Below are 72,089 nucleotides of genomic sequence, written 5' to 3' on the forward strand. Positions count from 1 at the left end.
GGGAGATAGTATTACAATAGAAGTAGACAAAATGACTCAAACCAAAAGATTGTGATTTATGTGTTTCCCTATCTAGTCTGTGCGGTCTTTCCCTTTAGGGCTGCCATGAAGCTGCACCTCTCAGATCCCCCTTCCAGGGAGACCCTGCTACAAAGTATATAGTTGGCTGATGCCCCCAGTAGCCATACCCCCAGGATCTTCCTTTTTCTTTTTTTTTTAATTTAATTTATTTTGTATTATCAAACCAAAACAACCTACAAACATGAACATACTTAACATACAAACATTCCGTGTATGGTGTTCAGTCAGTGGCTCACAGTATCATCACATAGTAGTATATTCATCACCATGATCATTTTTTTTAGAACATTGCATCACTCCAGAAAAAATAAAGAAAAAAACTCACACATGCCATACCCCTTATCCCTCCCTCTCATTGACCACCAGTATTTCCATTTACTCAATAGACTTTAACCTTTGTTCTCCCTATTTTTTTCTATACCCCTTACCATTCCCTTTCATTGTTCACTAGCATTTCTAAATCTGGTTCAACTTATTTTAACATTTGTTCCCCTTATTATTTATTTATTTTTATCCACATTTTTTACTCATCTGTCAATATCATCAATAAAAGGAGCATCAGACACAGGGTTTTCACTATCACACAGTCACATTGCAAAAGCAATATCATTATACATTCATCGTCAAGAAACATGGCTACTGAACACAGCTTTACGGTTTCAGGCACTTCCCTCTAGCCTCTCTAATACACCTTAAACCAAAAAGAGGATGTGATAGATTCATTTGTCAACTTGGCCAGGTGAAGGCACCTAGTTCTGTTGCTGTGGACATGAGCCAATGGTATGTAACCTCATCTGTTGCTGATTACACTTGCAGTTGGCTAGGACGGTGCCTGTTGCAATGAATGATGTTTGATTTAATTGGCTGGTGCTTAAATGAGAGAGTGCAACGTAGCACAGCCAAAAGCATCTCAGCATACCTCATCTCAGCACTCAGAGCTCAGCCCAGGCCTTTGGTGATGCATAAAGGAATCACCTGGGGAAAGTTGTTGGAACCCAGAGGCTGGGAGAGAAGGCCAGCAGAGATCACCTGAGCCTTCCCATGTAAGAAAGAACCTCAGATGAAAGTTAGCTGCCTTTCCTCTGAAGAACTAATGAAATAAATCCCCTTTTATTAAGAGCCAAACCGTCTCTGGTGTGCTGCATTCCGGCAGCTAGCAAACTAGAACAGAGACTATCTATAAAATGCATAAGAATAACCTCCAGGATAACCTCTAGACTCTGTTTGAAATCTCCCAGCCACTGATACTTTATTTTGTCTCATTTTTCTTTTTACCCTTTTGGTCAAGGAGGTTTTCTCAATCCCTTGGTGCTGACTCCCAGCTCATTCTAGGATTTCTGTCCCACATAACCCCAGGATCTTCTGCAGCATTCACTGAGGTGACAGTCTCCCCAGGCTGCTCTCTCCAATGACTGAGGCTGGTAAGAGTAGTAGAGCCTGGCCATTCCTGCAGGGCTCCTATAATAGGCAATCTTTGTTCTGGGAGCTCCCCCATTGGCCTCAGCAGGACTTTCTTGGACGTGAACTGCTCTCGGAGGCTCTTCCTACCCAATCTTCCTTCCACCTCTTTCTCCTTCTACAGGTCAGACCTCTTTACTGTTTGAAAGCTCTTCATGCCTACTTCTGTCTCCTCTCTACATTATCTTTAATAGGACTTTCCCCTAAAAAAACTGTTATACTTCTGTAATTAATAAAGTATCCATGGCAGAGAGACTTCAAATAGAGTTGAGAGGCTACTCTGGAGGTTGCTCTTATGCAAGCTTCAGGTAGACCTTGTTACCTATCATAACCTGCCAACTCCCAACCAGGACCATTCCAGCCAATCCTAAAGAACACCTAGGGGCAAAGTTCTCTCCTGCCATGCTGGAGACCCGAGTTCAATTCCCAGTGCCTGCCCATGCAAAAAAAAAAAAAATATATATATATATATATGAATCTCTATGGCAATATATAAGATTCCACAAGGGTTTCAGGCACTAGAGTAACTTTCCAGAAATCTACAACCTCCAGATGGGTCCCTGGTCCAGATAAGTCCTGAAACCTAGCCCAGCCTCTCCAGAACATCAGATAGTTCCATCTCCCGACCCCATATTAGTGACAGACCCTTCCAATATCAAAAATTTAGAATTGCAATAGCCCAAACAAACCCAAAGAGAGGTATAGAAATATCAAAGGTGATGGTGGAATTATACCTAGAAAATAGGATTTAGCAAATGAATATGAATGTTGAATCATTAAATTGATATCTCTTTTAGTCTCCAATATTTTAGAGCAGCCAGAAGTAAAAACCTAAAATTGTGAACTTGTAACCCATGTCAAAGTCTGAAATATGTTTTACAACTAATTGTGGTGCTGTGCTTTGAAATTTATAGCTTTTTTAATATATGTTATGTTCACAAAAAAAGGAAAAAAAAAGTCGATTGTGATGATAAAAAAAAGTAAGACTTCTAGCCTCCTATATTCTGGAGCAACTAGAAGGAAAAATCTGAGAGGATCGTATGGTAGCCCATGACAAACTCTGGGATCTGTCCTGTAACCACTTTTTGAAGAGGACTTTGAAAACTACTGCTTTTTTATTTCTTTGTTTTGTATATATTTTATACTATACAAGGAAAAAAGTTAAAAAAAAATAAATCTTTTACACATCTGATTGTCTTGGCACCTCCTTAGCATCTTGGAGGACAAGAATTGACTAATCCATGCATAATGATGCTCTCAAGAAGGAAGAACAATACAAATTAAAAATCCCCAAACACAGATATTTTATGTGATGTTACTTGCAAGCATTAAGATTCGTGACTTGTAAATAGCCTCGTGGGGACAGTGCAAACCAACTTTTTATTTCCATTTGATTCTGTCGTCTCATATCAACACAGTCAGAGATATAAGATACTAGTATTTTTATCCAAAAAAAAAACCTATGAATACAATAATCGGGTCTCCAAAATGTTATTTACTTTGCATACTAACTACATTTCCTCTCCCTCCATTACGCCTCTACATTCGATCCAGATGCTTTTTGAAACAAATGTATGAATGGCCCAATGCATCTTGATTTACTAGACTCTCTCAAGGTAAACAAAGCCTGTGTGTCAATTTGGAAATGTTACTAAGCTATAGAAGTCATTTGATGTAGAGAATTTATTGGATGGCGTTAAAAATAAAGTGTGTTTAAAAAAAATCTTTATGTATCTATATTTTGCATTGATGTTCCAAATATTTACAAAGTCAGTAGCCAAATGAGAGTGATTTTACCATAAGTTGTGAATTGCAAATTTTGAGAAAAAAAGGAAATGCACTTAAATTTTATTTAAATTAAAAATTGTTATGCCATGGTCTTTACAAGAGTTATCTTTTATAACTTTTAAAGGAAACCATGGGCGATTTGCCTTCCAAGTGGTTGATTTTAAATCACCAGTACATTTTCATAAATTAATACTGACATTTTCGATTCACCTCTAGCATAGCTACTCTAGGATATATCCAATCCAAATCCAAATTCACACTTAATTTCATTACTTGGAGACCAGATACCCCATTAAAAGGTCAATCTATGAAGTATATAACTTTGGCCTTATATAGGAAAACATGGCTCATTTTATGCAACATTTTACATCATATTTGGAAGACTGATGGGTAAGAAAGAGTACTGTTAAGATTTCACAGGCAGTACTTCTACAGGATTGCATCACTGATTCTGCTACCAACTTTCTCTTCCTTTAAATCTCATCTGGTTCTCTTCTTATTTCCTTGATCAACTAGCTCTCCTTTCTCCCATCCACCTGCTTATTTTCTTCCCTGTTTTGTTATCTATGTCTTTTTCTGATCCGTAAGCTTGGCAAATCTCCCAATATTTATGTTTCCTTTTTCTCTCTTTCTGTCTCTACAGCTACAAATCAACCAAATTTCTTCATGTATCCTTTCAAATGCCACCCCTGGAGTTCTCAGCCCCCCCAACTTTCCAGATCTCTTGCTGCACAGCTCCCTGAAGTTCTACCTGCTCTTCGTCCAAACCTTGCCCATCCTCCTTAGCAATGTGACAGCATGTCAAGAATGTCGCATTCTAAATGAATCTGATCAGAGTCGACATAATAAACAATATTGAAAAGACTTAAGGCAGAAATAGAAACAGAAGCCCTCAACTTCGTATTTTTCTAAGACCTTAAACACACCAGTTTATCTGTTGCTTATACTTAAATAGTCTGTAAACTAGCTAGCTATTTACTGGACCAACTTCATTTGGTAGGAGGAGGGCAAAGTCACATTTATAACGAACTCTTCGGTATTCACAAACAAGAGAAGCCTCCCTTTGGGACATAATTGAACCTGGAAAGCCTCCCACTGGTCCTGGAATGTGTTCCCACTGCTATAGGGGAAAAATAGAAAAATTGGGAGGGGGGCTACTTGATTAAGATTAGTCAAGACCTCTACTCTGTTCCTTTAGTTTCCAAAATCTCCAGAAGTCAGTTTTGTCTTCTACCTTAAAATAGTTCATGAATATTTCAGAGTTCTTTGTTTATTCATTCATTCACATGCCTGTTGGATACTTACTGTGTAGCAAAAGCTATGGTGACCCTTGGTTTTGGTCCCAAGGAGTAGCTTGTAGTGTGTATTTACTGCACTCTTCTTAAATAGATCAGGCATCATAATTCTTAGCATAATGTCTGTCTTCAGCTAGACATTAGGATCAAACTGGTTGCCAGGAAAGTTAGCTAATTATCCCTGATGGGTCTCAAATAGATAAAATAGAGTATATGGAAGATTTATCTTTAGATACTACAGGTGGTCCTTAATTCGCACACTTAAACTTCCATGCTGTGTAGTAGACTAGTCTGGGTGGGAAGAGGATAGTTTTTAAGGTTCCAAACCTCCTGCGCTCCTCATGTAATTCCCTTATTCCCTGTCAATTTCTCTATTTGGATCCCAGGTCTAGTTTGGACTAGTGTGACCCTCTGCTTTCTATGAGGGTGACAACACCAGCTAAAGAGAGAAAGAAGCTATGGAGACTGAGAACCCATTCCCCTCACCTGGACCTGGATGTCTGCTAGATCAGGGCAGATAAAATTTCAGGCCTTGTGCCAAATAGGCTGCTGGAAAAAAATGGAGAAAATATTTATGATTATGCTAAAATTTCAGGCCAAGACAATATAAAATCAATCAACACATGCTGTATTGCTACTATTTCTTGCAATATGTAGGCATTGAAAGGAAAAGAAGAGTCTCCCTCATAGCCTGTAAGATGCATGCTCGCATTGGTCGGAAATCCAGACTAGATTTAGTTGTCATACTTACTGCTCTAAGCACAAACCTAGAATCTAAGCACACATTCATCTAAGCCTCCATTCTGCCACCCAGAAGGGTGCCATCTTAATCACCCTTCTTAGTTAATTCTTACACTTCTTTTTTTTTTTTCTGGAAAGTTGGACATGGTGGTGAGGCTTAGGGGGGGATGACTGGTGGACAGAAGGGAACGTTGTACTTAGGAACGTGTGTCTGGACCAGGACACACACTATGGGTGAGGGGGTGGGGAGGCATGAAATACCTCCTAGGTCTGTCCTTTTGCTTCATAAATTTTACATTATATCCTAAATGCAAATGCTTGGGAAACACTGATTTAGATGACCCAATGGAAAATTCATGGTGAAAAGTGACATTTGTCAGACGATATTGGGTGAGGCCTCTGAAACCATTAAATTCCAGCCACGTTCACAGAGGCAAACAGACCCTCTACCAGGTAATAGCCCTGTTTGTGTAGCAGATTCTCTACAACGTGAAACATCAGCTCACTGTTACTTTACAGCACTTCATGATTAAAACAAAATGTCCAGGGCAAGTAGCAGAGTTTTGTAGCGAAAATTTCTTCCTCCAAAAAGCTGTTTGAACTCTATGGTTTGTTCATCCATAAAATAAGGAAGTGGACCAAGTAATCTGAAAGATCCATGAGTACAATGTGATTCAATTCGACTGAATAAATAAATTCAACATTTATTAGGCATCTACCTTGTGTGCAGCCCTGTACCGTGGGAATCAGGGAGCAGGTGGAGTTGATAGATGCCTGATTCCTTGATTCTGTAATGTATTTCTCCACATTACAGATGAAGCATGCAGATCCTCTGTAGCCAAAACTGTGGTGCTGTAGATTCTTACACTTCTAACGGGATTTCTCTTTAACCATTTTAGAACAGATTGCTTCTCTTTCAGTTAAAAAAAAATGTCTTGGGGTTCCTTCAGCCAGTTTATTAATTTGTTGTCTGGGGAATATATCAATTTAAGTGGATGGTGTTAACAAAGTACTTTATCAAGTCTCAAGCAACAGTGAGATATGTTATTCTTTTTAACACAGATGGCAGACACTGGAGTAACATGAGAAAGCCAGGACCATCTTCTATGTTTCTCAGCTTTTCACCTGGCCTGCTCTGCCAGGTGGGTCCAGTAATCCCCCAGTCTGACATTGACATTCATCAAAAGTCATGGATTCTCTGCCCAACGCACATAACACCTATCCATGACACAGGGTTTCAAAGACAGAGTTTATTGATACATGCAAAGCAGGAGATTAGATGGTTTAAAAATCTGTCTCCTTGAATCTAAAAAGTTCAGAGAGTTTATGGATTCAAGCAAGAGGAGATGGAGTTGTTACCATTTTAATATCAAGTACAACTGATAGTTGGCTGAGATTAGGCTAGAATAACCATTACAGGAGGAAGTATAAACAGAGCTGAGAATAGGCCAGAATAACCATTACAAAACACAAGGCTGAAGCCAGGCTAAAATAACCATTGCAATATTAAGTATAAACAGAGTTGAGACTAGGCTTGAATAACCATTACAAAAATACACACAGGCTGAGATTAGGCAAGAATAACCATTACAATAGTAGGTATAAACAAGGGTGACAGTAGCTGAGTTTCAATAATTGTAGATATTAACTTTTGGCTATTATAAAACATAGGAAGAAAAAAATCCACGTAATAATTCAGCAATCATAATCATTTTTAAAAACATTTTTTAAATTCACAAGTTGTGCACAAAATATTCTTATTATAAAAATACAGATAAAGCTTCCATCAGTCACCCTCCATCTTCATTAACTGTCCCAGAAAAACAACCACTGGCAACTGGCATGTGTCTTCCAAACTGCTTCTATGCATTTGCATTATTTTTAGGTATATAAAAGATAATAGTTTTGATTTGTGTGATTTTTTAAACAAAAAATGAGATCATACTGTTTGTTTTGCTCAGCAACGTTTTTAAAGTTAACACGTCCTGAAAATATTTCACAATTTCCAAGTACAGATCTTGCTTAATCTTTTAACTAATGAACTAATTAGTTCATAGCTAATCCGTACTAATGTACCATAATTTATTTACAGTTTCCCTAGGTGCGTAGAAATTTTTCCCTCTTACCAACAATGCTAAAATGAATTTAAATTAAAAACTGCCACACTTCTCTGCAAAACTACTGGACCAATTTATATTTTCTTCATTTCTCCACATCCTCTTATAACACTTAATCTCCTTTTTTGTTTGTTTGCTTTGCCATTTTAAGGCATCAAAGAAAAATATCTCATGTTTATTATAATTTGCATTCCTTGATTACTGATAAATACGTACTTCCTTTCAATTGTTTGTTTCTCATTTGCTTTTCTCTTTTAGTGAATAATCTCTCCTTATCCTATGCCTATTTGACCATTGAGTTATTTTTTTCTTATTGCTTTGTAAGAGTTCTTTATGTATTCTAAATATTACTCCTCTATCAGCTTTATATACTACAAGCATTTCCTCCTTGTTGTTCCTTGACCCTTAACTTTGTTATGATACAGGAACTTTGGAATTTGCATGTAGTTAAATTCTGAATATTTTTCTTTATGGTATTTACACCTGGCACCTTGCTTTAAAGACCTTCTTTGCCCCATATTCATAAATTTTCTTCTAATTACTCCAGATTCATAAATTTTAACAGTTTTTAAATGTTATTAAATTCTTTGATTAATCTGGAGTTCATTTTGTGTATGCTTTTTAAAATAATTTATTTTACTTTTTCCAAATAAATAACCAGTTAAGACAACATTACTACTGAATAGCTCATACTTTCCACCCTGATTTGAAATGCCACCCTTATCATATACTAAATTTCAATGTATGTATTTTCTTTTTTCTGAACATTCTGTTGGGTTCAACTAATTCATTGTTCCATTTTTCCAAAAAATTAAAATGTCAGGTTATTTTAATTACCATAACAACAGTATTTTTAAATGTACGAAAGATCAAATTTCCTTTATTACTTTTTAAAATTGTAATTTATTAAAGTAACAGACAAAAACAAAAAAAGAAAAAAACAATTTATTGGTTTTTCTTGTATATTTCACTTTCCAGATTAATTTTATATTCAGCTTGTCAATTTGTATAACATTTCCTATTGGAATTTTTATTTGGATTACTTTGAATTGATAAATAACATTAGATTTTTGCAATATATGAGTCTTTAATTAGATGTTAAAAGCAGCATCAATATAATTCCCATTAAGAAAGAAGAAAAATTCCTTGCAATCTTGATAACCAGAAAGTAATTTTTAGATTTAATGTATGAGGTAATAGGGAATCCTAAAGAATGGGAGGATAAGAAAAAAGCCTTGCTTTTAGAAAACTATTTGCTTCAGAAACTTCCTAAAAGCAAGGGTTAGGTGAGGATTAGAGTCAAGGTGGAAACAGTCTTGCAAAAGGGTGAACAGTTAGATTGTGGTAGTATTTTGACCAAAAGGTGATGAAAACCTGCCTAGACTAGGGCCAAGGAGTATGGAGGTGAAAGAACAAGTAAGAAATAATTCCAAGGAAGAGATGAGTTATAATCACACCCTTGTTTGATAAAGGCTCTGAGACATCACACTGAAGTATCTTGGCTTCTTTGTCCTTGGGTCTCCACTTAGGTCAGAAAGATTTCAAGACCAAAGGATTATTTTTTTTTTCTGTGTGTGTGCATCTTTGCTATGCTTGCATTGTCATCAGGAACAATACAGAATTAGACTCTAATATTTTCTGAGCTTGACCTTGAGCTGTTTGTTGTCGGGGTTTTCACAGTGTTTTGGCCAACTTTATTAAATTTAGACAATAGCCTGATTCATTAAAAAAATAAAACCAGTCAATATAGTTCCTGTCATTGTTTTAAACTCACAAGGATATTTAAAAAAAAAAAAAAAAAAGCTATATATTTCGTCTCGCTGAAGTTTTGGAATCTGGCTAGGATTGTGGGTTTAGGGATTCTAAGTTAGATTATAAATGATAACAATCATTATCATCATTATTATGACACTTAGCATTTATTGACTTGTCAGCAATACCTTAAGTGCCATGAACATGTTATCTTAATTAACCCACTTTTACCAGGAGATACATAGTGTTAGTGTACCCATTTTACAGTTGAAGAAACTGAGGTGAACAAAAATTAAATAGCCAGCCCAAAGGCATGCTGGTCCGTGGTACAGTCACTATATTTTACACTACAATCCTACTTCTTTTTTATTATTATTTTTTACTGTAGGAAAACATATACAACTCAAAATTTCCCAATGTATTCACTTTCAAGTTTATAATTCAGTGCTTTTAACAATTATATTAAATGGCTAAACCAACAGCATCTTTTCATAGTTGCTAACTAACACTCACTTCTTTTTGTTACTTTATTCGAGAACCTATTTTCTTAGTGACAAATTTAGATGTATTGAAGCCACACATTTGTGTTCAGAGCTTTTATTTAATGGAAAGAGAAAGTGAATCATAGGATTTTAGATGTTTCTGTGACTGAAGTGTTCTAAATTCTCCCTGGAAATGTGCAAACATCCCAAATGCCTGCGTGACTACAGCTTCTGAAGTTAAACAGAAACATCCCCGCTTTTCAGCATTTCCCATTATTTACCCTAATGTCCATCACTTAACTCTTCTGCAAACTCCATCCACTGCCACACTCCGTTAGCACCGAGCATCTGGTCACCCAAGATAAAATTTGTCATTCTTCCGCTGTTTTCAAGTTGGCTTATTTTTTTGTTGAAGCAAAGTCCTTAAGTTCAACTTGAAGACAGTTGCAACATATAAGTCTAACCCCAAAAGGTCTAATGTGGGGGTGTCATGACCGCTCAGTTTACTCGATATTAACTGAAAAGCTGTTCAGAGGTTCAGCTGTGTTTCTCTAACTGCATTTACAGCAAAAGAACAAACTGATTCCTAGCCTGCCTTGATACTGTATGATTCCTAGCCTGCCTTGATACTGTAACTATAACTATGGGCAGTTAAAAAAAAAAAAAAAAAAGTGTCTGAGTCTACATACGATTTAATTTAAATAAGGTAAAAGGAAGAGATGATTGCTGTTGAAATCCTCACTTTTTGAGAAACTGTCTGAAGTTACTGGCTTCAGGAAAAAAAGACCCTACCAATCATCTGTGCTAAAAACTGAATAAATGCTAACACTCAGGGAGGGATTCCATGCAGTCACTGTCATAGCAGAACCGCCAGAGAAAAACCCCAAGGTTTTGTGTTTACCGGAGGGTGGGAAAGTTGTGAAATGTTCTGCTAATTGGGTGTGCAGGCCTGGTATGATGAGCTCCCACAGGCTTTTCCCATGGGGGATCATTTGTTGCAGGAGTGCAGACACTCTGGAGATGATCTTACTGCACCAGGCAGTGGTTTCAGCCTGAGGCACTTATCCCTCAAAGGAGGACCAACTCACTGCACTCATTTGGAATGGGTCCTTGCTCTGGTCCTGCCAAAATGTCTTTTCTAGAGAGGCAAAGGAAAGGCTGAAAGTTCAGAGGATAGAATGAAAAAATATGCAGAGACATCCATTTCTCCATTTTTTTTTGCAACATCTAAGATATTTAGCGTCATTTAATACACACACACATATTATGTATAGAATTTAAAGCAATATTGGCAACATGGTTGAGTATATTGGAGGTAAATATAATGCTAACATTGGAAGCAAAGTTGAGGCCTGGCGAAGAATATAAGTGCAATCAGTTGTGGGAAAATTTGCCTTTCTCATGATAAACATGGGGGAGTGAGTACACATACTCAAACTCTTAATGAAACAAAATGTATGAAAAATAATTCCTCAGAAGTCATGATCAAGAGTATATTAATGGTCTTTGATTAATAAGACTGAATAACACGGTGTCCCATGTTTGAAATCATCTTGAGTACAAGTGTGAAAATGTTTATATAGGATGAAAAAACTAAATGAATAATTCTGACTTATAATTCATTTTCCAGCTGACAGAATTCCAACATTTGAAAGTTGGTTCATAATAATGTGCAATTCAGGAAGCATGTGATTTTCCTAGTCAGTTCCACCAGAACCAAACCCCTTTAAAATAACAAAGTAGGACATGTAAACTAGGGACTAAAGCCCTGTTTTCAGCACTAAACGGTATAACATAATGAATGCACAGTTGCACAGTTTTTCAGTTTTTCAGTTTTTCTCACATTTCTCCTGCGACTATGAGATAAGATGACTGAGGTTTTTTTTTTTTTTTTTTTTTGGTTCTTCTTTCAGGCGGCCAGATAAAACTTATCAGAATCAACTTTTTGTTGTTGTTAGGGACTATTGTCCGTGTTTGAAATGATGAAGTTATAGAGGTCCAGGGATAATTTGGTTTTTTTCTTAGAAAAGTTGTGGGTTTACAGAAAAATCATGGATAAGATTCAGGGTTCCTGTATTCCACCTAATATTAATACCTTGCATTGGTGTGGTACATTCATTACAATTAATGAAAGCACATTTTAATAATTGTACTATTAACTATAGTCCATGGTTTAACTTAGAGTTCACTGTGTGGTATAGTTACTTAGATTTTTTTTTAAATTTATTGTAGTAACATATTTGCAACCTAACCTTTCCCCCCCTTTTAACCACATTCAAATATACAGTTCAGTGCTCTTAATTACATCCACAATGTTGTGCTACAATCACCAATATCCATACCAAAACATTTCCATCTTCCCAAAGGGAAACTCTGCTCACTTTAAGACTTTACTCCCTATTCCCTACCCACACCCCATCCCCTGGTAGCCTATATTCTAGTTTCTGGCTTATTCTAATTATTTCTCATTAGTGAGATGATACAATATTTGTCCCTTTGCGTCTGAGATATTTTGTTCAACATAATGGCTTCAAGGTTCATCCATGTTGTCATATGTGTCAGCACTTCATTCCTTTTACAGTTGAATAATATTCCATTGAATGTCGATACCACATTTTGCTTATCCATTCACTGATTGATGGACACTTGGGTTGCTTCCATCTTTTCGCTATTGTGAATAATGAATGCCACTATCAACACTGATGTGCAAATATCTGTTTAAGTCCCTGCGTTCAATTATTTGGGGCATGTACTAGAAGGGGTGTTGCCAGATAATATGGTAATTCTACACTTAACTTTCTGAGGAGCTGCAAAACTGTATTCTACAGTGGCTGCACCAATTTAGATCTTACCAGCAATGAATGAGTGCTCCTATTTCTCCATATTCTCTCCAACACTAGTAATGTTCTGTTTTGGATTTCTTCAATAGTAGGCATTCTAGTGGGTGTCAAATGATAATGTCACTGTGGCTTTTATTTGCATACTCCTAATGGCTAATGATGCTTAGCATCTCTTCACATGCTAAGATTGACCATCTGTATATTTTCTTTGGGGGAAATGTCGATTCAAGTCTTTTGCCCATTTTTAAATTGAGTTGTCTTTTTCTTTATGTAGTCTAGATATTAAATCCAAATTGCATGTGTGGTTTCCAAACATTCTTGCCCATCATGTAGGCTGTTGTTTTACTTTCATGATAAAATCCTTTGAGGCACAAAAGTTTTTAATTTTGATCAGGTCCCATTTATCTAATTTTTCTTTTGTTGCTTGTGATTTGGGTGTGAAGTATATTAAATATTTGCCTAACACAAGATCTGAAAATGGTTCTCTATGTTTTTTCTAGCAGTTTATATTTAGGTCTTCAATACATTGAATTGATTTTTTTATATGGTGTGATGTAAGGGTCCTCTTTCATTCTTTTGCAAGTGGAGATCCAGTTTTTCCAGCATCACTTACTGAAGAGACTGTTCTTCCCAGTTCAGTGATCTTTGCTTCCTTTTCAAAGGCTGTTAGTTTCATAAATGTGAGGGTTGATTTCTCAATTCTTCTGTTCATCCCTTATTTCATATTTGATTCCATTGGTCTATAAGTCCTTGAATGTTATATTTTCATTTTCATTCACCCCAAAATATTTCCTAATTTCCCTTGTGATTTCTTTTTTAACCCATTGGTTTCTTAAGAATACATTCTTTACTTTCCATGTTTGTGAATTTTTCATTTCTCCTTCTGTTAACTGATTTCTAGCTTCATTCCATTGTGATCAGAAAAAAATACATTGCATGGTTTCAGTATTATTGAATTTATTGAGACTTACTTTATGCCAAAGATATGGTCTATACTGGAGAAAAATCCTTGGGCACCAAGAAGAATGTATTCTACTGTTGGCTGAAATGTTCTATATATGTCTGTGAGGTCTAGTTGGTTAAGAGTATCAGTCAAGTCTTGTATTTCTTTTTTGATCTTCTGGTCAGATGTTTTATCCATTATTGAAAGTGGTGCATTGAAGTCTCCTACCATCAATGTAGAACCATCACTTCTCCCTTCAAGTCTGTCAGTTTTTGGTTCATGTATTTTGGTGCTCTGCTGTTAGGTACGTATATATTTATAATTGTTATTACTTGTTGACTTGACCCCTTTATCAGTACATAATGACCATCTTTGTCCCTCATAACAGATTTTAACTTGAAGACTATTTCATCTAATATTAGTATAGCTACCTCAGTCCTCTTTTAGTTACTGCTTGCATTTTATACTTTTTCTTATCTTTTCACTTTCAACCTACCCATACTCTTGAATTCAAGGTGAGTCTCTTATAAACAAGAGTTCTGCTCTTGAAAAGCATAGTTGAGTCAGGCTTTTTTATAGATTTTGCCAATCTGTGCATTTGACTGGAGAGTTTAAACCTATTACATTTAAAGTCACTACCAGTAATGCAGAAATTTACTCTGCCAATTTGCTATTTTGTCTTTGTGAGTCTAATAAATTCTTCTGTTAATGCCTTGTTTCATATTTCTTTGATTTTTTATATTGTACTATAATATTGAGTCCTGTAATAGTTAGGTTCAGATGTCACCTTAGCCAGTGATGGTGCTAGACGTTTGGCGATGCAGAAGGGAAACACTCCAGGGAAAGCCATTGGAACCCAGAAGCCAAGAGAGAAGGCCAGCAGATCTCTCCATGTGCATTCCCATGTGACAGAGAAACCCAGATGAAAGACAACTGCCTTTCTTCCAAGGAACTGTGAATTCGTAACTAAATAAATCTCCTTTATAAAAACCAATCCATTTCTGGTGCATTACATTCCAGTAGCGTTAGCAAACTACGATAAGTCTCTTCTCATTTCTAACTGAATATATGTTTCATTCATTTTCCTTCTGGTTACCACAGTTAAAATTTAACATCCTAAATATGTAACAATCATATTTCATTTGATACCAACTTGACTTCAACAGCATATTCATGCACCATTCTTATACCCCTCAGTCCCCCATCTTTTCTGTACTTCTTGCAAATTATCTTTGTACATTTATGTCCCAAGCCATAGATTTATCAGTACTTTTTATGCATTTTACTTTTAGCATCTGTAAGAAGTAAGAAGTGGAGTTACATACCGAAAAATACAATACAAAGGTACTGGCATTTATATTTACCCAAATAATTACCTTTACCAGAGGCTTTTATTTCTTTATGTCACTTTGAACCACGGTATATGTCTTTTTCTTTCAGTCGAAAGAACTCCCTTTAGCATTACTTGTAGGGCAAGTGTAGTGATGAACTCCCTAAGCTTTCGTTTTTATCTTCCTTATTTTTGAAAGAAAATCTTGCTGGATATAAATTCTTAATTGGCGATTGTTCTCTTTCATCACTTTAAGTATTTTAACTCAATACGTTTTTGCCTCCATGGTTTCTGATGAGAAATCAGAACTTAATCCAGTTTGGACCCCTTTGTCCATAAAATGTAGGTTTCTCTTGCAGCTTTCAGATCAACTGTCCTTGTCTTTTGCCTTCAGGAGTTTGATCAGTATATTGTAAGACATGTTTTTCTTCAAGTTTATTCTGCTTACTGTTCTCTGGGCTAATTGGGTGTCATGTTCATATCTGTTGCTAAATTTGTGAAGTTTTCTGCCATTATTTCTTTGAATATTCCTTCTGCCCCTTTCTCTTTTTCTTTTCTTTCTGAGACTTCCATAATGCATATATTGGGATGGTTGATGGTATCCTAGAAGTCGCTTAGGCTATTTTCACTTTGTATTCTTCTTCTTTCTTTCTGCTCTTCAGCCTGACTCATTTCAGTTGTCTTGTCTTTGCGGTCACTGTTTCTTCTGCCAGCCCCAGTCTGCTGATAAAACCTTTGGTGGGAGTTTTTCATGCCAGTTATAGTGGTCTTCAACTCCAGTAGTTCTGTTTGGTTCCTTTTTAAAATTTTCTACCTCTTTATAGAGAGTCTCATATGGTTCATTCATTGTTTTCCTGATAACCTTTAGTTCTTTCTCTGTGTTTTCCTTCATCTCCTTGAACATACTGAAGGACATTTTGGAAAGCATTTATCCTGTATGTCTACAATCTGGTCTTCTTTGCTGATGCTTTCTGGATTTTTACCCTCTTCCTTTAGAAGGGCCATCATTTCCTATTTCTTTATCTTGTACTCTTTTGTTGCACACCATACATTTTAGTATTTTAAAATGCTAACTTTGGGATTTATTCCCTGAATTAGTATGTTTCTTGAATTTGTTACCAGCTGGTTATATGACAGAGATTTTCTTGAGTGTCAAATAGGAAAGCTTGGAGCTAAGGAAAAAAAAACAAGAAAACCTAAGCAAGATCACATTTCACTATCTTGGCAAAGGGCTTTGTGTTTGCTGGTTCACTTCATCAGAGTTCAGCCCCCCTATCAAGAAGGTGAAGCCAAAGGAAATACGAAGTACAGGGTAGTCACTGTCTTTTCTAGTCTTATCCTGGACATGTGCTTGCATTTGCTTTAGGTGTTCCCCTGTTTACAGAAATTTGAATGCCCCTTCTACTTCCTTCTCCCAGTTATTCCACAGGTGGAATTAAAGCAAGTAAGCCTTTGCCCCAGGCTATCAGTCTAAATTGTTTCTGCGGCTGCTTTTGCCAGGAGGGCAAATTATGGGAGGGGGCATCCCGGAAAGGAGTTTCCTAAGTCAGTCTTTCCCAGTCAGAACAAAGCCAGGGACCCACAAGGGGAGTTCTGGCCCTCCCCAAACTGTCCTGGAATGGGGATGAAGAAGGAGCCACATATGATGCCAGGAGCTTCTGCTACAGCTCCCAATGCTGTACTTTATTCAGCAAATGCAGCGGTTCACCTGTCCTCCACAGCTCTGAGGAAGCATGCTGTCTTTAAATCTCCTCTGTTGCCTTTATTCCAGGAAGTTTGGAACTATGGACACACTTAGAGGAGGGCCCCCAAGGTTTCAAAGTAGCCAATCAAAAGTAGTGATCAGCAATCAGCTGATGTCTTCCCTACCCCCACAACCACCACCATCCCTATCTTGGGCAAGTGGCTTTTTATGTCCCTCTCTGGCACCAACAAGTTACATCAGAGTCCAAACCACACTGCTGCCTGCTATGAGAGTAGAGGGGGTGATGGTAACTGCCACGTGGAAAGAGCTATTTACTACTATTTACCATAATTTGCCAGCCTCTTCCTCCCACTCTTCCCTGGAGGGTTTACAGTGTTCAGCTAGTCTTGGAATTTAAAGATAATTGACTCAGACAATTCCTGCCTGGTTAATGGTTGTTCTGGTGGAAGGACTGATTCCTGGAGCTTCCTACTATACCATCTTCCCATAACTCCTGGGACCATTATTATTATCATAGAATATTTACATGGAAGTACTAAAGAAAAAAATCACATTCTTATTTTGTGAAAATAACTTTGGTATTTTTATGCCAATATGAAAAAAAAGCAACAAAGATTTTTCCACCTTTATTGTTTAATGGGCCCAAAATCTAGGCCCTTTTGGCTTATTCCTAGTTCCTGAGATTTTCATTCCATCAGAAAGTTGGCAGTCTCCTAAAATAAGCCTGGTCCTGTAACCTGTTATTAGTAGGCTGTGGCAGATTGTATTTTCCAAGGATAGCTGCATCATTTTCTCCCATCCCACATGCTCCTCTGAAACCTTGCAATTCCCCTTCAAGAGATGGAGTCTAATTCCCATCCCTTCACTGTGGGCAGTCTTATTACTCCCTTGTGAGCAATGAGATGCAGCAGAAATGATGGTGCGTGACTTCCAAGGTTAGATCAGCTTCGGCTTTATAAACTCATGCCAGAGCCCTGAGCTGTTCTGTAAGCAGTCCAACTGCCCCAAGATGGCCATGCTATGAGAAGGCCCAAAGTAGTCCACATGGAGAAATCCTGAGACTACATGAATAGAGAGAGATGCCCAGCCAGCCTCAGATTCTCCAGTCCCACTTTGCCAGTTCAGTCTTATCCAGCTGAGTCCTTGTTCCCAAATAGCTATTCCACAGAAACTGTAGATAATAAAACAATTTTGTGTTTGAAGCCACTAAGTTTTGGAATGATTTATTACATAGCGATAGTAATTAGAGCATAGGTACTAGGAACAAATTCAATTATTAGTCAAAGTAGTACCCCTAGCTTCAGAAATTACTTAGCAGAAGAATTTCTGTAGCAAGTCTGTTTGAATATAGCCACTCTGCTTGGTGAGTTACCCATGCAACCATTTATCATTAATATGTTGAAAACTCCAGACCATAGTCAATATACAGGACTGAGATACTTCAGTCCTAAAGGTCGACTTTATTTTCTTTTGTCTATAACTGACTACCCCAAATGAAATTGCAAAAGAGTTGAACCAAGAAAATAGAGTTTTGCAGCAAGTGGATATAAGCGCTTTAAGTCAACCAAAATTCTTTTTCACGAGGATAGTTCACAGGCCAGTTCTCTCCCCATTCCCAAAGTGGTGAACAGCAGAACAACCTCCTACTGGGCTTCCAGAGTTTTACATTCCTCCCTTGGAAGGACAGCTATGTTTAAAAGATGCAATAGTCTAGTAGCCTACATTTTAATCATCCTTCCCTGGAGAGTTGGGTCTTCAATTTGGGTGTATTAATTTGTGTTTCTGGTAAGACTACTTTGTAAAAAGAAGAGTTCTTGCACTGTCATCTTATATGGGTTGGGTGTGTGCTTATCTTGTATGCAGCTTAAGGAGAGGAAATCTGTCTTCTTCATTACCTCTCCCCATAGCACCAACCACAGCTCTGCTCCTAGGACACATTCAGTGAATATGATGTTGTCTGAATGGGAACGTTCCAAAGAATTAGAGATCTAGCAATCTATTTACAAGTGTCTATGAGATAAAGTATTAATCATAATAATAATATCTAACATTTGTTATTGTTCTATGTATCAGGCACTGCACAAAATATTTCAAAGTATATTTCATTTACCCTTCATGATATTCGCTTAACTAGTGTATGTATGCATGCCTGGGCAGTGGCAGGGTTGAGTGTACACTGACCCTCAGATTCCTGGCTTTTGCTCTCTAGTTTTCTTTGCTGCTCCTCAATGCAGTGAAGGCATGGGAAAAGAATTGCTTTATTGTAGAACCTCACAGGGCACACAGCAGCCCTGAGAGGATAAGGAAAACAGAAAATAATATGGCAAGACAAAGCCAGCTGTAATAGCCATCAGAGTCAGACTTGACAGAGAGACTTCTGTGGCAATCATGAGGATGGACGTGAAAAATGGGATAAAATGAAAGGAAAAGCTACCACCTCAGAGATGTTTTTCCTGATGGCCAAGTCTAAATGATCCCTACTCCTACCGGTCCCTATGGCCTCTCCCAGCTGTCCTCTCCTGATTCTCACCCCACCTGGACTGCAAGCTCCATGAGATCAGGGACAACATGGAAACCCTGCGGTGTCCCCAGCGCCAAGAACTCTGCCTGGTACAGAGGAGGTGTTCAGTAAATATTTATTGCATAAGTTAAATGGAGGAGAACAGAATTCAAAGAAAATGAAAAAGTATACTTTGATGAAAGGAAAGATCTAGGTGAAGAAAAAAAAAGGAAGAGAAACACCTGAGTTGGGGAACTGAAAATGGGGTTTTGATGGAACACATGCGATGAAAGCTTCAATTATTTCATGCCTCTGGCCAAAATATCATTTTTTAAGCTACGGTTACAAGACTTAGCAAAGCAACAGGCACAGAATTCAGGAAGGTTATGATTCTAACCACACAAGAAACCTCATTTTCAAAGTAACTTCAGCTGCCAGAGAGGTGACAAGAGTTGTCTTTGATTCATTTTTCTTTCTCATGCTTATTGACATCTGCAGACCTGTTTTTTCTTTTATTGACTGCTTAATATTTTTGCCATGAAAGAAATCCCAGCAGCATTCCTATCACCTCAGAACAGAGATACAGAGTTTAGGACAATATCCAATACTCTTCAAATTATTTGTCCTATTTTTTTTAGTAATGTCAGATTATTTCTTTCTCCAGGCATTTAACAATCACTTACTCAATGAAAGGCCTGTATTAGCAGTGTCACGAAAACAGAAGTGAATTTGATATAGATCCAGTCCTCAGAAACAAATATGGAACACACTAAGCTGCACCATTTTTGTTAACACCTGTGAAATGTTTATTTTTTGTATGAAGCAACTGACAGTTTATATTAAATCACTCAGTTTATTTTCTTTCATCTCACCAGCTGTATAGCAGCTTTCATGATATTCTTTAATGTCATGGAAATTTTCCCGTGGATTGTGTTGGCCTATTTCTTTCCTTCCTAAAGCTGAAAGCAGAGGAAAGAAGTATCAGGACATCTGGTAAATGTGCCTGTAGGAAGTGAGGACTGAACACTTGATACTTGATATTCCTTCCATTTCTGCCTTTACCACCAAAACATGGACATTACAACAAATCTCAAGATTACAAGGTTTGGTTTTCTTTTTGAAATTCTTTCTCTATGAAGGCAATTTTATAGTTCCGGCTTTCAAATTCATTTGCTCATTCATTTGTTCAACAATATGTCTTGAGCTACTAATATAATGCAGGCAGTCCCTTATTCTCAAGGAACCTATACAGTCTTGAGGGAAGTTAGACATGCAAACCCACAATTTTAATACAAAAGAAATATGGTATGAGCCTAGGGGGAATAAAGGAAAGGAGCCTAAGTCTGTGAGAATTAGGGAAGGATTCACAGGAGAGGTAGAGCTTGGACTGAGACTTGGAGAATGAGCAAGAGACAGCTAGACAGGAAAGCAAGGGGTGAAATGAATTCCAGGCAGTTGGAAATGTTAAGATGAGGGTGCAGCACAGATTGCAGTATAGCTTGGGTGTAAAATAAATGAGGGAAGTGTCAGAAAAAAAAACTGGGGAGGGAGGTAGGTTTTACTCATGGAAGGCTCTATATTCCATGGAGAAGAGTTTAGATATTTATTCCAGAGGCCATATGAAACCACTGAATATTTTTGAGCATGGGAATGATATCATCATGTTTCATTTTATAAAGCTCTGGTGGCACCATCATAAGGATCAAATTTATGATGATGGATGAGTTATATAGGGGAAGGAGAAGACAGACAGAGGACCAGTAAGGAGGTTGTTCAATAATAGAGACAAGAGATGGTGTTGTTCTGAACTAAGGAAATTATTGTGGAAATGGAAAGAAAGGGGAAAAATTTAAGAAGTAGTTCAAAGGTAAAGTTTATAGGATTTGGAAGTTTTGGGTAACCAAGGAAGAGGGAAATATCTAGGAAATAACAAAATGCTTATCTTAGAAAGCTTAGCTTATGATGTCATTTCTTGCCTGAGATGGGAGATATTAAAGAAACAGTTTTGCATGGGGAAGGTTTTGAACATGTAAATTTTGACATACCTGTAAGACATCAGATGGGATGTCAGCAGCTGAATACATGGGTGTGGGGCTTTGGAAAGATATCTTAGCTGGGGATACTTAGACGTCATCAGCATAGAAGGTATCCTTGAACTCAGGAGTATAGATGAGTTTGCCCAGGAAGATTATGTAGTACCAAGTATCCAGTGGGCATCTCAAACTAAATGTCCAAAGCTGAACTCTTATCTTTCCACTCCAAATCTGCTCTTCCCATTGTCTTCCCTAACTTGGTAAATGGCAACTCCATCCAGTTAGTTTCCCCAAAAACCTTGGAATCATCTTTGTCTTCTCACTTCCTCTCACAACTTACTTCCAAAACATCAAAAAATCTTGCGATTCTATCTTTAAAATATATCTAGGATCAGATTTCTTCTTGCCATCTTCATTGCAACCACCCTGGCCCAAGCTACCATAACTTCTCATCTGGGCTCTGTCAGTAGTCTATGGTTGGGTCTCCCTTCTGTTCTTGTCTTCTATTATTTATTTTCCACCCAGCACCCAAGAGTGATTGTTCTAGTTTGCTAGCTGCCAGAATGCAACACACCAGAGATGGATTGGCTTTTAATAAAAGGGGATTTATTTTGTTGGTTCTTCAGAGGAAAGGCAGCTAACTTTCCACTGAGGTTCTTTCTTATGTGGAAGGCACAGGATGGTCTCTGCTGGTCTTTTCTCCAGGCCCCTGGGTTTCAACAACCTTCCCCGGGGTGACTTCTTTCTGCATCTCCAAAGGCCTGGGCTGAGCTGCAAGTGCTGAGATGAGGAATGCCGAGCTACTTAGGCTGTGCTACGTTGCTCTCTCTCATTTAAGCACCAGCCAATTAAGTCAAACGTCATTCATTGCAGGAGACACGCCTCCTAGCCGACTGCAGATGTGATTAGCAACAGATGAGGTTCACGTACCATTGGCTTATGTCTGCAGCCACAAAACTAGGTACGCTCACCTGGCCAAGGTGACAACTGAATCTAACTAACACAGTGATCCTTTGAAAATGAAGTCAATTACTTCATTCCTCTGAAAACCTCCAATGGATTCCTATCACTTAGAGTAAAATCCAGATTCCTTACAATGGAAGCAAAGTAAGTGCTTCAAAAAATATTTATTGAATATAAGGAGAAACAAGGGACCGAACCCTGGAGAGAACTGATATTTGAAGAGACCAACTGAGAAGAGAGAACAGGAGTTGGAAGAGCAGGGTCCACAAAGCAAAAAGAGAACCTGGAGAGAGTAATGCCCTGAAAACCAAGGAAGGGGAGTATTTCAAATGTGAGGAACAGCCAAGAGTGTTAGCCTCAGAGAAGTGAAGTAACATACCCACCGGGAAGAACCCACTGGATTTTGTGTTAAGAAGATATTTGGTGACCTTGGCAAGAACAATTTTGGCAGGAGTGGAGGGCTAGTAAAGGTGGAAGACTGCTTGAGTTGTATAGGAGTGAAGAGTAGGTGAGGAAGTGGCCACAGTCAATAGACTTTTTTTTCCTAGAAACTGTGAAGAAAAACTGTAAAGCAGTAACCAGAAGGGGATGAGGATGAAGGGAAATTTCCTTCTTCATTTCTTTCCCTTTTCTAAGATGGGGAAGATGAGAGACACATGAAGATGTCTATATGATCAGGAAAAAAAGCCAAAAGAGAGGGAGGAAGGAGAACCGATGGAGCTTGATCTTCAAGTTGTGGCAATGAGAAGAGGCACCGAGCACAGCTGAGAAGATTTTCTTGGGAGGGGTCTGAAAGGGGGGGTTCATCTATGGGGGAGCATAGATGGCTGAGTCAATTGTCACACCAGGAAGGAGCAAGAAGCTGAGGGAGTGTGTGCTTGGTAACCTCAGTTTTCCCTGTGACGCAAAAGGCACAATCAGGCACCAGGGAGAAGTTATGAGGAAGGTTGTGAAAGGCTTAGGAACCATGATGACATGCAGAAATTACCCAGTAAGAGATTGCTTATCAGACACTTAGATGGATCTGTCAAGCTGTGATACATTAATAGCAATTATGTATGTGGGTGCATTTTGCACCTACATTTATGATTAAACATATTTTTTAAGAGATTTCAAATTTATATATTTTCAGATTATGGTTTTGGTCTCCATTCAACTAGCCATCCCTACACCAATCCCCCACGTCTCCTTCAATCACTGAATTTCTTACTGTTGTTATAGAGTGACTCGTCAGGATTTAATGGACGTAAGAGTCACTGAGGCACTTGTTGAAATCACAGATTCTTAGACCCCAACCCCAGAAACTCTGATTTAGGAGGTCAGATGTTAAACAAGCATCACAGGATTCTATCACAACTTAACCTCAATTAATTCTATTCATAGAAGCCAGCTTGTTCTTATTTGCCCAGCTTGTCCCATACTTCTTAGGGTTCTTGAACTATATGAGAACGTCTCATTAAATAAAAATAGCTAGAATTCTATTGAAAAGGAATATAACACCTTAGTATATCCTTTGGGTACTGAGTGTCTATTATGTGCAACTACTGAGAATGCAATTATCTATGGAAAAGCAGAGTAAGACCATCTACATCTTCCTGAGGGGATCCTGAAAGGTTTTTTAGAGGAGCTAAAAGTTGAATTGAGTCTTAAAAAATGAATTGATTTTAGCAAGAGGAAAAAAGAGGTAATGGGAAGAGGCAAAGCCTTCTAGTCAGAGGACAGTAAAAAGCCTCAAATCTAAGAGACAATAAATAGATCAGTAAAACTAGGAAGAAAGGTGGCAGGGAAGCTATTAGGTTCTCAGGTACAAAAGGACAAGTGTGCTGAGCTGTGGAATTGGAACTTTATCCTGAAAGCTACAGGGAGCCCATTGGATGGTTGAGGAGGCAGTGTCATGATCAGACTTATGTTCAAGTATGGTCACTGACATAAACCTAAAATATAAACTGAAGGATATCAGAGTAGATGAAAGTAGGAAGATTAGTTTGAAGCTTGTAGCAGGTAACCAAGGAAGAAAGAATGTTGGCATGAGCTAAAGCACTTGTCTGGGGATGGGAAAAGAGAAGAAAACGAAATAATCATTAAGCAAGTAGAACCTATGGGGCTTGATAACTGATTGGTAACAGGCAGTAGATAGACAAGGAGCAGAGGGAGTCCTGAAGGGTTCCCAGGTTTCTGGTAATGTATTTTAGGAAAATTCTTGACAAATTCAATTTTGATTCTGTTTAATTAGCTGAAACGAGAAGGTCAAAGTGAAGAGGGGAAAATTGAAATACAGGCATTACTTTCACAAATATTGAAGTACTTATAATCTGTCAGATAATGTGCCAGGAAGGTAGAAATGAGTACTAAATGTATGGTCCTTGACCTAAAAAAGTTCCAAGTCTAAACAGTGGAACAAATCAGCTGAACAATCATTAATATACGATGAGATAAGGGTTAAACTGAAGCATGAAAGATACTGGGAGCAGAAAAGTTGTAGTGGTTCAATGCTAGAGAATTTACATTCTGTGATGATCACAAACATTAACTTGATAAGAGTTGGCATTTTTTTTTGAATGCTCATTTTATGCCAGACGTTGTGAATGTGCTTTATGTATATAATCTCCATAAAGGGCAAGAGACTAAAAATTACTTTTAAATCATCTCTGTCTCTTCCCCATCCTAAAGACCTTAATGACCCAACATTCTCCTAGTTAATTATATAGTGGCTTATTTGAACTACATTCATTTCTATTTGGCTAAGTGATAGAACTTTTTCAATACCCAGTTTTCCCCTGTGGCTATGATTAACCAAAATACACAATTACTTTAATGAAAAAGAACGTATAAAAGATAACCTTTTTTACAAAGGTGCACATTTGGCAAATTATAGCACCTAATTTATATTGCTCCATTACTAATGTCTTTAACTCTTATTCAACAAGACTTTAAAAAAACATTACCAGACCTTATAACCTGTCCCTGCTTTGTGTTCTGATTAACAGACCTGGCTGATTATTAACCACCAGTCACAGATTTAAGGTAGAACAGAGCCCAAGGTCGCTCGGAGCAGCAGTTTCAATCAATATGTCTTACATGCATCATCCTATGGGTCCTTCCAGAAACCTGTCTGGTGAGTTAAACTGAATGTTTCTCAAGTATACAACTTCAGCTTGCAGAAGTGTCCCCCATTGTAGTTCAGGTGTGTGTTGTGTGGCCTTAGGGCAGTATTTTAGTTTCCTGGGCTGTGAAACAAATACCATAAAGTGGGTCGGGTTAAACAATGGGAATTTATTTGTTCACGGTTGTGATGTTAGGAAAAAGTCCAAATCGAGGCATCATCCAGGTAATGCTTTCTCCTTGAAGACTGTGACATTCTGGGACTGATTGCCAGAGGTCTTCAGTCCCCTTCGTGTGTCACATGACAAGGTACAGGGCAGCATATCCTACCTCTCTCCCAGGTTCCATTGATACCCAACTTCTAGCTGCTCTCTCTGAAGTTCTTTCTCTCTCTCTCTCTCTCTCTCTCTCTCTCTCTCTCTCTCTCTCTCTCTCTCTCTCTCCCTATATATATATATATTCTGCTTATAAATGACTCTAGTAATAGGATTAAGACACATCCTGTTTGAGGTGGACTACACCTTAATTGAAGTGACCTCATCAAAAGATCCAATTTACACTAGGTTCACACCCACGAGAATGGATTAAGTTCAAGAACATGTTTTTCTGGGGTTCATTCAACTTCAAATCTTCACAAACAGACACATCATAATGTAGGTGATGTACATTTGCATGGAGGTAGGTTAAAATATCTAGGCTAAAAGACATTTTCTATCAAACCTGTCTCTGAGATCCTTGTACAATAGATGTATGTGACAGCACCTTTTATCAGTGAAAATGCTTTTCATTCATCTTAAGTCAATTCATGAAGCAGGTTTTTATGGGATGCAAAGCTTATCTGGTCCCAGAATTGTGCTCCATTTACCTCTCATACTTTTTTCACCTAAGAAGTCAGTGAAATAGGTGGCAGAAATTAAGAAAAAAAAAGATGCCATCCTGATCTTGCCAGAGGGTTTAATCCCCGTACAATTCCCATCCATATCCTTTCAGCTCAAAGTTTCCAACTTTGAAGTGCATATCTTCAATGTAACTAATTGCAGACAAGAGAACTGTCTTACTAGTTCAGTGTCCAATCACTGGCGCTGTCTTCTCACCTGAAAATGAGAACATGCAGTAGGGAGGTATGTGAAGGGGTATAAATCCTATATTAACATACTCTAAGAAGCATTTTATGAATTTGGTTCATTTTAGAATCATACCAGGAGACTGTCCTTAGTCCTTTACAAAACTGATACCTCCAAGATGTTGCTAGATAATTTTTTAAGGAATGATCTGCTAGATGTTTCTTGAATAGCCAGTGTATTTGCTTTGTTTTCTTTTAAATAGTATTATACGTTTTTTCCCTTTTTATTAACTCCTACCCAATAGCATTATAATAGGGCTTCCTGTGGGTTTATTACCCAGTGACTTTGTACCCAGTCCTGTAGAGATCAATTCTTTGCATCTTAGAGGTCCTGTATAACCCACTTGGTGAATGGTCACTAAATTATAGTGGTGTGTGGTCCCAGGAGACTGTATACAAAGGAAGATCCCTGCATTTTTACAAGTGCCATAAAACCACAGCATTTCTTTTTCCTCAGAAAAAGAACCATTTCCATCACAGTCAGATTAAACTGGGTGAAATGCATTGGCTCTTGGAATGCAGGTTTTCATTTATAGACTGAATCTATTCCTTTGAAGTTTTGAGAATTGAAGGTAGGTTGGACAAGCATCTAAATATCTCCTTCCATCCAATGCTTGGACACCTGGTGCTAACCTATCCCCAAGTCTGAAAATTTAATTAATCTCTTTTTTTTCCTGAAAAATTAATTATCTCAGAGTTTTAGGTGATATTAAAATCAAATATTTTTTATATTTTCTCTTAAGGATTGATTACTTTCTAGGAGTAAAATTCTGGTCAAGTAAATGAGCAAACATTTGTGCATCTGTTAATATATCCCATAAAATTATGCTGATTCTTAGTATGTTCTCTACTAAGCTTCAGTTCATCCGACAGGACTGGGAGTAGGTGGGGTGGGAGGCATCTCCTGAGCAATTTGTGAATGGATTGAGGGGAAGCTGATGATTAATTAGGTAGTGGGGTGTCTCTGACAGATCTTCAGAGATGCCAAATGCAAAATGGGATGACCATAAACATCAGACAACTTCAGAAGGAGGAAATACAATTGGCTCTTTGATCTATTCTGTTCCACCCACCTCCATTTCATGCCCCGCCCCTAGCCTATCTTGCTTGGACGGCTGCTTGATTTTCAAAAAGCACCATGGATACCCACTGAGCGCCTGTATACTTTGGCAGTTGCCTGATAAAAGAATAAATGGCTAGCTAAAATAAAATAAAATGGTAAATGCAGCTATTGCCCATAAAATTCTGCAGAGTGAAAACAATCAACAGGAAGCCAGATTTGCTTTTTCAGTCCACCCGAAAGAGAAATGTGTATCTTGAGAGGGGATTCTTTATCACTTCACCCCTCCCACTGTTGTTCCTCCATGCAGCTTTGACGCTTCCTTTTAGTTCAGGCCCTTCTCCTTCTTGGCCCCCTTTTTCAGAAAAGAAGGTAGTGAAGAATCATTAAAAGAAATACCAGTGAAGTCAAGTCAGGACTGAGAATGGCGGCACAGCTAAGACCTATGCAAATCAAGCATTCCTGCTTCCTAATGACCATCCATTCCACCAACGGGGAGGCTGCAGGTCAAAATGTTTGCACCTAACAGTGGAAATAAGCAATGTGCGGACAGCTATTTTCATTGGATATTATTTCATCTATGTGTTTGGGTGAAGGTTCAATTTTGTTTTTAATTCAAAAACTAGTGTTTTAATCTGGACCCAGCCTAATGACCAAAATAAAAATGAAAACTTTGTATGTTAAGGTATAACAACTAAGAGTTCATCAAATTGAGGAAAAGAATTTAGAGGAAAAAACTCATTCCATGAAAGGAAATCAGAAATGCGCATTGGTACCTGTAATATCATCACCATCTTTTGACTGACAAACAGGATCTGAATGCCTTGTAAAAATAAAACATATGGTGCTGTTCTCTAGCACAATACCCAATTCCTATTACCACACTTTCTGCATAAATAAGGTCTCATTTTACTTACCTTTCAGTAGCTATAATGTCACCATGTATCCTGAAATATGGAAACTGAGCATGACTATTTTAGAACTGATACAGGGGAGCAGATATGTACATATATATGTGTGTTATGTTTGTGGGTGAAAACACCCATTACTGGTCCCTTTTTCCTTAGATGTCATAGATCTGCCTGCAGAGGGACTTAGTACTCAACTACTTCATTTCACAGAGTAAGAAATGAAATTTCAAAAAGAGTAGGTGACTTCCTTTTGGCTTTACAGTTTATTTTCATGGGATTTCCAAGAGTTTTCTGATCTCATTCATCGGACTAGCCTGAATTTTAGACTAACATAATTTGGGCTGTTGATTGCTAGAAAGCTGGTAGCTTGTTATTCATCACTATTTTTCTTACAGACCAAATGAAAAAAGTAAGAAGGAAAAACTATTTATAGATTCAAGTGGGTTCCAGAAAATGCATATTACAATTAGAGGAAGCAGTTGTTTGGCTTATTGGAATCTGTTCAAAGTTTTTTTCAAAATGCCAACCTGGCCACTACTATGGGTAGTACACTTTTTAGAAAAGACAAACTCTTAGCTTTTGACTGTTGTTCAAGTCTTTTTTATACTCAGGTTAAATAGTTATTAAGGTTTATTCTGAAAGGAAAAAGGATGATACTAGAAACCCAGTCTCCAATGGTTATCCTGTCACCCTGCTGGGTATATCTTCAAATTAGTCCAAATTCCACCTTTTCCTGTTGAATTTTCTTTTTTTGTTGTTGTTGTGGGATAATTTCTCGCAGATAGAGATTTGGGGTGTCTGCATAACTCATGCACCATCTAGTGGCAATAGATGGAAAAACCTAGAAAAATCTGATCACCCTCCTAGGAGAATATTTGACAAAGAATAGTAATACACTTTTACAATACGCTTAATAAGATATGCCATTTCTTGTGGACAGTAAGCAATCAGAAATTATCTAATAACTTTTGAAATACCAGTTTGCCACTATCTGATTATCAAATGGATAATCTGTAGTGGGGGGGAAGGAGTGTTTCTGTATTTATGTTGAAATTCACCAGAGATAATTCTTATTACCTTTTAGGTCTGCAAGCAATCTCCGAATATACGATTCATAAACAACCTTGCCAGAGCTTAAGTAGTTTGGGGATTAAGTGTCTGGACTATGTGGTCAAACTAGCTGGTACCAAATTTCAGGCTTTGCTCTCTATCGCCTGTGAATGACGTCTGGCAAAATTACTTAACATCTCTGGGCTTCAGTTATCTTTTCTGTAAAAAGGAGATAAAATAAGAGAACACATTTTAAGCACTTACAAAAAATGCTCAACACATAATAAATACTCAATAAATGTGAGGTATTGTTACTATGAAACATATCATAAAAACATATAGCACCTTTAAATTTACCCAGCTCTCCAATCAAGCAAATGTAAAAAGCTAAAGCTGTTCCACTAATGCCATGGGCCTGATGTTAGCTTTGTTGGCTGCTCCCAGAGTAAATAGAATTTACAAACTCCCATGAGAATTTCAAAGGCCCAACATGGACCACTAAGGCTGACTTAGTAACTCAACTGCAAGGGCTCCTTTGGAGAGTGGATATGGATGGTGTTTGCAAAATGCAAGTTCTGTCCTAATAGAGATAGACCCAATGCATGCCCCTCTTTTAATGTTTTAATGGATGCTAGTCCATTCTTGAATAATTCACTGTTTTCTGCTTTCTACTGTAACTTCCTTGAGCCAACCCACTGCTCATTAGTTGGACAATGAGTAGAGCAGAGAGATAGTAAAACACATTCTAGTTTCTCTCTATTATTCTAATTGTATGAAAAGTCAGAAAGGAGGAAGTGTTCATGACTGTTAAAAAGCACTCTTCATTGACTCAGCTGCTTAAATAAATGGATCCTAGATGTTGGCGGAAGAGGCACGTGCTCTCAGAACCTCAGCCTGAAATCTGCCCCTAAAAAGAGCCCACTATTCAAGTCACTCCTGTCAGGATAGCAATCCCACTGTCAGGATTTCTATCATCAACAGTTAATTTTGCTTATTCTCGAATTTCATGTGAATGGACTCATATGGACTCTTTTGGAAGTCTGAGGAATTCATCCACATTATTGTGTGTATCTGTAGTTCATTGCATTTTATTGCTGAGAGTGGCTATTGTAGGAATACATCACAGTACATTTACCTATTCTCCTGTTGATAAACACTGGAGTTGTTTGCACTTTGGAGCTATTATAACTAAAACTGCAGTTAATCTTCTTGTACAGGGCTTTCAGCAAATGTGTGCTTTCATTTCTATTGAATATATTCCTAGGAGTTGATTTACGAGCCATTGGGTAACTGTATGTTTAACTTGAAAAAGAATTAATAAACTTTTCAAAGTTGTACTATTTTGCTTCAAGGGGAACTTTGTTTCCAATCTGTTTTCTGAATTTAGACTCTAACCCTCAAATAACTGTGTTTCCAGGGTATGTTACTAAGAGAGATGACAAAACAGCAGATTATTCATAATAGTGGTCACCTTAATAAACAGGAAGGCTTTTGGGGAAAGGGACATATGATAGATAAGTTTTAACTGATGGAGGGATAGAGAGCAAAATGCAAACACCTCTCAAAGAATCCAGGTTCCGAGCAAGTGCTCCAGGAAACAACTGGACAGCAGCGGGTCAACAGGTGGGAACTGAGTGCCCGGATGGGAAGGACTTTAGCATACTCGGTTCACTATGTCTTGCCTTGGCTTGGGTCTGGCAATTGATAAATTGCCTCTAAAACATATTCTCAGTAACTTTGACTCTACTCTCAATTACAAACTAAATTGGCTCCTTGTCCTTTGCTTTGCTCAACAAACATTTATTGAGCATCTGCTTCACAACCATCATGAAGTGGTGGTTTTCTCATACATACAGAGCAGTGCGTTACGAGTAGTAAGTCAATGAGTGACTTTCTGGTCTTTTCTTAGTGTTGAAATGTGATCTGATCATTTAAACATTCATTCAGCAAATATATTTCAAGTGCCTGCTATGTACTAAGCACACGTGTGTGTGACCCATTAGATCCAGTGACCCAGATGGACAAGGTACCTAAGGGGAGGACAGATAAATAAATAATTAAAACAATCAAACAAGAAAAATATTAGATAGTGGCAAGGGCTAATCTGGATTGGATGGTTAGGAAATAACTCTCTCTCTGAGAAATTTAAATTTAATATAAGATCTGAACAGCAAGAGGAGCCAGCCATAACACATTGGGGGAAGGGCATTCCAGCAGAAGGAACAGTTGGTGCAAAAGGTTGAAACAAGCTTGGCATGCTCAGGAGACATCATTCTGCAAATGAAAATTTTCTCCAGTTCTCCTCTATTACCTACTTGTTTTCCATGAGAAGGGAGTATATGCAATTAGCAGTCTCTGGAAACTCAGGTAATTATTTGCCCTCTTCTGAAAAATACCATTAAAATGAGTTGGAATGGGTCTTTTCTAAATAATATTCTATACCCAGAAAACTAGTCTAGAAAAAGTGTATGATTTATATTACCAACCGTTGGGTTTTTCTAATGTTCCAGTTCCTATGCTAGACACTTCAAGCATAACCTCATTTAGTCATGCTGTCACTCATAGGACAAGGCAAGAAATATTATCTCAGTTTTACAGATAAGGCATAGGGGCACACAGCGATAAAGTGGCAGGGCTGAAATTCGAACTCAGGTTTCTCTGGAACCTCCTTCTCTGGGGCCTCCTCAAAACATGCATAAGGAGCGGTGCACGCAGCTCAGCTTTTCTTGGAAGCAAGCCGCCATCTCTGGCTACCACGGAGGTGGCTGAGAAATCAGTGGAGTCTCCACCTGTGCACCGTGGTCAGTAAACACACACGTGCACGCAACGAAGGAGAACTCCAGCTATCGAGACTTTCCCTGTCTCGATGGGTGCTAGTCCCTCCCGGTGGCAAGGAGCACTGGCGTTGCTATGTAGAGAGCACTTATTTACTTATTTATTTTTAGAAAATTGGGGTATCCAAAGTTAAAAAAAAAAAAAAAAAGGTGGTAGGAAAAGAAGAAATCTTTAAGGAGTGCAATATGGGAAAGGGAAATGATCAATTAGGTCTGATGTTTAGTAGGAATAGAGATTTTATTTTTTTTTTTAAATCATGTCTGATCCCTCAAGAAATTTTTCATATAAACAGAGAAAATAATTAAGTACTAGGAGGTACCTCTGCCATTCCTTCTATATAACTGGGTGCACAGTTTTCTGAGAATGAGGATTTATAGGCTGGAAAAGGAAACTGTAGAAATCCCAAGTATCAACAAAGACATCAAACAATAACTGTTATCACAGAACTCTATTTTATTGATATAGAAAGCTACATTTAAAAATTTACCAACCATTTTGAAAGGCTGCTAGATCTAAATGCCAAGTATACTGTGACTACAAGAGCAATTCTTGGAGTATAACAGAGCATCCGGATATCCTAGAAGACAAAAGCAAGAGAAACTTAATGGAAAAAAAAATCATATAATAGTACATTAGTACATTCTATTTCTGTTAGGTATAAACTGACAGACATTTTTAAATTATCAAAATCACAACCTTCTTTTTTATATGGGCCCCTTGGTAAATTTATGAAGACCTATGAGACCGTAATGTATCACAAATCTCCAGATTAAAGCCTTAGTGACAATTCACCCTGATTCACTGCAGGCTTAACCATGCCTGTGTGATCAGGCAAGGAATCCATGACTCACTGGGGTGGCCTATCAGGCACATCCTCTCCAAAGGAGAAGTTGTGATGGGTCATGCTATTGCCATTTGTATAATTGCTCTTTTGTACCACGACTTACTAAAACAACAACTTTCTATCATAGATGGCAATCTATGTCATTAATTATAGATAATCAATTATACATAATTGTATGAGTTAACCAATTATGTTAGTGTTGGGAGATTTATTTTTTTCCAAATCAGGAATGCTTGATAATATTTTTTAAACAGTTGTCAATACTGCAATAATTTAATATATTCTCTATTCATCACACATATATTACATGGGAGTGTATATGAAAATTGTAGAAACAAAATACTATATGTAACAATGTATCTCCTCAAGAAGATATTGGATATTGGATCAAGGAATTGCAGGTTTCTAAATGGGCTCAAAGATAAAGTTGGGTAAATCTGTAGAGAGAAGGAAATTTTAAAGAGGAGATTGACAATAAAAGGACCAAAAAAAAAAAAAAAAACCAGAGAGAAAATTATAGGGTCAACCCAAAAGATCAAATATCTATTAATTGAAGTTCCAGAAAAAGAAAGAAGGCAGCTGAGAAGAAATTACCAAAGGTATATGTTAAGAATACTTCCCAGAACCGAAAAATTTGACATTCAGATTAAAAGACCAACTGAATACCCCTAATCAATAACAAAAAAAGACATACACAACATGAAGTTTCAGAACACCACGATGACGAGAAAATCTCAAAACTTTCAGAGATAATAAAAATTAATCTATTAAAGATGAAATATAAGAATAATATTGTACTCCTAAGGCAACAAGAAAACCTAAAGAAAAAAAAGGAGTAACTTTATCAAATTTTAACTTTATGGATTTTCAACCTTGCTATCAATACCCAACAAGGCTATTAATCAAGAGACCTGGTATAGTACATTTTTAGACATTCAAGGTCTTTGAAACTTCCCCAATAATAAGCCCTTAGTCTCCACCAAAATGGGGTAAAAATCCAAGAGGAAAACATGGATCCAAGAAATAGGACTCCAACACAGAAGAATGTCAAACGGAATTCTTTTGATGACGGAAAAGAGAAGTCCTGAGATAGCAGTATTGCAATAGGTCAAGAAAGTGAACAGAGTATAGCTTCGAACAAAGCGATGAAAAGAAATCTTTGGAAGAAAACAACCGACAACAACAACAAAAAAATGGAGGTGATAGATTTTCTGATAGGTTTGTGCAGAAAGAGTTCATTAAAAAACAGCTGATGTGCATGAGAAAAATAAGTATGTTGAATAAAGTACTTAGCGTATTAAACAAGAGAAAAACCAGAACAGTAATTAGCTCAAGGGAAAGAAAACGCTGTACAAGAATAGAAATAGAATCATAATACACCATGCAAATGATAGTACATTGACTTAATAATATAATTACTAAATACTGATTTAATCCAAAATTATGAAATAGCTTTTAATGGACAGGGAATATCATAAGAGAGAAAAATGCATGTGAAAGGAAGTCAATAGATATTGTTCGGTATCTAAATTCAATTTTTCAGTGAAAGTAAGGAAAGGTCCTTAGAGAAATACCTGATTTCAGGTCTGGAATAAGACGTGCACAAGGTGAGCCAGGGGTATGTTACAGAATCTGAAAAGAAGGAAGATCTTGCAGACTACTGAGTGGTGGATACTAGGGTTAAATGCACTATTCTCTCTAAATTTATGGGTGATTGGAATTTTTCATTATAAAAAATTAAAAATAGGTTGAGGAAAATAAAGGGAACCTTTCTAGTAAATGAATGTCAGTGCTGTTTCAATCTTTTACAATGAGGATGTAAATTTGTATATTTCAAATTAAAATAAAAAGAAAGTCATATAAGCATACTACTTAGAAGTGTGGCAGTAAATAATGTATGGAACAACTAAGTGTTCAAAGTACTGGCCAATGGTAAATACAACTTGGGCATGAAAGGACTGAGCAGCAAATTAAATGTTTTGTTGGCACTATTTGCTTTTTAAATTATCTGCATATTTTACTTCAATAAAAATAAACTTTAATTTTCAAATATTTTTACCAGAACATTTAGGGTATTCAGGTCAAATAGAACTTGATTCAAAACTTGATTCAGGCATTTACTAGTAAGAGTCTTTGAGTAGCAACAATCATTCTCAATTTCTTTATTTATAAAATAAAGATAACACATACACCTTGTAGGTTTTGACACAATACATTCAAAATACCAAGCCTGACACATATTCAGTATATGGTAGATATTGTTATTGTATAATATTAATTTAGACCCTTTCCAGAAGGTGAACTATAAACCTGCTGAAAGCTGAGACAGATGGCCAAAGTCTGAGAAAGTGCAGGATGGAAGGATGTGGGTTTGGGAGTAGGTAGTCAATCATCTTCTAATTTAAGGAACAGAGAGTTAGAGGAATCTCTGTTCTTAAAGTAGCAGATATCTTCAGGGGCAGAGGTCAAATCTCCTTCATGAAAATGGGCAGAGAAGCTTTCTCCAAGCCCCAAGACTACTAACAAAACAAATAATGACTAATCTACACTAAACTAAAGTCTGTCATCAAGATATTGATATCAAAACTCTTTAAATCCATTAAGGTAGTTGCAGCCTGAATTGGGTCACCAGGGAACTAAGAGGCAGCAAACTGGCTCTCCACCTCTTCCGGTATCATAGCTAACTGAAAGGCAATCAGAAAAAAAGAAACCGTTCATCAAATAAGAGTGATTGGTATCAGTAAAACCAAATCACAAAGATTTTTAATTTTTACGTACATCTTAAAATTTCTTTAAAATTGGTTGCAATGATGTGTATCAGTTTCTTTTACACACTGGAGATGGGTTTAATTTATGCTTTTTGTTTTAACAAAGTTTTGTTTTAATAGGAAAAACTTAAGTGTTGCAAATTTGCACTCTCTCATTCTCTCTTTCTCATGTACAACCCCCCCAACAAATGTATGTCATTCTAATTTATCATCATCTATCCATAGCTTTCACATCACTATTAGAAAATCCACTACATTTTCAGTGACTAAGGTTGACCCAGTTGATTAGCTAACTAAACTCCTTTTTTCTTGCCCATCTTCACTAAAGAGGCTGAAAAAGTTCACTTTGGCAGAACTTTTCATAGCTAAAAGTCATGTGATCATATCTAATCAATGAAGTCATAATGATTTAAGAGGACGTTTGCTCAGCGCTTCTGATAAGCTGCCTATTCTCTCTCTTTCTTTCTTCAAATCCTGAGTGATTTGGCACAGGCCTCCTAAACCCATGAAGATCAAGCTAAAAAAACATAAAAATAAAAATAAAAAGAATCAAGCTAATATGCTAAAAATGATAGAATGAAAGGAAAGAAAGAGTGAAGCTGGGTCTTTGATAACAGACTTGAGATGACAGACTCATTTCTAACTGATACAGTGGAAATTTATTTTTCTTTTGTGGTGTTTGTTTTTTAATTTGTATTTGCCAAGAAAATGCGTATCTGTTTAATAAAAATGTAAAAGAATGTCATCCAAATTGCTAATGAAGCACCCCCTTAAAAAATAATGATTTTTCCCCCAAAGATATTAAAGGGTACCCATAAATCTCCACTAAAACGGAAAGAGAAAGGAAACAGAAAACAAGCGCGCAGACAGGAGATACCATATACATGCTTAAGATGAGATCTGTTTGAGCCACAGGTTTTTTCCCCAGTTGTGTGCACTGCTTCCTGTACCCATAAAAACCTTTATTGTTGGTTTACCTTTATTCTACATATTTTGGATTAAATAATAAGCTCAGTGAGGACACAGACTGTTTAAACTCAGATCATATGATTACAATTGCTGCTGCTTCACATACTGTCTCTGACCTTGAACGAGTTACCTGGTCACAGAGCCTGGCATAGAGCATGGGCTCAGCAAATGTTAGCTGGAATTATTGTAATGACTGCAACTCTACTTAACAACAATTATTAGCATTTACTGTATGCCAGGCACTGTTCTAGTGCTTTAGTGCAAATGTTAATTCATCTATTCCTCATACAACACTATGGGGTTGTTATTATAGCAATTTTATATTGGAGGAAACTGAACTTTCCTGAGCGGAAACTGAGGAAACAGGAGCTCGTCCAGCTTGAAAGTGGAGTTTGAACAAAGACAGTCTGGCTCCAAAATACACGTTGTGCTGCCTGGCTCTTCTCTTCGTCCTTCCCCTCAATCCTAGCAAGGAATAGGCACTAAATAAGTACTAGTTAATTTGAATTTTTACAGGAAAGAAACATAGAGACAGGGCAATAAAGTTTCTAGTAATGGACAAAGAAGTGGATTTAAAAGATTTTAAAGACTTTTTGATCACCTTTACTTAAATATGAATTTTTTATTTAAAACAAAAATATTTCTGTTTATTTAACAGATCATTGACTAAATATCAGTTGCCTATATTATAAGAGAAACTGATGTTTGAATTAACCTATAAAATATAAACATATAATAAATGCTTTAAAAATTAATTTTTTCACTGCAGGCAAAAAAGTCTCTGAATGTTTAAGACAGGAACACTCACCAGTTACCTTCCTTTTGTAATGGTGAAAAAATGCATCTCATTCCCAGGCTGAGGTATAAAACAAACAAAAAAAGCATCCTAAGATAATTAGTTTTCAATAGGATTTGAAATCTAGTATTTAAGTCTGGAATTTATTTGCAAGCAGTCAATTACCTCTGACCAGCAATTTATTATAAAGAAAGGAGCTGTTCCTTCTTTAAATGACTTATCTAGAAATCTAGTGTCCCCTGAGTGACTTTCCATATTAGTATATGAGATGGGCAGACTCTGCACTTTCTAAGCTTTTGTTTTAGAATCACCACTTGGAATTTTGCATTGTGGTGGGGCTACTGAATCTGCTGAATAGTTTCCATCTGCTCATCAAGATACAATCTAACTGTATCAGCAGCTTCTTAAAGATACACATCGCACACACATGCAGTGTCCCAGAGGTGGATCCATGGACTCTAGTTGCCCATAAAATAAACATGGCATAATTAAATAGCTTGATACAAAAAGGCATGTCTTCTGCTGGTGGGATGTTATTGGTCCCAGGTGAAAAGTGAGAGATGAGAAGCCAAAAACCTAATAACCATAATATTCTACCAAAGTAGGTTATAACAGATGCTGTAGCCTTTTTTTTCCTCTCCTGCATTCTCATGTTAACTGAGCTAAGGTCTGTTAAATAAGACACATTTAAAGATACTGCCTTATATGGACTGTGTTTTGCTCTAATACCAAAAATTATTTGCTAAATGATTATTTGAAAAAGTAGAAAGAATCAGCAAACTGGAAAATTATTTAACATGTCTGAGTCTCAGATTTCTCAACATGCATACTCTGAATTTAGTCATATTAAATCGCAGTTTCTTAAAGGAACCACATCTGTATAATGTTTGTATTTCCAACCTTCACATCTATTGCCTGGCACTTAGCTTCTCTACAGATATCGTTTCAAGAGTTGGAGGGGAATCTGTCATAGTGAATAATTGGGAAAAAGATGGAACATAGTTTATAGTTCCATCTATAGTTTGCTATTTGCTATCCATGCTATTTGCTATAGTTTCCAAATAGCAAATAGTTCATTTGCTATTTTCTGTGTCTGTCTCTCACTAAACTATTAGTTATGTTTGCATGACTACACAAGCCCTGGGAAAATAAACCATTTCCAAGAATTTATTAGAGTGAGAGACTGTTGCACTGGAAGATGTCAGACATTTCCAACAATGTCCTGATAGCTGATACAGTATAGTTTACTTTGTTTCTGGATGAATTTCATTTTTACAATGAATAGTAAAGATGTTAAGAAAGCCCAGAGGGCGGGCCACGGTGGCTCAGCAGGCAGGAGTGCTTGCCTGCGATGCCAGAGGACCCGGGTTCGATTCCTGGTGCCTGCCCATGTAAAAAAAAAAAAAAAAAAAAAGGAAACCTGAAACTGGCCAAAATGAAAAGTAAATTATCAGACGAACAACAGCAATTATCATACCACTTTGCTCACATTTGTTTGGATGCCTAGCCCTTCTGCCAAATGGCAAGCTTCTTGGGGACAGAAACTGTACCTGATTCATCTTCATATCCAGGGGTAATACTCAAAACATTTAATAACCAGTATGAGAGGGACCCTGGCCAATCAGAACGAATGCTGGCTCTTTTTTACCAAGATGGCCACAGCTGTGTGTGTGCTGCGTAAATATCTGTCCTATTCTCTCCACAGTGTCTTACGTGGCACCTGGGAAAACACAAGATGCTCAGTAAATTTTGGTGAATGCATGAAAAAAGGAATGTATGAGTGATTAAAGGCCACAGCAGGCCATTCTACCAAAGCCCAGGTATCCCAAGATTGTCCTAATATCTCTCTTAAAATCTCCTTTGGACTCAGTGGCCTTCCACAACACAGAGAGAATGGCAGGTGTAATGGAAGCCACCGTGACTTACAGTTTCCTGCACCTGCTGGCAGCGGATTCAGTCAGCCCAGGGCTTTCTGGGAGTTATTGTCACCTTAGCATATTATTGGGAACATAATCGCAATAATAAAATCAAGAGTTCTCTGGTGCAGTACAAATTGTAGTTCAACATAATCTCAATAATAAACACAAACTGTAGTTCCAGAAAACAGTCTGATTGTCTCAGTGCTTTCTACAGTCATGCCTAAATTGATTTCAGAAGTAACTGACTTACAAGAAACCTCTAATAAATATTTTATTGCTAAAATAGGATTCTATTGAAAAATGTTTTGTATCTTCCTATATTGCAACTCTGGATAAGCATTCCTTTATATTTTTATAAGAATACAGAAAAAGCATAAAAATTAACATGCAATTTGATGCAAAGATACTCTTTCCGACCAAATGAATTTAGAAAAACATCTTAACGCTAATATTTTGTCATTATCATCAAGAAAAACATCACTTATTGAATCCTCTAGCCCAGCATTCAAGCACCTTTCTTAAGACAGCCCAGGTGTGTGCAGCCTTGATGGGGCAGCCAAGGGCCTTCCCTCCCTCTGAAAACACCAAAGGGTTGCTAAAGGCTGTCACCCCTTCCTCTCACTGCCTGGGCATAGACATGGAGTGGGCATTTGGCCTAAGCTTCTCCGGTCACTCTCTATTTTTGGACTTTGGAATGGTGAGCAGCGTGGCACAAGTGCAGAACAAGCAGATGGAGGGAATAGATTCTAACGGCTGTGGCTGTGGGAAATTCTCAGTGCCTCCTACTGCCGGTCTCCTGAACCTGACTGTTTGTCTTCAGCTTTGTTCTTCAGCTCTCCCTTCAAGCATTTAAGTTCCCACATTTATTTTCATTAAATAAAATTTTAGTAGAAGTTAAACAAAGTCAGGTTCCATTCTTTGCACTTAAGCACTGTAACATTGTTGGGTATAAGGTGCTGGAAATCCAAACAGGTCTATGGTAATGGTACCTTCCTCATCCTCAGAGTAGACAGCTAACTTGAATTGAGAGAGAGCATAAGGAAGAGCACTAAAAAAAAAAAAAGGCAGAAAATGAGCAAGAGTGGTAGGGAACTAAAAGAGAGACTCTGAGACTCTGGGAGAACCTGGGAATTAGGCTATTTGGGTTTAAGACTCTTCCACTTTGTCACTGGATTCAGCTCAATTCATTGATTGACAGCCTTGGCTACCAGGTATCCATATAGGTTGGATGATAGAGAGAGAAAATGTGACCCCCACTCTCAGAGAAAGTGCTATCTAATTGTCTAGTTGGAAAGACATTTCATACATTAAAAATTTAGAAAATAACAAGACAGGACATAGCCCATGCAAACTTTAAGGCTTATAGGACTTTAAAGAAGAAAGTTCTGACAGAAGATTGGACATTAGAGAGAAGCTGGGGAATCCACTAATTTGAAAATTTTTGAAATGTTTTTAATTCAATGAAAATAATTAGTTTGTTCACTTCCTGGCATTTTATAGACCCAAAGTCAAATTCTTTGATTTACATGTTTTTAAATCTTATGGCTTTTGGCATTATGGATGTCTGCAGTCTAAATTAGATTTAAGAAATATTTGCCAATCCGTCTGTTCAGAATAAATCATTAAAAACCTGCTAATAGAATTTACATTTAGTCTTATCCTTCGATGAGGAAATAAATGAACGGGGAAAATAGATATTTTAAATATTAGTTCCTAAAAGCATTAATCTATGAAAACAACTTTCAAAAATAGCTAACCCTTCACATAGAGTTATATGTATGGAAGACTTTGATCAGTTTTTAAAAAAAAAAATGTATCCTGCTTGCAATAAAGTTGCATTTTAGAGACTATAGGCAATAAAGCGAACAGTAAACCTTATTTAACACAAACCAAAAAAAAAAAAAAAAAAATTCCTAACCCTTATGTACAAGTTACAATATACCATCACTGTTTTAAGGACTTTATATAATATCAATTTATTCATTGTGTACTGGTAAATGTAAAACACTCTTCTCCAGGTAAAGGCAGGTGGGCAACGGAGCCCCAGTTTGGAGAATTTGTCCATTTCTGTGGTGCAAATACTCCAATTTATGGTTGATCTCAAGCTAACCAAGTGATGTCACTGAAGGTGGAATTGGTGCTCCAGAACCATGCAAGTAAGCTTCAAGGGACTGCTTGTGCCGACACCTCATGCACAAAAGAGAGCTAGTCAAGACCATAAACTCAAGATTGAGAGTTGGATGTGATACAGGTCAACTTTCCCAACCATGGAAATTTAAGCCTCATTATAGATTATTGACAAACTCAAGATGACGGTAGCAATGAATGGATGACTGTACAGCTTGGATAGGCAAGAGGCTAAATTCTAAATGAATTGGTCAACTTTTATTTCAAATGTCCTGAGAGTGCTCCCATTTTCTTAGTTCAGAGAGATGTGCAAATTTCAAGTCCCCTTTTCATATTTATATACACTTCCTGATTAAGTACGGCATGGCCTTCAGTCACAAAATAGTTTCCCCACATTCTCTCACCGTGCCTAATATTTCACTCCTCATTCCTCCTAGGTTGTGAAAGAATTTTCTGATTTCCTAAGTACAAAGTCTCCTAGGGGAATAACTATCTTGTCAGATATCAGGGACAGTCCATTGACATAGAACTGAGAAAAAGTTATGAAATCAAATGTCATAAAAATTTTTAAAGTTGATTAGCAAGTCTTCCGGGTCAAGATGGCGACTTAACAATGTGCGCATTTTAGTTCCCCCTCCAGAACAACTACTAAATAACCAGAAACAGTACAGAACAGCTCTTGGGGCCATGTCAGTGACCAGACACACAGCGTACCCCAGTCTGGACCAGCTGGACCGGCTGCAAGCACCCCCAAGAACCGTGAGTTCCCAAAGCTGCAACGGCCAGCGCCCCTCCACCACAGGCGCTTCCCAGAGGGGAAAGGAAAGGACTTTACCAGCAGCAGGGACTGGGCACAACAAATGCCAATTGTGGAACTAATTAACAAATTCTGACTACTAAAAATAGGCCCACAGCTTAGGTGAACCTGATCAAAGTGGAGGTTGCTCATTTTTGCCCCAGTGCCAAGGGGGCAGGACTGACAGAAAAAGGGGGGGGGGGGGGAAAGAAGGAAACAGAGGTTTTTGTGGCTGTGTATCTACAAAGGCTTGACTGCCTCTGGATACAGTGGCAGGACTTTTCAGGCTGCAACTGCCCCAGGCATAGGCAGAAGTGAGCTCTTTTGGGGGCTTGTCTGGAGCCTATGCCTTCCCCAGGGGAGGGGTGAAGCCCCACCCAGGTGGAATCCCTCCATCAAGGAATTCAGACACCAGGGCTTGGTAATTTGAAGCCATGAAAACCAGCCTACAACCTCTCCTCTGTCTCCACCATGCCCCCAGCAGGGAGAGTCTGCCAAAGTTAAAGGTACCTCATCATCTTATGCTGGTGAGACCTGCAGTCAGACAAGCACCACACACAGGGCAGGATAATAAAAACAGAGTCCAGAGACTTCACAGGAAAGTCTTTCACCCTGCTGGGTCTCACCCTCAGGGAGAACCGATGCCGGTGACTCTTTCCTCCTGATAGGAGGCCAGTTTGGTCTGGGAAAATCTGACTGGGGTCTATAATAACTAAGTAGACCCTCCTAAGTGTGTTTGTGGGGGGGAAGGCACCACACAAGTAGGGCAAGAAACAAGAAAACAAGAACTGAAAAATTCTACTCTGTTAAACAAAACTTAAGCTAAAGGTCCAGATAAAGCTGAACGGAATGTCAAAGAACAGATAGACAACAAATTCATCAGCAAGATAACCCTAGATAAAAGAAGTGAAAGCAATCTCCAGAATAAACTAATTAAGGTAATTAAATGCCTAGATGCCAGCAAAAAATAACAAATCACACTAGGAAAATTGAAGATATGACCCAGTCAAAGGACAAACCAACAATTCAAATGACATACAGGAGCTGAAACAATTAATTCAGAATATATGAACAGACATGGAAAACTTCATCAAAAACGAAATCAATGACTTGAGGGAGGATATAAAGAAGGCAAGGAAAGAACAAAAAGAAGAAACTGAAAGTCTGAAAAAACAAATCACAGAACTTATGGGAATGAAAGACACAGTAGAAGAGATGAGAAAAAAACAATGGAAGCCTACAATGGTAGATTTCAAGAGACAGAACATAGGATTAGTGAACTGGAGGACGGAACATCTGAAATCTGACTAGAAACAGAAACTATAGGGAAAAAAATGGAAAAATATGAGAAGGGACTCAGGGAATTGAAAGACAATATGAAGCGCACAAATATACATGTTGTGGGTGTCCCAGAAGGAGAGGAGAAGGGAAAAGGAGGAGAAAAACTAATGGAGGAAATTATCACTGAAAATTTCCCAACTCTTATGAAAGACTTAAAATTACAGATCCAAGAAGTGGTGCGTACCCCAAAGAGAATAGATCCAAATAGACATACTCCAAGACATTTAATAATCAGAATGTCAGGGGTCAAAGAGAAAGAGAGAATCTTGAAAGCAGCAAGAGAAAAGCAATCCATCACATACAAGGGAAGCCCAATAAGACTGTGCGCAGATCTATCAGCAGAAACCATGGAGGCGAGAAGACAGTGGGATAATATATTTAAATTATTAAAAGAGAAAAACTGCCAACCAAGAATTCTATATCCAGTAAAATTGTCCTTCAAAAATGAGGGAGAAATTAAAACATTTTCAGACAAAAAATCACTGAGAGAATTTGTGACCAAGAGACCAGCTCTGCAAGAAATACTAAAGGGAACACTAGAGACAGATACGAAGACAGAAGAGAGAGGTGTGGAGAAGAGTGTAGAAAGGAAGACTATGAGTAAAGGTAAAAAGAAGGAAAATTAGATATGACATATAAAATCCAGAAGGCAAAATAGTAGAAGAAAGTACTACCCATGCAGTAATAACACTGAATGTTAATGGCTTAAACCCTCCAATCAAAAGACATAGTCTTTCATCTCTCTACTGTGTCTTTCATTCCCATAAGTTCTGTGATTTGTTTTTTCAGACTTTCAGTTTCTTCTTTTTGTTCTTTCCTTGCCTTCTTTATATCCTCCCTCAATTCATTGATTTGGTTTTTGATGAGGTTTTCCATGTCTGTTCATATATTCTGAATTAATTGTTTCAGCTCCTATATGTCATTTGAATTGTTGGTTTGTTCCTTTGACTGGGCCGTATCTTCAATTTTCCTAGTGTGATTTGTTATTTTTTGCAGGCAAAAAATAGCAGAATGGGTTAAAAAACAGGACCCATCTATATGCTGTCTCTACTCAAAGGACACGAGGCCAAGGACACAAAGGGAATTTACACACCAATATTTATAGCAGCATTATTAACAATTACCAAGAGATGGAAACAGCCAAAATGTCCATCAACAGACAGTTGGCTAAACAAACTGTGACATCTACATAAGATGTAATATTATGCAGCTGTAAGACAGAATAAACTTATGAAGTACGTAACAACATGAATGGACCTTAAGGACATTATGCTGAGTGTGATTAGCCAGAAACAAAAGGACAAATACTTTATAGTCTCACTGATATGAACTGACATTAGTGAATAAACTTGGAATATTTCCTTGGTAACAGAGACCATCAGGAGATAGAAATAGGGTAAGATATTGGGTAATTGGAGCTGAAGGGATACAGATTGTGCAACAGGAATGAATATAAAAACTCAGAAATGGACAGCACAATATTACCTAACTGTAATACGATTATGTTAAAACACTGAATGAAGCTGCATGTGAGAATGATAAAGGAAGGAGGGCTGGGGCATAATTGAAATCACAAAGAAAGATAGATAAAGATTGAGATGGTATAATCTAGGAATGCCTTGAGTGTATAATGATAGTGACTAAATGTACAAATTTAAAAAATGTTTTTGCATGAGGAAGAACAAAAGAATGTCATTACTGCAGTGTGCTGAAAATAGATGGTACTTAATATTTAAAAATTTCAACTAATGTGTGAGACTAAAGCAAAAAATGTTTATTTGGTACAAATCTATACTTTGACTAGTGCATCTTCTAATATAACTTATGTAGATAGTTGATTGAACACCTTAAGTACATGGAACTTTGTATAGGACATGAGATTTTGTTGGTTTGTCCAGGTGATGCCCTGATGAATCCCAGAGTGATTTGATCAGTGAGTGGAAAAGTACTTGCAAAGTCCCCTTCGGGGAATGGTGAGAACGGGGGAAAACTCAACTTCTCCAAGTTGAATTCTTGATATTCTCACAAGCAGTGTGGACAACCAAAGCTTTAGGCTGAGCCCCCAGTCTTGGGGGTTGTTCATATGCAACTTGACCCCACAGGGGATAGGTCAAGCCTACTTAAAATTAAGCCTACGAGTCACCCCCAAGGAACCTCTTTTGTTGCTCAGATGTGGCCTCTCTCTCCAGCCAACACAGCAAGCAGACTCACCACCCTCCCCCTGTCTACCTGGGACATGACTACCAGGGGTGTGGATCTTCCTGGCAGCGTGGGACAGAAATCCTAGAATGAGCTGAGATTCAGCATCAAGGGATTGAGAAAAACTCTAGAATGAGCTGAGATGCAGCATCAAGGGATTGAGAAAACCTTCTCGACCAAAAGGGGGAAGAATGAAATGAGACAAAGTGTCAATGGTTGAGAGATTCCAAACAGAGCCGGGAGGTTATCCTGGAGGTTATTCTTACGCATTAAGTAGATATCACCTTGTTATCCAAGATGTAATGGAGAGGCTGGAGGGAACTGCCTGAAAATGTAGAGCTGTGTTCCAGTAGCCATGTTTCTTGATGATGATTGTATAATGATATAGCTTTCACAATGTGACTATGTGATTGTGAAAACCTTGTGTCTGATGCTCCTTTTATCTACCTTGTCAACAGATGAGAGGAACATATGGAATAAAAATAAATAATAGGGGGAACAAAGGTTAAAATAGATTTAGTTTTGAAATGCTAGTGATCAATGAAAGGGATCAGTAAGGGGTATATGGCATGTAAAATTTTTTTTTCTATTTTTGTTTTATTTTTCTGTTGTCTTTTTATTTCTTTTTCTGAATTCATGCTAATATTCTGGGAAATGATCATGATGATGAATATGCAACTATGCGATGATATTGTGAATTGCTGAGTGTATGTGTTGGGAATGTTTGTGTTCCTTGTAATTTTTTTTTTAATTAATAGAAAATTAAAAAAAACAAAAACAAAAAGTTGATTAGCAAAAGTAGAATTAAGAAGGCTCTGGAAGCCAACTTCATATACTTCACTTTCTTGCCTATATCTGGAGTTAACACCACTAGGAATGCATTTCTATTCAGCAACATTTTAGTTATAAACCTTGCTAAAATAAAATTCTGTTAGATAACTCCCATGCATAGAAGGAAATTATTTTTTTTCCTCTTTCTTTGCATGCTTTTTTAAAATAATAAATCATTTAAAAATGGCTTTGTTGCTTTGCCACTGTGTTGCTTTGATCCTCGAATCACTTTATTTTCATTTTTTGTTTTTGTCTTTTTGGTTTTGTGGTGTTGTTTTAAGGATGCATAGCAAAGCACTTTTTTTTCCTAGCGCCGGTCACCGGTGCAGCACTGCGTTGGTTTTGGAGCTGCCTCTGATATCGGTGGTGAGCATGTGGTTCACCACGCTTTGGAAATATTCTTTTCCAAAGAATATTTTGGAAATATTCAGTGATTGAATATCTTTTAGTGATTGGCTGGTTAGCAGTGCAATGAAAAGCAACCTGCCCGGCTGGCTGCTTCGCCAGCACATCGGTTCCTTTGGCAAACAACATAAAGAGGATATTTGCTTCATCTGTGAAATATATGCTTAGTGTAAATAGTAAAAATAACTTTACATCCCTGAGTGGGTGAAGAAAAGCACAGCCCGGGACGGCCCTTTGTAGCCTCTTCAGCAGCAAGCCACCCCACTCCCACCCCGGGAAGAGCCTAGGCAACGCTGTGTCCTCCAGCTGGTGACCCCCCACGAAACGCTGCGCTTTGTGGTTTCTGAGGGGTGATTCATTGATTTTTTCGATGGTTTGGCTGCACTCTCTTCCCAGAAGAGTTACCAAAAAATATAAAGTCAATAAACAAATGTAAGGCGATACCTCAAAATGCATTAAAAATACATTAAGTTGTGCAATTTAGGGAGTGGCATAATCTCAGGACACTTCACTATCTGCACTGCATGCTTCCCTGACCTCAGGGAGTTAAGGTCATGAACAGGGTTAGAGGAGACACCGGCAGTGAGAGATTAGACGTGTTCCGGGACAAAAATAAGCAAAGGAAACGGGCTAGGCTTTCAGATTGATTCACTTAATTTTCTGGCAGGGAGGAAGGGATGTTTAGGGGCTTAAAAGGGCATCTCAGATACTCGTGAAAGTATAGTGAATCATTTATTATATTATATATATGTATATTCATGCATATGGATATGAAGAGAAGAACAGAAAAATGACTCATTATGTCTTCCAGGAAGAAAATACTCTAGGAATATATTTAAATTAGTTAAATCATGTATCCATAAAGCAGTCTGTGCACAGATTATATCGTTTCAGTTCAGTGTCAGGAAGAGGTTGTGATTCCAGTTCAAAATCACAGTTTTTCCTAAGAGATAGGGAGTGTTTAAGAGATCAGCAAATATTTATTATTGGGGATATCACTAATGAAACATATCCAAACAAGCCAAGTTTCTATAGTTTACGCAGGAATGAGAGAATGCTTCATTGTAAATATCGGCATATGGAAATGAGGACTTTCTTACATACAACCTTCAGGACCATGGGGCCAGAGAAAAGGTGTGTGGGCTGGGGTGGCTTCGTTCTCCCAGGCACCTGACATGGCCCAGGGCTGAAAGCGCCCTCCTCGTGGAATGCGAGTGGGAAGAGCACCAGGCAGGGGCAATCTGCCCACATCCTCTCTTGGCTCTGACTGCCCTTCCCACCAGCCGGTGACCTTCATCACAGGGAACTTCCGACACTAGCTCCTGCAGTGCGACGGGAGGAGGAAGACAGTGGGAGAAGCAGAGGGGCACTGCGGTTAAAGGGCTTTGAAAACTAAACATTCGAAAGATAAGTGCTGTTTCCATTACTGCAAATGACTTTTTTCAAAAGTTCTCTATCTGCCAAAGAACCTAGCATTCTTTAAACAAACTCCTAAATACACATACAAGAGAGTTTAGGAAACTCTCTTCTCTCTTCGAGGTGAATTTCACAGGTATCATCAGGATGTTTATTAAGCAACTTAGAGAAATCGTGGAAAGAGAGAGGGGGAGGTGGTTGACAGTTCGCATGGACTTACTACTTTAGCTGCTGGGGCCATGTCTAATGCCCTAATTAAATGATGGTGTACATTTGCCCACATTCAGCCTAGTGGATAACTCATGTTAAGTCGTGCTTCTGTGGAGATATAAGGATGACTCCGTGGGTCTTGCTTCTTGGAGACCCTTACCACTGAGCATCTCACAGCACTGTGGCTTTGTGGGTGACAGTGGAGGCAGTGCCTCAAACCATGCGGCCCTAAGTTGCTCACTCTACTTCTCAGCCCTGTTCCTTCTCTGCTCCAAGGGAAGGTAGGAACTGTTTTCAGGCAGACCTTATGAATAGGTGGAATAGACAGCTGACTGCTCTGATTCAAGAAGTACAGAAACGACTTCTCACTCCAAGTTTTCCTTGTTTTTTAGTGGCTTTATTGAGGTATAATTGACATAGAGTAAATTGCACATATTTAAAATACATACTTTTGATGTATATTTATACCTGTGAAACCATAAGCACAATCAAGAGTCTGACATTACCCATCACCTCCAAAAGTCTTCCTATGCCCTTCTGCGATCACTTCCTCCTGCCACTTACCCTCACCTCCCATCCCCAAGCAACCACTGATTTGCTTTCTATTACTATAGATAAGTTGCATTTTCTAAAATTTTCTATATATGGCATTGTGTAGTATGTGCTCTATTTTTGCAGGGGAAAGGGGGTTGGCTCCTCTTTCAGCATAATTATTTTGTGATTCATCCATGTTGTTGCTTGTAACAATAGTTCATTCCTTTTTATTACTCCATCAAGTTTCCCGTAAAACCCCTACAACTTGTAATCCCACCAAGAGACATCCTGTTGAGTCAAGAAAAGTTTTTTGTCCATAGCATGTTGCTCTTAAAAGTACAAATCTCTCCCAGAAATGCGTCAGCCCATACCTTTTTAGGGTGTTAAATGGTAGCTAGCTGTGAATCAGTGGCAAACATCCAAGGAAGTATGTAAACATTGAATGGGGAAGCTGGAGGCACCAGAGATACACTTTGGTTTTTTGTTGCTTTAGCAATGACCATACTCACCCTCTCTCATATGGATACTCCAAATAGGTGACCTATTTTTTTTTAATATTTTATTAATAAAACAATATACAAACATACATTCTTAACATACAAACATTCCTTACATGTTGTACAATCATTGGCCCACAATATCATCACATAGTTGTGTTTTCATTTCCACAATCATTTTTTTAACATTTGCATCACTCCAGAAAAAGAAAGAAAAAAGAAAAAGAGAAAAAACTCATACATATCATACCACTCATCTCTTCATCTCATTAACCACTAGTAGTTCCATCTACCCAATTTATTACAGCTCAGTATCTCAGAATTTAGAATTAACAGTTACACCTCCTGAATATATGTGACTGCTGTAAGAGCTTATGATCTAGAACCCTTTGCAATAAGCCCCAGCCTGATAACCCATGCTCTTGACTTTAGTTCACCAAATTTTTATATTATACTTAGTTCATATGATTGAGACTTGATACTATTTGTCTTTTTGTTCCTGGCATTTCATTCAACACACAGGCCTTAAAGTTCACCCATCTAGGTGCATACATCACAACTTCATTCCTTCTTGTGGCCACTCAGTAGTCCATTGCATGTATACACCACGGTTCCCACTTCCATTCCTCAGCCATTGTACCCTTAGGGCACCTCCATTCATTGTGGATCAGGAACCCTGTCCCTAGAAACACCAGTGTGCAAGTGTCCATTTGTGTCCTCACACAGTTCCTCCAGGTATACACTAAGGAACTGGGTTGCAGGATCATATGGCAACTCCACCCCTAGCCTCCTGTGGAACCACCACACTGTCCTCCAAGGGACTAGACCTCGTATTTCCCTACCGACAGTGAATAGGTACATCTCTTTCTCCGCATTTTCTCTAGCACTTGTTTCCCTCTGTTCATTTTTGAACAGTTTCGTTCACACATCATACAATCCAGCCTAATTGTATAGACATAACTTTGCTACCATATTCTATCTGAAACATTTCCTTTTCTTTTTTTATCACATAGTTGTATATTCATCAACATGATCATTTCTTAGAACATTTGCATCAATTCAGAAAAAGGAATAAAAAGAAAACAGAAAAAAAAAATCATATATACCATACCCTTTATCCCTCCCTTTCATTGATCACTAGCATGTCAATCTACTAAACTTATTTAACATTTGTTCCCCCTATTATTTATTTTTTTAATTCATATGTTTTACACATCTGTCCAAGGTAGATAAAAGAAGCATCAGACACAAGGTTTTCACAATCACACAGTCACATTGCAAAAGCTATATCACTATACAATCATCTTCAAGAAACATGGCTACTGGAACACAGCTCTACATTTTCAGGCAGTTCCCTCCAGCCTCTCTGTTATGCCTTAACTAAAAAGGTTATATCTATTTAATCCATAAGAATAACCTCCGGGCTAACCTCTAAACTCTGTTTGGAATCTCTCAGCCATTGACACTTCATTTTGTCTCATTTCTCTCTTCCCCCTTTTGATTGAGAAGATTTTCTCGATCCCTTGATGCTGAGTTCCAGCTCATTCTAGGATTTCTGTCCCACGTTGCCAGGAAGGTCCACACCCCTGGGAGTCATATCCCACATAGAGAGGGGGAGGGCAGTAAGTTTGTTTGTCATGTTGGCTGAGAGAGAGAGGCCACATCTGAGCAACAAAAGAGGTTCTCTTGGAGGTGACTCTTAGGCCTAATTTTAAGTAGGCTTAGCCTATCCTTTGCAGGGTTAAGTTTCATATGAACAAACCCCAAGATTAGGGGCTCAGCCTATTGCTTTGATTGTCCCCACTGCTTATGAGAATATCAATAATTCTCCACTTGAGGAAGTTGAATTTTCCTCCTTTCTCACCATTCCCCCAAGGGGACTTTGCAAATGCTTTTTTATTCACTGTTCAAATCCTTCTGGGATTTATCGAGGCATCACTCTGGACAAACCTACAAAATCTCATGCCCTATTCAAGGTTCCATGTAGTTATGGTGTTCAATTAAGCTGTCCACATAAGTTATATTAGGAAATGCACTAGTCAAAATATAAATTTTGTACCAAATATTTTTTGCTTTAGTTTCACACATAGGTTAAAGTTTTAAAATATTAATTACCATCTATTTTCAACACCCTGCATAATTGACATTCCTTTGTTCTTCTTAATGCAAAACATTTTTAAATTTGTATATTTAGTCACTATCATTATACCCTCTAGGCATTCCTGGATTATACCATCACAGTCTTTATCATATATCTTACCTTTCTGATTTCATTTGTGCCCCCGGCCTCCTTCCTTTATCATTCTCACATTCAGCTTCATTCAGTGTTCTAACATTATTGTATTATAGAATAACTGTGTTCTTAATTTCAATTCTCCAAATTCACTCATTAATGTTAGTTCATATTAGTGAGGCCATACAGTATTTGTCCTTTGTTTTTGGCTAATTTCACTCAGCATAATGAGGTGACCTATTTTTAAAAGCTGAATAATTAGCTTTCATTCTTTGTAAAATTCACTGCCATTCTGTCCCATCCAAGTTCCTCTGATGCAGGGGACTTAAATGTGTCTTCTACTGCTAAGAAGACTCTCGTGGGGCATTGGCAAGAGATAATTTCATCGTCAACAGCAAAGTCTTCTGCTGGTGGAAGGCTCTGCAATGAAAAGTCAGGTGTCCTTTCCCAGGCAACAGTTGTGCTTCTTGGAAGGATTTCGCCAGCCATCCTCAACCTAAAGAGCCTATGCAGTCTCCCCAACGCACCCAGCTTTTTCACATGGGGTCCTCTAGGTTCCATTCTCTCATCTAAATCCTTCCAATCTCCTCTAAGGTAAATTCCTATCTCCTGCCAGGCTTCCCAAACCCTACTCTTTAAAGCAGTGGGAGGGCAACATGAGTGGAACAATCTGGTTCTTCTATATCTTTCCAAATCTATTTGCAAGTCATAATATCTGGGCTTTCTTACCTCAGGTCTTCCTACTGATTATCAAGTGCCTGAATTTTAATGGATAAAAAAAAGTTTTTTAATAGTTTTTTAAAAAATCTGGTTTTTGATCTTTTATTTTTCCTAGTGAAACAATGTTACTTCTTGAGCTAATGTGGAAGAAAGGTCATGGTGAGATAGAGAAAAAGAAAAACATTAATATTTCAAGATATTCTCTTACTACATGAGGTTAAACAATTTATATGTTTTTGCAATGCCATGATATTAATGGATTCAGAGACTTTTTTGATGGATGTTAATAAAATATTGCCAGGTCTTAGAAAGATCTACAACATAAACAATAGGATTTACCTATTAAGATATGCTTTTTGACCCTCTGGTCAAAATTTATCTGTGGTTAAATTAAAGGATTCTCTGCAGTGCCTTAGGAAGACAAACACCTGAAACTCTTAAAATAATAAATAAATAAATAAGTGGCTGTCATCAATGTCATCCAAAACCATTTACAGAGTAAATGTAGTACTATACTGTTCTGAGCCAGGGCAGCCAACTGGGCTGAACCTGCAAAGGGGCCCCACCACTTAAATACCATTACTTTCTGTAGATGGGATGATTTTTGATCTCTCAACAAAGCAGGGTGTTTGACAGAGAAGCAGAAAGAGCACTTCTGAGTAACGAAAGAGTTTGCTGTTAAAGAAAACCTGTGAGGCTTTTAACCAAACTTAACTCAGGCTTTTTGGTAGGGAGTACAGCTCCCCGTTGTTAAGAGCGCCTGCTCTTCACTTGAGACCACACTGTGAAAGGTCTGTGCATCTTAGAAACCGAGCAAGAAAGCCTTATCAGCAGATTCCATCCATGGGTTCAGTGGGGTGATGGGTTTCACCTATGCAGACATTCGAAGGACCATTCATTCATCAAGTGCTATCTCCACAATCACAGCTCAACCAGACACCAATGAATCTTGCTCTTCACAGAATAAATGGCTCTTTTTGTTTCGAAGGTGGCTTTAGCTCAGTACCACTTTAGATCCAAGGCTGTTTATTTTCTCTTGATGTACCTGGGCTGCTTGACTTTCAGAGGCCAGGAGGATATTCACAGTCAAGGAATCATGACTAATATTCCTCTTGTATATTTATTTTTTCCTGCAATGATTCAATATCACTATAACAAGTCTACTCTACTTGGCAGCAATGCCATTTTCAATCTATTCTTTCTACTTTTAAAAATTACATAGATCTCCTTGAGATTTTGAAGATACTAACAAAAAGTGAATAATATGGTGATTGCATGTATATGACATTCTGGAAAAGACAAAAATATAGGAACAACAAAAAAAAGATTAGTGGCTGCCAGAGGTCAAGAATAGAGGGAGGGTTGACTACAAATGAAATTTTGGAAAGTGGTAGAGCTATTTTGTATCTTCCTTATGGTAGCATCACATGACTCTATGCATTTGTCAATTTGTGCATAAAGCTATAAACCCAAAAATGGAGTTTTACTGCATGTAAATTAAAAACTTAAGTGCAGTTAGATCCATTAAATTGGTATTTAGCAGAGATGGAATTTGAAAAAATTAGGTGAAATGATAGGGACTCCACTCTTGTTTTCCTCATGACATCCAAAGAAGTCATTTGCTTACATATCCTTACTAAAATAATTCTTCACTACCTTCTTAAAAATATTATAGGTATGATGGCACATAAAAATAGCAAAATAAGAGCAACTACAACCTTGTCTTATATTTATAGAGCATCCTTAAACATTATTTATAACCTCCATCAAACCTTTCTCTACCCTTCTTTTACTAGATACTTCCCAGCTAAAAATATTTTAACAAAAAGTATGTATATATATGCGGGTATATATATATATTTCCCATCATGAAGCAATTGATGTTTACCAAAAAGTCATACAACCATCCCAAGAGTGGAGACTAGAGTTTAATGAATAATGTTCACATATTAGATTGCTCACTAGCAAATTCTGACCGTCTTTTGAGTTCCTATTCACATTATTGTCTCCAGAAGCTCTTCAGCCTGCTCATGTTTTAGTAGGCAAAGACATTTTCCCCTGGGTAGAAACTGCAAATGTGCTAATTAGCTAATTTGCTTCCATGCTTTGTGAACTCTGCTGATTTGTCCTTATTTTCTCAGGTTCATGCCAGTCTTCCCATTTGACTTCCATCCTTCAGACCTCACAAACAGTGACTATGGTTAATTCATTTTCAACAGATTTCTTTTATGTGTGTGTGTGTGTGTTTTAATAAACAAGATGATAAAATGAACCAAACTGGAATACTTTTGAAAAGGTCTCTGGCAGAAGTAACAGCACTTTTTTTGTTAAATAAAGGAAGTTTCCAGTTGATACATGGAGACAAGCAATGCTAACCAAGATCAATTTATAGTGGTATTTCTCAACCAATTAAAAGGAATCTTTGCTAGTTCTAAACCAGATATTCCTGTAGGAATATTCTTTGCAGTTCTTCTGCTTAGTAGACAGAAACAAAATACATAAAGGTCCCCCAGCTATTACTCCTCCTAGATTCCTCTCAACTTGGCAGCCATCTCCCCTTTGGTGGCTCATTAAAGAAATAATTTCATAGCGAGATTTAGAATAATAAAAATATAACAGTAGCTTCTTTATATTCTCTAAGTAATGACTTTTCCCTTACACTTTTCCCCTATTTAAACTCCATGTGAATATTTAGAAAGCCTGATCTTCAACAAATAACTGACTTTTTGACTGGAAAACAATAGGGAAATTTTGGTTTGGGCTAATAATTACACAAACTTAAAAGCTGTTTGTGTAAACAAATGACCCAGAGCAGCACTGAAACATCCTGGAGACTAATTTGTGATCTACAAATCTGCGTTCCTTCCAACTTCAGGGCTGAGATTGTATTTCTCCCTGGCCTCAGAATGCGTCATGGTAGCCTTGACTACAGTGGAGCCATTGATTCAGAAGACAGAAAGGGCTGGGGAAAGTCCCAGCACAGCAGATTCCCTGGGCCTGCTTTAAACCTCTCCAGGACCTGAGCAAATCAGAATTTAGCCAGATCTTTTTGTGCTGTTCTAAACTTAATCTGCCAAAGAGTTCCTCACAGTGAATAACAGCACAAGATTCATTCTCTTTCAAGCAGTTTGTTTACCAAAAAAAAAATCTACTTATAAAAGCAAACCTCTCATTTTCTTTTTATGCTGTATTATGCTGGATGGTTTACTGGCAGATTAGAAGGTATTTAATTTCAGGATTTAAGATACTAAGTTTCAAGGCTTCTTGACATCTCAGTACCTTTTTGATTTGGGATTATGCTCTCTGGCTGTGAAAGCATATAGTCCTAATTGATTTTCCATAGTGGTAATTAAAAAAAAATTTCCATAAATTCTCACAAACCTAAATAGTAAGTGATAGGAGAAGACACAGGAAACTGGAAGATAGCATGACTTCACTGTGTTGCTGAGTTTCTTTTATTGATTTTGCATGGGATCCTTTCATAGTTATGGATTTCTGGGATTAGAAATTGTCATTAATACCATCTTTCATTACATTTTGAAGAAAATATTAATAATGTTTCTAAGAGTATCATGACAGCAAAAAGACTTTCTGATGTGTACAAATATACTAAGATCAATTTACATTGATAGCTGATCCCTGTCAAAGTCTTGAACCTTGTTTCAAGCATCAAGAGCCAGAGGTGAGCCTGATGTCTTCATAATGTCATTTTACAAACTTCTGTGACTATTATTTTTTAATAACTTTTTATTGCATGATATAACATATATACAAAGCAAAGAAATAAAAAAACAATGGTTTTCAAAGCACTATTCAACAAGTAGTTACAGGACAGATCCCAGAATTTGTCATGGGCTACCACACGATCCTCTCAGATTTCTCCTTCTAGCTGCTCCAAAATAGAGGATGCTAGAAGGCATAAATTTTTTTTTACCACAATTGACATTTTTTTTCTTTTTTTGTGAAAAATAATATATATACAAAAAAAGCATTAAATTTCAAAGCACACCATCACAATTAGTTCTGGAACATATTTCAGACTTTGACATAGGTTACAATTTCACAATTTTAGGTTTTTACTTCTAGCTGCTCTAAGATACTGGAGACTGAAAGAGATATCAATTTAATGATTCAGCATTCATATTCATTTGTTAAATCCTATTTTCTTTGTATAACTCTACCATCACCTTTGATTTTTCTGTCCCTCTCTTTAGTGGTGTTTGGTCTATGGCCATTTTAACTTTTTCATGTTGGAAGGGTCTAGCACTAATATGGGGTAGGGAGATGGAACTATCTGATGTTCTGGAGAGGCTGTGCCCTCTAGGTTTAAGGACTTGTCTGGTCCAGGAACCCATCTGGACAGTTACACTAGTGCATGGAACCCTTGTGGAATCTTATATATTGCCCTAGGTGTTCTTTAAGATTGGCTGGAATGGTCCTGGTTGGGGTTAGACAGGTTATGACAGGTAGCAATGTCTAACTGAAGCTTGCATAAGAGCAACTTCCAGAGTAGCCTCTATACACTATTTTAATTCCCTCTGCCACTGATACTTTATTAGTTACACTTCTTTCCCCCTTTTGGTCAGGATGGAATTGTTGATCCCACGGTGCCAGGGCTGGATTCATCCTTGGGAGTCATTTTCCACATTGCCAGGGAGACTTTCACCCTGGATATGTGACTATTACTTTTAGCATTACAAAATCTCTATTAGTAAAGTCTAAATTCTCCTTCCTGCAAAGGGGAAAGGAAAGGTTATACAGGGCAGGAATCATTAAAGTATTGAGCAGAGCCTTAATACCAAGATGAATATAGAACTCAACAAGGGGGCAACTTCTCATTGACCCAGACTAACTCCATATACTCTTGGGTGGCAGTCAAGGTCACCATCAATTTGCACTCTTCTTCTGCAGCACATTTACTCTTCTCATGTGCTTTCAAATATAAAACACCCCAGATTGTCCATTATGTTTTAACACATCACTCATTCATTTAAAAGAAAATAATGTTCTTGATTATGTTGCAAGCACTGTTACTAGCATAAATGTTTGTTGAACTGATGATCTAAAAGGTTTTGCGTGATTTGTCTAAAATTACAAAGCTAGGAAAGGGTTCTACTCATATAATCGAGAAATTAGGATTTAAAGGATGATTTTGATTACTGAATCATATTCCTTTTTGCTTTCTGGAATACTGGACCAGACATGGGAATCCCTGAAATCCCTAAACTATAATTTAGCTGCCCTGATATCTGAAATGAGTGTAAAAGCCCTTATCCTGTGCCTTTGTGACTGAAAGAGCTGTTACACCCTTTTTCTGGTCATTCGCTTGTAAAGCAAAACCCTCATGTTAATTAAGTCATCCATTAACTATTTCCTTCTTTTTGGTTTACACCTTTAGTACTAAAGTGATAACTTTGCCTCCCCTCCTTTCAGCTTATGTTCTCCTGTTGAAATGACAATGTTACCACTGTCTCCTTTTCTGCTTTGAAATTGCTATTCAAAAGACCTCATCTCCCATTGCTAAAATCCTTAAAAACCCTGAACCCCACAAACTTGGGGAGACAGATTTTGGGCTGCTAGACCATCTGCTCTCCTCCTACGTGCCCTAGCAATAAACCCTTTATTCGAAACCCCGGTGTCTCAGGAATTGGTTATTGAGCAGGTCGGACAGAAGAATCCATGGCCTTAACACTGGGACTAAACACAAGTCTTCTGGCTTCAGGTTGTCTCTGTAGGCCTACAACAAAAATGGTTCTATAGGTTCATATTCTATGTTTTTCTTTTTTTTCAGCTTTGCAACCATACTTATCTTCCCCTAGCTTTTATATCAAATATGTAAATAGGCCTTCTGCTTCCAAGACTATTTATACTCTTCCCTAGCCCACATTTGTTTGTTGATTATTTGTTCATTTGTTTTGATTACATGCACTTTCTTCAACTTAATAAATGCAATTCCTTATTGGGTCCTTCATAATCATTATTGTCTCTTTCCTTTATTCGACTGCATATGAATGAAATAAATGAGCTCACCAGCTTGTTTTTTTCCCTTTCCTCATACAAATCCCTTCTCAAATCCCACCTTTCTCTGGAGCCAGCTTCAGTCAGCATTGGATTTCCAGAGTTATCTGAATAATATTGGTCTGGTCTTTAAGAGCCCATTTTCTCCTGCGTGCCTCCTGTCCTTTCTCTGTGTCTTACCTGTAAACCCAGAGACAGAGAATGTGCCCAATGCTTGGTCACTACAGAATCCAGCACACAAATCAGACAGTTGTCAGTGGCAGCTATGGCCATAGAACATCTAGAATTTTAATTAACTTGCAGACATTTGCCTTAATGCAGTTATATTAAAATTCTCTTGGAACATATTTCACTCAGTTTTAATCATTGCTGAAGTAATGGGCACCAACAGAGAGCTGATGCAATGTTGTAGCCTTAAGAAAAATTCTCTGGAGTTATTTTCAAGGTGTTCATCTGCCTCAGAACACGTAATCTCTATCACTACTAAATCATTTCCACCCTGGCAATAGCTGCCATTAGCCAGCTGAAGCAATATTAAGCAATATTATAGATGCGTTCCCACATTTTAGAGACTGCATATTAATGGTAGAATATTCAAGTTAATGTATAGGAAATTTAACAAAGAAATTATGTTATTATTAATTAGAATTGTGTACTTCCCTCCGTGTGACACTGAATATCTACATCTAAAAACCTAATTATGGCTTACTGCCGTCTTTTGAGATGAAATCATAGGAATCATTAAAAACTTATAAGCCTTTGATTTTCACCTTGAAGGGCATGTACAATGTCACAAATTAGATAAGTGTTCTGTAGCTAATGATAAAAGAGAACAGGAGGTTACAGACAAACATATCCTTAATTTACCTCTGAAAATGAAGCTTCTCTTTTTCGTACGAGCACATACCCTTATCTGAAAGGGGAATTGCCTCATGTATCAATAATTTAAATAAAAGGGTCATTTCTAAGGATATCCTATGGATAATTCTTTTGCTAATTTTCTGTATAGTAAGTAAAATCCCGATGAACCAAACCAATTTTTATAATTTTATAATAGTGGGATGAAACCAGGGTATTTATTATTATTAAATTCATTTTGAGTCATCAATTACTAGAAAGAAGACAGTAATTTTTATTTTAACTAAATTGTAAATAATTTTATGAAGTGCATGTGCTAGATGCTGGGATTATCCCCCTTAGGGAGCCAAGTATGGCAGCCTTTGATTTCATGGGGTTTACAGTTGATTGAGGAAAACACATTAAATAAATACTCTCAGGACTGTGAATGTTATAAATGGAGAAGGACCAGCACCTACAGAAGCATGTAGAAATTGAATTTAATTTAAACAGATGGTCATCTCCTCATGATATAAGCTTAGTTTATTTATCCCATCCACTATACTTCCACTAAACAGTGCTAACATTATTAACTCTTCCCATATAAGCCAGTTCAGTCCCAGCATGAACCAACCTAGCTAGCTCCATTAGCTTGAACCTGGAGCTGTTGAACTCAAGAATTTAATTCCAGTTGGATTACTTCCTTCTTTCACAAAGAGGATCTCTCTCTTCTCTTCTTCCTACTATGATCAGATGCTAAGTGTCAGGTCTCAGAAAAACAACTTCACATATAAAAAGGGACTTTTTAGTCAGGAGGACCCTTAAACTCTTTTGCAGTAAGACCCCCAGGCATGCTGGCACCACACCCATTAGAAGATGATAAACAGCCATGTGGTCAAAATCTGTTCCTGCTTGATAATCTTCCCCTCCCAGTGCAGTTTTTCCTTTAAAACCACAGCTCTCACAAAGAGAGCTAGAGCCATTTTCTCTTTCTTTTGCTGGCATGTTTCACTGGCTCCTGCCTGCCTGCTTTCTCCCTGCTTTCTCAACCCAATAAATCTGTTAGGACAGCTTTGACTCACTGTACTACGCATGGATTCCTTAATGATTCTGTGCCTAACACTAAGATCTTCAGTAAGACCCATGAAATGAAACTGGGTAAGAAAATAGAAATTGTGTGGCATAAATAGCTCTCCTTTACTGGCAAAAATGTGACAAAACATCTTTCTGATTCGATCAATAGATCTATTTCCATGTGATTATGAAGCATGTTATTACTCAGACATAACTTGAAAATATCATTGAATGTAAATGAAAGGTTCAGATTTTGCCAGTTTCTTTATTAAAATGCTCTTGAATTATCTAGAGTAAGGCAGGAAGTGGTATTTCAGATTCTAGAACCAGAATTATGCATCTTAAAAACACACTATATTTTCCAAGGCCATCCTGCTGTCTAGGAGGAAAATGAATGTAGACAGGTTTCAATTAAAGCTTTTAAAATGGGGAAGTACCAAAAAAAGGGGTACTTTTTTTTACACATAGTTGACAATGAAAAATATTTGTTTATTGAATGAATGAAGCATTGCAAGCTAAATCAGTGGACACAGGTTCTTGCCAGGCTCAGTAGTTTTTTTATTAGAGAAGTTGCATCTTTATAGAAAATCATGCATAAAATACAGAGTTCCCATATACTAATCTATTATTACCAAGTTGATTTTTATGAAGAACCAAGTTTACCTTCTACTGACTACATAAAATATAATTGTGTTGGCAAGATGCCAGAAGCATAGGCACATCATTTTTCCCTACACATCCTCTTTTCAGTGGCCATTTCAACTCCAGTGTTCTCCCAAGAAGAAAGTGATACATAACCTGCCAAGATTCCTTCCATAACCCCCAACCCCACCACAACTTTGGAGAGACTAACAGTTTGCAATAGAATTCTCAGCAACTGTGACTGTAGACCCCCTGGGCACAAAGCAGCAGCACCTCCAGATATGAAACCCCAGCTCTTGCTCAACTGACACACTGCCAAAGAGGGTAGGAAAAAGCAGAGCACAGAGGAGGATAGTTTGTTGTATTGTGTTGAACAGTGCCCCTCCAAAATTTCACATCCATATGGAACCTGAGAATGTGACTTTATTTGTAAATAGGTTATTTATAGATGTATTAGTTGAAGATCTCAAGTTGAACTCATCCTGGATTTAAGGTGAACCATAAATCCAATAATGACTGGTGTCATTATAAGAGAAAGTAAAGGGAGATTCAGGCAGACAGATACACAGGAAAGAAAACCAGGTGAAGACAGAGGCAAGTTTGGAGTGATGAAGCTACAAGCCAAAAAGCACCAAGGATTGCTGGGGCCACCAGAAGCTAGCAAAAGGCAAGGAAAGCCTCTTCTCTGGAGACTTCAGAGGGAGCATGACCCTGCCAATACCTTGATTTTGAACTTCTAGCCTCTGAAATTGAAAGAATAAATTTCTTTTATCTTAAGCCATCAAGTTTGGGATTTGTGCTGTTTGAAAGGATTATGTGCCCTGGAAAAGCCAAGTTTTAATCCTGATCCATCTTGTGGACGCAGCCATTTCTCTTAATCCCTATTCAGTACTGTAGGTTGGAAACAATTCGATCATCTCCACAAATACATGACTCACCCAATTGTGGGTATTAACCTTTGATTAGAGGGACATGTGACTCCACCCATTCCAGATGGGTCTTGATTAGTTTACTGGATTCCTTTAAAAGAAGACATATTTTTCTAGAGAGCGATGAGAACTACAGACCCCTTACAGCCACAGACCTTTGGAGATGAAGAAGAAATATGCCCCTGGGGGAGCTTCATGAAACAAGAAGCCTGGAGAAAAAGCTAGCAGACATCACCATGCTTACCATGTGTCTTTCCAGTTGGGAGAGAAACCCTGAACTTCATTGTCTTTTCTTGTGTGAAGATGACCTCTTGTTGGTTCCTTAATTTGGACATTTTTATGGACTTGCTTAACTGGGACATTTTCATGGCCTTACAACTGTAAACTTGCAACTTAATAAATTCCCCTTTTAAAAGCTGTTCCATTTCTGATATATTGCATTCTGGCAGCTTGCAAACTAGAACAGGGTTATTTGTTATGGCAGCCCTAGAAAGCTAATACAATTGCTTGTTCCCATTATGACACTCTCACTCCCATCACATTTGTGGCTGGAGTCTTCTCCTTTCAGGGAATCAGGCCATGCCATCTCCCAGGTTCTAAACTGCTACACCCCACAAACACTGAACCTTCCTAGGGGATAGGTACATAGCCCAGTGACTTCATTCTAGACCAATGACCACAGAACAGTTTAATGTACAATTTTTCCTAGAAAGGAGGTGTTTTTCACACATTATTGGAGAGGTGTACAGATGAGTTCCAAAGATGGAACCAATGAGTAATGAGCAAAAAAAAAAAATGCCCCAAGAAAAGTAGATATTGACCATATGAAACTATTTTACTGATTTTTGTATGAATTATCATACCACCCTAACATCATATGATTCCTCCAAGAGAGAGTTATTATTTAAAATGTTTAAATCACTGAATAATACCCTCCTCGTTTTCTCTGTGCAAATAGAAATCAGGAAATCTCACTCACAATCTTAACAGGAGGCCTTTCTTGCTATGTAACCCTCAGCACATATGCTTTGTAATTAAGTTATACCTGATAAGGCCTGTCAAATAATTTAAAACCTAATACTATCATTATCTTCCAAAAAAATTGGCCTTCATGAATCACACAAGTTTGACATTATGTCGACCCATTTACATTAGGCAATATTCCCTTTGATAAAATGTTTATAGGAAGTGAGGATTGCAATGTACAAATAAATGGAGTAACAATTCAGTATATATCCAGGTATGAGGACATATGGCTCTGAGCAGGGATTTTCTCAATACAAGTTAAAACTATCAGGTGTGAATGCTAACATGTTGACACCTTTTCAAATACCTCCCCCACCTCCATTCTCTCAGCACCCTCATCCCTGCACTCTCATCCTAACACCATTTAACCTCTTGCAACTAATCACTTTATGGAATTCCAGGTAACATTTAGTAGTTGAGACTATGGAGGAAAGAGAAAGAGAAAAGCATTCTACTTTTCCACGTTACATATGACATATGAAGATTTTCATTCTCACTGAATTAACTAGGTCTAGCTCAACAAAAATACCAAATTTCATGGCTACATTTAAAATAGTTAAATTAATTGCTTACCACGTACCTAAAATACCTGTAAATCTACACATTTTCCTTGGTATGTAACCTATATTGCCACAAAATAAGGTCAGGTTTTCTTTATTATTTGAACTAAAAGTTCCTCAAACTCCCTGTCACACTTATCCCTGGAATATTCTCCTATCCCCAGGATCTTTACTCTGATGATTCCAAGCTCTCCTATCACCTGGTTCCGGGTGTTCTCTGAGTTGTTTGGCAACAATCCCGGTGATGCTAATGGCCAGGAATCTTCATCAGCAGCAGATCACTTTCCTTTGGTTACCATGCCTGGCTTAGAAGCCTAGTCCAGATGCATCCGATAGAAAGGGCTGGAGCATCTGGAGGTGGTCCTCTTGCGTCATGGAGCATGATCCAATGTGCTCCCTGCTCACTCCTGTGAGGACAGAGGCTGCTGCTACACTCAGATTACATATGTCAAGTACAAGGGGCTTTTCTTCTGGTCTAGTGCTAGCTGCCAGAATGCAATATAACAGAAACAGAACAGTTTTTAAAAAGGGGATTTTAATAAGTTGCTAGTTTACAGTTCTAAGGCTGTGAAATTGTCCAAATTAAAATAAATCCGTAGAAATGTCCAGTCTAAGGCATCCAGGGAAAGATATCTTAAGAAGGCGGATGATGTTCAGGGTTTTCTCTCTCCACTGGAAAGGCACGTGGCGAACAGACTGACATCTACTAGCTTCCTCTCCAGGCCTCTTGCTTCATGAAGCTCCCTGGCGGGGTTATCATTCTTCATTTCCAAAGGTGCCTGGCTGGTGGACTCTGTGATTTCCTCTTCATTCCATCGTGGTTCTGCAGCTCTCTCTCATTCTCAAAAGGAACTCTCTCCAAAACGTCTCCTCTTTTATAGGAGACTAATCAAGACCCCATGTAGAATGGGTAGAGACATGTCTCCATTTAATCAAGTTTAATATCCATAAGTGATTGAGCCACATCTCCATGGAGATAACCTAATCAAGTTTCCAACCTATGCTACTGAATAGGGATTAGAAGAAATGGCTACTCTCACAAGATTGATTAGTATTAAAACATGGCTTTTTTAGGGTACATAAATCCTTTCAAAGCAGCACATCTTCTTTCCCCCTGACGGTGAAATTCAGCTGTGGTCACCCCATGTCACCACATGTCTGGAAACACTCCCTTATCATTCCTTATTTAATTTCACAGATGCAGCCACTATTCTCAAAGCAGGCTCAGAGAACAAGGTTGGCTGGGTCAGGAGAGGTTTCCAGCCTCCACCACTGGCTATACCTGGGACTCTTCTCTTCAAGGCTTCTCTCTACTTCATGATCAATACTCACTCCTCAAGCAGACTTGAAATTTTTTTCTGCCAGGTGACTTCAGCCAGGGCCTTGTTAGTCCATCAGAGGGCATTTGATAGCACTGATTCCCAAAAGAAGAGGAATTATGTCCTCAAACTTCATTCCTCTTGGAAGACTAAACAGCCCCTTATTGAAATCCCCCCTCTTTCTGAGATAGTGTTTATTTTTCACAAACCAAGAAATGGCTAAGAATTCTTTGACAACCAAGAAATTATCACCCTGTTAACATACCTCCCTTAGGATGCTGGATGTCTGTTTTGTTTTGTTTTTATAAAATCATAACTCAAAACTTCTCAGGAGACTCTTTCTAGAATAAAGCAGACCTGATCCAAGTTGACATGCTCTCTCCTCCACTAGGACAAATATGACAAGTTTCTTGGATAACAATAATATCACACAAGACAAAAAGAAAAACATTTTTTCCCTCTTACCAGGCATCCTAATATAAACAGTGACTTCTCAAAGACCTACTGATTAGTTACCGCCCATGTCAAACAGAGTTCACTTTATCTCCTGTCTTCTCTTTATCTAGAATGTAAATCTACTTGAGTTTGTCCGTTCCGTCCCTATCTCCCTTTCCTCCTTCTGTCTTCATTCCCCCTCAAATACAATATCTTATTCTTGTTAATCTTGCTAAACTTTTCATTGACAGTGCACTTATTGAACATGCTAGGAGGTTGGATGGTAATAAACTAAGACTGTCATCATTAGCAAATTCCAATCACCTCAAGGGTATTCGTTTGTGTTTTTTTTTCAACATAAAGACTCAACTAAACTAATACGAGCATAAAAGCATGCCCTCTCTTCTGCAAGTCAGAGAGAAATAAGATACAAAAACTGAAAAATTGTTGTATCTGATGGTACTTCTTCCAGTAGATGTACAAACCCCCTGCAGCAGAAATTGAACTCTGTCCATAACATCAATATTTTCCTGGTACAGAGCAGCCATGGTCAATAAGTATGGAACACATTTTTCTGTTGTCATTTCAAATCATGATATTGCTTCCTACTGTCATCAGAAATGTAAAATAAAATAGCAGATTGCCATAAACTAATCCATTTCCATTAGTGAGTACAGTTATGCTTTGATTAATTTAGAAAAAAATGCTTGCCAAAAACTTTACCCAAAAAGCCCCTACAAATTATCTCTGGGAATATCAATTAGAGCCAAAATATTGAGTTTTCCTTCCTGACCTTTTACCTTGACAATAAATTCTAGTTAGCAGTTAACTTCTTGCTAAAATTAATGAGGCTCAAGGAGCAAAAAACTAAATCATTTACACCAAATAAGTCTTTCGCTAGTAAGATAAAGTTTATTTTATAAGCCCTTCACCTAAAAGTCTACCTATAATTGGCATGAGCTCTTGGTTATATTGCCAACTTGGCACTTTAAACAGGAATGCCTTCTTCCCCAACATTATGGTTAACTGTTTCTAAACTCTAAATTGCTTATTGGAGGTCTCCAGCAGAACCAAGTAACATCTTCAGCTACAAACCACATTCATAAAGCTAAATGTTATAATTATTCATTCTCTCTTCACCTCACTCTGTGGGAAATAAATATTAATCTCATGGTATTATGAAATAACTGCTATTTATTGAATACTTAATATACCTTACTATGCACACACATATAGACATGCCTGTACATATTCATACAAATATATACTTTAATTCTCTCAACAACCCTATTGTGTAGGTATCATTATCCTACTTATCAGGTGGGAAAACTAAGATTCAGCCAATAAAAGATGGATCCAAGATAAAGACCTGGTTAGGTTCGTTTCAACCATTTCTCTTCAGTGTGTCTCATTATTTGTTATGGTCAAACATAACATAACATCTTGGCGTCATCAAGGGTTTAAAACAGGTATAAAAACAACCAATATCTTTAACAAATTTTAAACTTCGTTTTGATAACACCACAAACTTAACAAAACTATAGTAAAAATGACAATAAGAGCTAAATTGGGGGGAATACTTACCTTGTGTCAGGCCCCATTCTAAGTTTTTGTCATGTAGTTGATGCATTTACTCCTTTCAATGAATGTCAAGCAACTATTAAATGGGTGAGCTGGAATTTGAACCCAAGAAGTTTGACTCCAGACCCCATGCACTTATCTAGTATGGGCAGAAAGGCCTTTGCAGGACAAATTGGGAAAGAAAAAGATTGAATGGGTCCAGAATGGATTCTCAAGCCCAGCATGAGAGAAGGTGATCACAATAAGACTTCTCCCCCACCCCACTCCTACAACATGCGAGAGAATTCTGGGAGACTGCAGGGAAGATACTAGTACTGATCCTTTTCTTCCTAGAGCCAGATGTTGGCACATGCAACCAACACCAATGGAAAGGTACAGGGTTTCTCGGACACCTCTGAGATATGCAGTGCAATCTGAAGAAAGTCAGGAGGGTGAAGGTAGGAGAAAAGGCACTCCAAAGTTTATATGACCTCTGAGAAAACATTAAAACTAGGGCAGGCTATGGTGGCTCAACAGGCAGAGTTCTCACCCGCTATGCCAGAGACCCAGGTTTGATTCCCAGTGCCTGCCCATGCAAAAAAAAGAAAGCAAAAAACTAAATGGTTTCACTGAATGGATTTTGGAAAATACAGTACCTATCGGGGAATTTAGTGTCTACTTCCTTGGGCTATTTTGAATATTCGATGAGTTATTAATTGCAAAGTGCTTACAAAAGGGTCTAGCACACAGCAAGCCCTTTATCAGTGTTTGTTAAATAAAATAGATACTGTGCTCAGTGGGCAGGTTTAATGTCTCAAATACATCATATTTCTCTTCTTCCCCATACTCACTAGCCTTCATCGTTTCCCACCTGTATCACCGAAGCATCACCTGTCTGTCACCTAACTTCATGGGGAGGTAGTGGGTACCATAAATGAAGGGGTACTGTGCAAGCACTTCTAAAGCTAAATGACAATGCAATGAAGCAAATCCTAACCATTATGTGGATGTGACAACCGGTAAATTACTTGAAGAATTTAGAGGACATTGAAATCTCTGTGGGCAAAGTTGTGATGAATTTACAAAAGATGGAAAAAAGAATAGAATGAGACATGGAAAGGAAGTAAGGGGTCATTTCAGAAGATGGAAATAATGGTTGAAATATTCAGAAGCTGGAAGCACATAATGAGTCCAGAAACTATTGTCTTCCCCAAGGTGGCATAAAACTGTTGAAATGCCCCACTTATTATAGGTTCTGGTCAAAAAATATGCACCATCAGTGAGAGAAATACATTTATTTTCTAAAACTTGTCATTGTCCATAGCTTTAAACCACCTCTCCAATCTGCCATTACAGTAATTTCTCTTTCATATTGAAAACAAAATGTCATTTCCTTGGGCTTCAATTTTTTATGCGTTTTCCTGACTTCACTCTCTTAGGATTTCTATTCCATGTTTGCTGGTCATTTTTAAATGTTATATTTTTCCTTTTTCGGGAAGAATAAAAACTCTTATTCTTTATTCAGAAAATATGGCTTCCTTTTTAAAATTTCATCCCTGGGCACCTGTCCTTTCCTTGGTTTCCAGCAGACATAATAATAGAAGTGCTGTAGCTTCTCTGAGCTGCCACAATTTAGGTAAAGCTATTACAGATTTCATTATATTCAGTAGGGAAAAAAATAAGGCTTCTAACAGTCTCTGGCATGGCTTTTGCAATTTTAAAAAGGTTAGAAAAATGGCACTCTGAAAATGCTCTCACCTTCCACCATAGGCAGGAAATGTCTGTGGGGGAAACGGCTGCTGTCTTAATTTAAGATCCTTACTCATGCAGTGCAAATGCCACTTCCAAATGGCTTGTCAGTGGTTTATTTGGATTCTCTGACTCCTTCAAATGCTTTAAATTATTCCTTTCTCTCTATCACTGCAATTTTGCGTTTAACCCTCCCTGATTTTAACATTTTTTAATTTTGTATGGCCCTTCAGAAAAAGGAAGACCCTGGTCTTCCATTTTGTCCACTTGAGCAGTTCTTATGGATTGGTGTCAGGCTTCCTTCAGTCAGATCAGGAGTACAAGAAGAGGGATTTAAATTAATTTTCTGCTTTCACCAAGTGACTCCACATTGGTAGTAGAAGAAATGAAGTTAATCCTCATTGTTCTTTGCCTTTCTCTGCCTTTCCCCATTCCTGCCTCCAAATAATGAAGAAAAAGAAGTCCTATCGTTACGTTTGTATTATCACATACCACGCTATTATTATTTTTTTTAATGTTTGCTCCTACCATTTGAAACTAAATGCAAACAGTTAATTGTGGCATTTACTCTTTCTTCCATGTAGTTCAATTCTGGGGGAAGTCTAAGCTCCAGGGAAACATGGGCTTATTACGTTTCACTCAGATCCTCCCTGGGTAGGAGGCCTGAGTCAAGTTATTGACTAAGCCTGACTTATACTTGTCCTTCCCACCAAGTCCATTTGCTCCATCTTTGAGGGTAACGTCAAGAAACAAAATGTAACAGCGGGGCTGCGAGGGTAGTTCAGTGGTAGGAGTCTCACCTGCCACGCAGGAGACCTGGGTTCCACTCCTGGTCCATGAATTTCCCAACAAACAAACAAACCAGACAGAAAAATAACAAATGGTGTTGCAATAACGGGACACTCACATGGAACAATAATGAAATGCGACCCTGCCATACAACATTAAAAAAAATAATAAAGTGACAGCAACCCCTGCAGCTAAGGGTAGCCATGCTACTAAATTTCTCACCAATGGAATGCAAACAGAAGTGATGTATACAACTTCTGCTTTACTGGCTTACCAGGAAATTACTTGTCTTGGATTTACTCTATTTTCCCTTCCTACTAGCTTAACACAGGCGTACTTGAGATGCAGCTTCAGCCTCTGGATAAGCCAATTTCCTCAGAGATAGAGAAGAAAGATGGGAGCAACTTGCAACCCTGAATGACCATATAGCATAGAGTTTCCCCGTAGCCTTAACCATCTAGACCGTGCGATGAGACGGAAGTAAGCTTCTGTCTGTGGCACGCCACTGTGTATTATATGTGTAACTAACTGTGTATTACTTCAGAAACTTAGCATTTACTCTGACTGTTCCTCTGAGCCAGGACAGATTTCATTCTCTCTCCTTCCACATTATCCTACAGGGGACGAAAATTCTCTGTAGATGTGGGAAGGGAAACACCTCTGCTGGCCTCTGCCACAATTGTTCCACATGCAATCCATTCAATCAATGTTTAATGGACTCATATCATGTACAGTACTGTGATCCAGGCATTGTGTAAGAAATGATACCAGTCTTGTTGCTCAGAAAAAGAGAGGCAAACATACCCAGCAGAAGCAATTGTCGGAGACCTCTAAAAGGATGCAGTGTTGAGTCATACATACAAAGGATTTCACAGATGAAAATGAAATAATGAAAATTCTAAGCAAGAGAGAATACATTAACAAAGGGACAAGGCAAGGATGTTATTTGGCATGGCTGAAGCATGATAACCATGAAGAGAAAATGGAAGATAAAACCAAAAAGATATCATTGGAGGCCATTTTTCAGGAAGTGGTAGGCTGGGAAGGCTAGTCTAAGGCAGAGAGTGGAAGCCCTGAATGCCTGGCTTTATAGACAGAGCATGAAAAGACACTGAAAACCTGGTCTCCAGGTCTCATAATTCAACCAGGCCCAGAACAGTGTTCTTTCATTTGAAATGAGTTTTGTTGCTGGGTGGAGATAGAATTCATTTAGTGAATTTCCTTGAAGACTTTATATATACCGATAGTAAAGCATTAATATTATTTTCAAGGCTAGTATAGACCGTACCACTGAGTTGTTACTATTCCGTTGAGAATACTAACCTTTTAAATGTCTGTTTTCTAATTTGATCAGTGAGTTATAGGGAAAATACCAAGCTGCTTGGAACATATTTAGAATACAGCATTCTAAATCTATACAGTTAGTGTGTATTTTTCTTTGATTGATCAAAAACAGAACCAGCATACTTTTAAACTAGCATACTTAGTTCTCTAGATTGGGTTCAAAAAAGTAAGTAAAAAGCATTTACGTATGTTTTATTTGTATATATTTATATTGCACCCTTAATGGTGATGGTTTCTTTTTCCTACCTCTTACCAAAACCAGCCCATTATTCTTTGTAGCCCTGTGTTAGGATTCACAAACATCTAGCGTAAGATCCATAACAAAACCTCTTTTTCCTGCCTGAATTACTGCACAATAATAGAAAGACAAATGCATTAAGGCAAGCTTCAACTACTTATTTTTACAGGATTATGAGAATAATGCCTCATTGCAAAAATTTATCCTAATATTATTTTTATTTCTGAGAATAAAGTACCATAATCAAAGAGAAGAAAAATTAACTGAATTTTGCAAATATAAACCCATCTGTCTAAGGGAAGAAAATTACTACTGTCCTCACTTGGTGAGACGAACCACCTCTAACCAGTGGTGTTGGGATCTGAGCCAGGTCTCTAGGGGACACCTGCAGAGATTCAGTAGCTCAGCAAAGAAGACAATGCCATCATGCAGACAACACTGGTATTCAGAATAACATTTTGATCTCATTTGAATAATAATTACATGAGGAAAGAAAGACATATCCTGTACTGGACATATTTTTATTTCTCCAGTTCTTTCCTTTGTAAGTTGATATGTCCCTAGCAGCCTTCTACCCAAAAGAGTTAGCCTTTTTGTGAGCTCTCGGATATGAGGCAGGTGATATCAAGTCCATAGCGTCTTGAAGAGTGCAGAGGGAAATAAACAAAGCAAAAAAAAAAAGAGAAACAAAAACCTAAGCAGATATTTCACAGTTTTATCATGTCAGATGCCTATAGGAGATGGAGAAGCAAAACAAAGCCCTTTAATCTCTGTGATGGTATTTTCTTCAGAAGAGTGTGGCAGACATTTTCATTGTCAAAATTCTGATATTTACTATTTGCCAGCTCATTGATC

This window comes from Tamandua tetradactyla, chromosome 6 (assembly GCF_023851605.1).
Source record: "Tamandua tetradactyla isolate mTamTet1 chromosome 6, mTamTet1.pri, whole genome shotgun sequence".
Lineage (NCBI taxonomy): Eukaryota > Metazoa > Chordata > Mammalia > Pilosa > Myrmecophagidae > Tamandua > Tamandua tetradactyla.